At 57.8% G+C, this 65816-nt stretch overlaps 6 protein-coding genes and 1 long non-coding RNA gene across 9 annotated transcripts; 5 read left to right on the top strand and 2 right to left on the bottom strand.

Moving 5' to 3' along the window:
* The first annotated feature begins 10037 nt into the window (after nt 1–10037).
* On the top strand, nt 10038–20453 carry KLC2 (kinesin light chain 2). 3 transcript variants are annotated; one of them, XM_053202901.1, is made up of 16 exons: nt 10038–10168; nt 10997–11235; nt 13952–14182; nt 14315–14384; nt 15165–15387; nt 16096–16183; nt 16271–16372; nt 16465–16638; nt 16727–16826; nt 17528–17577; nt 17685–17752; nt 18186–18294; nt 18397–18555; nt 18630–18754; nt 19022–19079; nt 19452–20453. In XM_053202901.1, the coding sequence occupies exons 2-16, from the start codon at nt 11008–11010 to the stop codon at nt 19533–19535; spliced, it is 1869 nt and encodes a 622-aa protein (XP_053058876.1). In that variant the 5' UTR covers nt 10038–10168; nt 10997–11007; the 3' UTR covers nt 19536–20453. The 3 variants fall into 3 exon arrangements, with proteins under 3 accessions (XP_053058876.1, XP_026901655.2, XP_026901654.2); XM_027045854.2 differs by lacking the exon at nt 10038–10168 and adding an exon at nt 10175–10316; XM_027045853.2 differs by lacking the exon at nt 10038–10168 and adding an exon at nt 10175–10316 and having other exon boundaries at nt 10960–11235.
* A 674-nt stretch (nt 20454–21127) lies between these two features.
* On the top strand, nt 21128–28461 carry RAB1B (RAB1B, member RAS oncogene family). The gene is made up of 6 exons (XM_027045857.2): nt 21128–21275; nt 22936–23008; nt 23264–23359; nt 23471–23566; nt 26780–26911; nt 27007–28461. The coding sequence occupies exons 1-6, from the start codon at nt 21262–21264 to the stop codon at nt 27199–27201; spliced, it is 606 nt and encodes a 201-aa protein (XP_026901658.1). The 5' UTR covers nt 21128–21261; the 3' UTR covers nt 27202–28461.
* On the top strand, nt 21328–22929 carry LOC113595525 (uncharacterized). Its single transcript, XR_003416055.2, has 3 exons — nt 21328–21693; nt 21992–22044; nt 22144–22929. It is a non-coding gene; the product is annotated as an uncharacterized LOC113595525 (long non-coding RNA).
* An 860-nt stretch (nt 28462–29321) lies between the features above and the next one.
* On the top strand, nt 29322–35355 carry CNIH2 (cornichon family AMPA receptor auxiliary protein 2). Its single transcript, XM_027045858.2, has 6 exons — nt 29322–29515; nt 33276–33344; nt 33802–33849; nt 34105–34217; nt 34357–34500; nt 34698–35355. The coding sequence occupies exons 1-6, from the start codon at nt 29435–29437 to the stop codon at nt 34723–34725; spliced, it is 483 nt and encodes a 160-aa protein (XP_026901659.1). The 5' UTR covers nt 29322–29434; the 3' UTR covers nt 34726–35355.
* Nucleotides 35356–35742: 387 nt separating this feature from the next.
* YIF1A (Yip1 interacting factor homolog A, membrane trafficking protein) lies at nt 35743–39971 on the bottom strand. Its single transcript, XM_027045856.2, has 8 exons — nt 39750–39971; nt 38844–39055; nt 38575–38679; nt 38360–38438; nt 36812–36869; nt 36481–36636; nt 36045–36138; nt 35743–35945 (listed from the first exon to the last, which is right to left on the bottom strand). The coding sequence occupies exons 1-8, from the start codon at nt 39778–39780 to the stop codon at nt 35799–35801; spliced, it is 882 nt and encodes a 293-aa protein (XP_026901657.1). The 5' UTR covers nt 39781–39971; the 3' UTR covers nt 35743–35798.
* A 2294-nt stretch (nt 39972–42265) lies between these two features.
* On the top strand, nt 42266–47507 carry TMEM151A (transmembrane protein 151A). Its single transcript, XM_027045855.2, has 2 exons — nt 42266–42507; nt 44752–47507. The coding sequence occupies exons 1-2, from the start codon at nt 42433–42435 to the stop codon at nt 46075–46077; spliced, it is 1401 nt and encodes a 466-aa protein (XP_026901656.1). The 5' UTR covers nt 42266–42432; the 3' UTR covers nt 46078–47507.
* A 12197-nt stretch (nt 47508–59704) lies between these two features.
* Nucleotides 59705–62395, bottom strand: CD248 (CD248 molecule). Its single transcript, XM_027045130.2, has one exon. It carries the CDS (start codon nt 62312–62314, stop codon nt 59990–59992), a length of 2325 nt encoding a protein of 774 aa, XP_026900931.2. The 5' UTR covers nt 62315–62395; the 3' UTR covers nt 59705–59989.
* Between the last annotated feature and the right edge of the window lie 3421 nt (nt 62396–65816).

Raw genomic sequence — 65816 nt, 5'->3', positions numbered from 1 at the left:
CGACTCCTCTCAAAATCAACTCCTCTCAAATGGCTGGAAAAAGCTCATTCTCATTTCCTTAATTATAGAAACAGGCATGAAGCTGTCTTTCCCGGTATGAGGCAAGCAGAGGTCAGAAACAGAAATAACACTCTTCTCACACCAAAATAACCTTTTTTCTCTGGGACTCACCATCCCCAAATCCCACTTCCCAAGACAGTGACATGTCAAGGGCAGTTTCTGTCTTCTGATTGATAATTAGAACTTGGGTTCTTTCTGTCTACTAGGCTGATGTCCTGCCATAGTTTTTGGATGCTGGTGAAGTCTGAGGCCTAGGGGGAGAGGGTGGAGCTGGGGTCTGTCATTAGGTTGGCTTTCCTGCCTGCCATTAACTTAGAGATGGAACACAGTCACAGCCCCTGCTCTCTGGGTGCCTGGTTCTTTGCACATTCCCAGGAGAGAGGCCTGCACACCAACCTTCCTCTCGTGGTGAAGTGCCCAGAGATTGGGACTTGGCATCCTTGCCCTGCAGGACACAGCCACAGAGGAGTGTATGACCGGGTAGGATGGGCTGTCACTGGTTCCCCAAGCCCTGTGGTCTAATGACCTATTGGAGGGAGACTCTGGGACCCAGCAGTGTGGCCCTGCACCAAACTCTCTGAGCCTGAAACATGGAAATAATGCCTGCCTCCCAAGGGGAAGAGTCCAGTGAGGTCTATGAAAGTGTCCCAGAAATGCAGTCTGCATGTTAGTTACCGAACAAGTTCGGTTCGTGAGAGGAAATGCCAGAAGTCAGATTGTGTCTAAGGTGAGCTAGAGAAGATGTGAGTGTGGCCTCGGGGCAGAGTGGAAGCTCCAGGAGAGGCCTCCAGGGCGGGAGGCAGTGGGAGAGGGCTCAGGCAGTGCAGGGGCTGCGGGGACCTGGGGGCTCACGGGAGTCCCAGGCGGGAGAGGTGTGGGTCCAGCTTAGAACTGAGGAGACGGAGCAGATGATGGGAAAGATGAGGGTGAGGAAGAGGCATAAACCCCCAGCCTGCTGCCTCTGACTCCACATCCTGGGCCTCCCCTCCTCCCGCTTCCAGGGCTTTGCTCTTGCAGTTGCCCCCTTTCTCCTGCCGTCATCTCTACCGGATCTTTCACATCTGCACACCAACACGCAGGAACAGCTCCCTGGTTAAAAACAACTTCTCTGCTTCTAGATCCCCTCTGACTGCCACGCCATGGCTCTGCTCCCTTTAAAGTGAGATTCTCCAAGTGTTGTTCATGCTCCCCGCCTCCACTTGCACTCCTGCAAGCTTTTCTCCTCAACAGCCCCGTCGGAAGCTCCCTTACCAAGGTCACCAGTGACCTGAGTGGCCACATCCAAGGGTCTGTTTTCTTGCTTGACCTGTGTCCTGTACATGCCCACTGCCTGTTAGAATGACTGTCTCCACTTGACCTGTGGACAGCGCTCTGCTCTCCTTCCACTTCTCTGACCCGCCCTTTCTTGACCTCCCTTAAGTTACCCTCTTCAGCTTCCCAGCCTCAGAACACTGGGGAACACAGGGCTCTGGCCTCTGGTCTTCTCTCTCCCACACTCAGCCCTGTGGTATGAAATGCTCCCCTGTGCACAGACTTCTCCCTTTATTCTTCCATTCTGAGGCTAAACCCTTTGGAAGCACCACTGACTCTTGTCTCTCATACCCAACATCCAGTCCACCAGCAAATCCTATAGGCTTTCCTGAGACAGATCCAGAACCCAGCAGCTCCCTACCCCTCTCACTGCTGCTGTTATCTCTTGTCTGGATGTTCTAATAGCCTCTTAACTATCTGTGCTTCCACCTACTCTTCCTGTAGTCTGTTCTCCACACAACAGCCAGAGAGAGCTTTTTAAAATGTTAATCAGTCTGTGTTAAACTGTCCAATGGCTTTCCATCCCACTAAGAATATAATCCAAAGCCCTCATCATAACCCACAAAGCCTGTATGATCTGACCTCCTCGCTTGATCTCTCTTCTCCCGCTGGCCTCTTTTACATGCCTCGGACACACCGGGCACGTTCCGCCTCAGGGTCTTTGCACAAGCTGTTGCACCTGCCTCTAGGTCCATGCAGCTTGCTCCCTCATTGAAGTCTTGGCTTAAATGTCACCTCAGAGAAGCCTTCCCTGCTCAACCTGTCTAAAATAGCACCTCCCTTTTCTCTCACCCTTCTTTATTTTTCCTTATTAGCACGTCTCACTCCTTGGCACTTAATTATTCATTTGTTTGTCTCTCCCCACTGGAGAGTAAGCTCCAAGAAAACAGGAATTTTTTTTTTTTTTTTTTTTTTTTACCTGCTATATCCTTGGTACCCAGGATACTTCTTGGCTCATCATAGGTACACAATGAATATCTGTTGACAGAGTGAATGAAGAGGCCTGTGCTGCTAGAATGGAGTCCCCAGTCCAGATGCACCACTCAGACACTTTAATGCCTCAGCCCCAAGCATACCTGAGTTTTCTCATAGGCCCTGGAGTAAGAAGATAGACTCCAAAGAGAAGGAAAAAGGTTGTGTAGGAATGGTTTCCAGAATTCCAAAAACAAGGCAACTCCTATCTACACATTGAGATGGCTTGCTCAGTCCTCAAGGGTGAAAGCTGGACTGGGCTGCCAGAAACATTCTCTAAAGACGAAGGATGGCATTTGGGTGCAGAAGGTGGAAGGACCTCTGTCTAACCTGTATACCAACTCTAGGCTGGTTTTATTATTAATTTAAAAACAAACTTCTATTTTAGAATAGTTTTAGACTTACAGAAAAGTTACAAGGATGGAACAAAGAGTTTCTGTATCCCCTCACCTAGTTTTTCCTGTTGTTAACATGGTATGTTTATCCGAACTAATAACCCAACATCGACACATTATTATAAACTAAAGTCCATATTTAACTCCAATTCCTTAGTTTTTTCCTGAAGCCTTTTATGCATTCCAGAATCCAAGATATCCAGTATCCAAGATACCACGCTACATGTAATCTTTTGGGCTGTGACATTTTCTTAGACTTTCCCTAATTTTGATAACCTTGACAGTTTTGAGGATACTGGTCAGGTATTTTGTAGAATGCCCCTCGACTGGAATTTGCCAGCACATCATGCCAAGGGTCCCTGCCATCAACACGATTTGTCAGCCAAGGTAGTGTTGACTAGTAAAGTCACACCCCCTTCCATACTGTGCTCTTAGGAAGGAAGCCACTAAGCATAGCCTACACTTAAGGAATGAAAGGTTTTCCTCGATATCCAGTATTTGGAATTCTTCTAGATAGCAGATTTCAGATCCCTGTTTTTAAACTACTTCTCATCACCCACTGCCATGTCCGGGGATGGACGGCACGGACAGCCCTCTCAACATCACCCGAGGGCATTTTTCTTTAGTCAGCCTGCTGCCAGAGTGCTTCATGTGGTTTATTTCATGGACTACTTCAAGCAGCCCTAGGAAATCAATCCAGCTGATACTTCCTTGTTACCAAAGAGGAAGCTCAAGGTCAGAGAGCTCCCCCTACCCTCTCTGTCCCAACTCTAACTCTCATTTTTAACCATTTACATGACTTGAATACTCACAGACATCTCAAACCTAGCACGGCCCAAACAGAACTCTTGATTTCCCTTTATCCTCCCCAGTTTTGGTAATAACACAGGATCCATCCTGTTACTTAAGCCAGAAGCTGCCTAGTTGTCCTGTGTCACCACAGTGACCCCTGTCCATTCTGCCTCTCAGAGAGTTCCCAAACATAAGCCAGAGTGCCTTACTCCCTTGCTAGAGCCCTTCAGTGGCTATCTATAGCCCCCCAACCCGTGGTCTGTTGGGCCTGCACATCCAGCCCCACTACCCCTCACTTCACTTCCAGCTGCTCTCTCCCCCACGCTCATCACCCTTGAACCACACCTGATCTTGCAGTAATCACATCCCTCTTCCCTGCACCAGGCCCAAACACGTGGCTCTTCCCACCTTAAATGCTCTCCCCACCCCACAGAGCTACCTCCTTTGCCTTTAGGATACCTCCTCAGAGAGGCTTTCCCAACCTCCCTTCCCAAAGCCCAGTCGTTAGCCTTTACTTGAGCCCTTTCTGCAGTCCTGGCATTCACCGTCACCTGCAACAAATGTCTTTGTACCCCATTAGAATGGGAGCTCCAGGTGGGCAGAGACTCAGGCTACATCTCCAGCATCCATCACTCTGGCGTATGGCAGACACTAAAAGGCTAGCCAAAGGGTTGAGTGAGACATTAAATCGCTTGTCCAATGCACACAGATCGGCTGAGAAGGAGCCGGATTTCTAACTCAGGTCATCTGACTCCAGACCATCTCTCAAGGCCGCACTCAGATCCCAAATTTCCCATCGTCCATACATCCTGCATGTATTCCTACCATGGGCCAGTTCCTGTCCTAGGTATGATGGTACAAGGATGAACACGGGGCTGGGTTCTTCCCTATATGGGAACTCTGAGGTGAGCAGGGAAGACAGACAAATAGACAATTGCCACAGAGCATGACACATTGCATGGGGACATGCCAGAAGGGCATCTAATCTAGCCTGGGGAAAGGGGTATCCAAGAATATGTCACACAGGAAACGACACCTGAGTGGCATCTTAAAGATGCCTGACATGATGGATGTTCTGGATGCAGGAAATAGCAAAAACTAGAGATAAGAGAGAATCTGGCTTCTTCTCAGACCCCCATGCGGTTTAGCGTGGCCGAAAAGCAATGGGCATGGTGAGTAATAGGGCGGAAGAGAAAGGAAGTGGCTGGGGCACTGAGGAGCCTTGTAGCTGTGATTATCATTACTCTGTGCCTGAGCGAGGACTGTGCGCTTTATCCTGGGATCGGTGGAAAGCCAGTAAAGGGCTTTAGGCAGAAAAGTGAGGTGAGGGAATTTAGCAAGATCACCTTGTGACAGCAGATTGGAGGAAACAAGACTGAAGACCAGAAGAGTTAGAAGGGTGTTGCAGCAATTGAGAAAGGATGGGACAGAGACGTAGACTATGGTGAAGGTAGGAGCAGTGCAGGAAAATGGAGACTGTAGTCCAGTTTAAGAGGCAGGATCAACAGGTTTAGGGCCAAAAGAGAAGAGCCGAGGATAGGGACTGGCTGGCTGCTCTAGGTGAACAGGCAGCTGGTGGTACATCCCTGGAGGAGATTTGGGCAGGAGATGGTGCTTTTAGGGCAAGGGTGGTGTGTGCTGTTCAGAGGTTAGTGTCCAATTGGAGTTGAATATATAGGTCTGGATGGAGCTCAGGGAAATGATCTGGGTTGGATGAAGATTGGAGCTTCCTTAACATGCGGGAGAGCTGCCAGGAGGGAGAAGGTGAGAACACCCCCTCTCCCTGGGGAGCCTGGGCCGGGCTCCCTCCATCCTGACCATGTAGGGCACCTATTACGAGCACCAAACATCTCGGCCCTCGTATTCAGACGTGCCTTTCCATTTGCTGCCTTGTTTATTGCTCGCTTTCATCCCAAATGTGTTTTCCCTCCAGCAACACCGTAAGAGACTGCCCAACATTTCATATACTTTCTCCCCAACCTCCATTCACTAGCACGGGGTCTACCAAATAGTAAGCTTGGTGATGATAACATTAATAAATAACTACTAGTGACTGTGTCTGTTATGTACCAGGCATAATGTTAAGATCTTAACTCTGCTGTTTTATTCCGTTCTCTCAAGGACCCAAAGAGGTAAGTATTAGGAACTTTATTTTACAAATGAGGAAACAGATGAAGTTACAGAGCATGCCTAAAGGCCCACAGCCGGCAGACGGAGAAACATGGCACTGAACTTAGCTAAGTATGACCCCAAAGCCTGTGTGCCCTCTCACTGAGCGGCTTGATGACACTTCTAGTCTAGCTGGGAGGTCACAAGGTAGAGAGGATGCAGGTTTGCCAAGTGGCTACAACGATAGGAACCAGGAGCCTCTCAGGGGAGCTCTAAGCAGCTTTGATTCTTGACCTGGTGGCAGAAAGAACTGACAACCAGGGATGTTCACGGTGGAACAGGCCCCTCAGGAAGCGGTGAGCCGCTCGTCATGTGAAGGAGGCATGACCTTTAAGAAGCCTCCAGTCTTGAGCACTTAAGGGTGAACCTGCTGCCTGCTGACATTTCAGGGTAGATGTATGCTTGGGAAAAGTGCCCCCCAGAAGGGAAGGGGAGAAAAATAGTTTCAAACAGAGAGGGGGACAGACCCTAAGAGACTCTTAAATACAGAGAACAAACCGAGGGTTGATGAGAACAAACTGAGGGGGCTGGGGAGGGGGGCAAATGAGTGGTATGGATTGAGGAGGGCTCTTGATGGGATGAGCACTGGTTGTTATATGTAAGCGATGAATCATGGGAATCTACTCCCGAAGCCAAGAGCACACTGTATACACTGTATGTTAGCTAACTTGACAATAAATTATACTTTAAAAAAAAAAAAAAGTGCCCCCCAAACACTTCAAAGAAAAGTAGTGAAACTAGCCAAAGAAAAAAGAATAAGAACACAGATTTCAATGGGATGCGTGCTTCTGAGGATCCAAGGGGAAGGGGCAGAACAGTGGGAGTGATTTCAAGAGAGAAAACATTAAAAGTAGCAAGAACAACTTGCCCAGGCATGGGACAGGCGGGGGCAAGCTGATAAGCTCTGCGGAAAATGGCATAAGGAGCTGAATCACCACTGGGACAGACTCCTCCCTTTTTCTCCATCAACAGAGCACCCATCAGCAGCCTGGCATGAGACCAGCAGCTGTGGGGGGAATGCAGAACAGAGCAGGATAAGTAACAGTCTCTTCCCCTGGGAGATGCACAGTAGAATCCTCAGGGACAAGATAAAAAGCCAAGTGGCTAAAAAGGTTGGACACATTCAAGATTAAGCACTGAAAGCAAGATAAGGCCCTGAGAACCCAGCAGGGCAGACCCTGCCTTCCTCCACTCAGTACACAGGGAAGAGCAGGGCCAGATGCCTAAAGAGAATCACAAAGAAAGCACCAAAGACTGCAGGGAGCAGGAAAGCCAGAGCAAGGATCCAGGAGAAGTCATAAAGGGCGACTGGAAAAAGATGGTAAGGGGAATGTGCTCCTTTATTAGACGGAGGGAAAGCCCAAGAGAAGAAAGCAGAGGTTGTGGATGTGTGTTTGTGCTTGGTTATGTATGGTATGCACCTACGTGGGCCTATCAACACACGCACGTGGAGGTGTGCATGTGGCAGACAGGTGTCTGTTCAGTGCCTCTGGATGGACCTGCCTGAGGCCATGTTGAGGGCGTGTACAACTGTGCTTTTGCATGGGTGTGAACCAGCCATCTGACCTCAGTTCTCTTGACCTCTGCCCCATGTGGTCAGTCTGCCTTATACATGGGGACAAAATAACCAGACTGTAGATTAGAGAAAGACATGGTGGTCCCTGGGAGCCTGAGCTCCCCAAGAACAGCAGGCTCTCTCTGCACGTGCAGCTGCCTTCACCTCTCTGGGCCATAGTCTCCTTACCTGTAAAAACATCTCAGCAGAAGCTTTCAACCCAGGGCGTACAGCACAGGCGCCACTGAAGTTTTGAAATAATAAGAGATGCCCAGGACCCACCCTTGCACCAATGAATCCCAATCTCTAGAAGAGCCTTCTAGGGGCGCCTGGGTGGCTCGGTTAAGCATCTGACTCTTGATCTCAGCTCTGGTCATGATCTCATGGGTTCGGGAGTTTGAGCCCCACGTTGGGCTCTAATGCTGACAGTGCAGAGCCAGCTTGGGATTCTGTCTCTCCCTTACTCTTTGTCCCTCCCTCACTTTCTCTCTCTCTCTCTCTCAAAATAAATAAACTCAAAAACTTTTATTAAAAAAAAAAAAAAAGAGCCTTCTAATAAAGTCCCTGCACAAGAGATTCAGAAACTGAGACTCAATAAAAATGACAAAGGGGCCCTGAGCTCCAGATTCCATTTCCTCCCCAGGAACTTGCTGGCAAGTTGGGAATGCAGTCATGATCTGATGGAGTCTCCCTGCATGGGAGGTTGGATTATCACACCCTAGCCAGCACTCCTCCGGAGAAAAGGCTGAAGTAAGGACTAAGGAAGACAGATCCCAAACACAAAAGACTCCTACCTGCAGGGCCCTGGAAGAACACTGACCAGATGAAACCGACAGGATAAACGAGCTCTGCACTAATGCAAACAGCCTAAAGGATGAGCACCAGACACTGGTCACAGTAGGAGATCCTGGGGAGGAGAGCTGAAGGGCCAAGGACAGTGGTCAGAGAGAAAGAAGTACAGTTCTCGTATGTGCCTTTTGAATTTTGCATCATAGGACTATATTAGCTACCTTTAAAAATCACAGGGAGAAAAAGTAATTGGCAGAGGCACAGGATCTGGGATAACCTGGCTGGATATGACCAGCATGTACACAATCTAGGTTTAGCTGACCCCAAGCAGATAGTGTGGTGGCTGTCAAAATTAGCCTGACTTGTGACTTCACAGTGGACAGGGGGCACTCTCATTAAGCGGGGGGACCATCCCTCTATGATCTGTGAAGTTCACTCCCTGTCTGGCTCCCTGAGCTCTGGACTGAGCACCACATTCTGAGCAGTGTATGGACTGACACCTAAAATACACCCTGAAAAGAGAAATTAGGATGTTGAAGGGTCAGGAACCTGGGGCAAGGGTGGGGAAAGAGATAGTGTTTGTCAGTCTAGGCAAGGCAAAGATTGGGTGGGGCACCATTGTCATCTCCAAGTATCTCCATCGGCAAAAGAGAAAAGCTGTCCTTCCTGAAGACAGCTTCAGTTTGGTGTCCATGAACACTGCAGGAAGGTGCTTTTGGGGCTAAGGAAAAACTTCCTAGCCTTTAGAGCAGTCTCACAGCAGAATGTAGTGAGCTCCTTGTCCTGGGACATACTTGACCTAGAGGTCAAGTCCTGTAGGACCATCTCTCCATCAGATGGTGCCAAAGGGATTCTTGCATCCACCAGGACAAGAACCTGGTGGACTCTGAGTCTGAGCCCACCCTGACTCAAGGAACACCCAAGTTCCTCAGGTACCAGTGCCAGGCCTTGTTGTGCAGGTTTTGTCCCTCAGGTGGTTATCCTGCTGTCACTCACCAGTGACACTGACCTAGAAGCAGTTGGGGCAGTGCCAGAGTAGCTTCCAATCCAGGGCTGCAGAGCATCTGATCAAAACCTGGGCCTGGAAGGGGTTTGGCAAGGCCAATAGGTGCACCCTTCCACACTTTTTAAGAAACCAACATTTACTGAGTGCAGCTCTGTGGCTGGTCAGGGGCTACTGTGGGAGTGAACAAGACAGACAGGTCTTGGCCTATATTCTAGGGAGGAGACAGAAAATCAACAAGAAAAAAATTAGAAGGGATGAATGTTATAGAGAGATGGACTGGAGGGGGCTCTATGGAGGGGACTCTATGGGGGGTTGGGAATCAAAGAAGGCTCTCTGAGGAGGTGACATTTAATCTGAGCCCTGAATGACATCACCTTGTCTTGGGCATCCGGTTGACGAACAGCACTTGTGGTGTTCAACCACAGGGGCATGAGTCTCTGTTTCAGCAGATGCCCAGCTGCTCTTTGCTATCCTTTTCTCCCTTAGTGTCAGAAGCCTTTCCCCCAGAAAGCAGCCCCAAGACACCGCGAATCCCACAGGGACATAGTTCTGAAAGAGTTGGGTGAGGGGCAAAACCAGTCTCTAGAGACAAATGAGCCTGGGGCCATATCCGTGAGATGCAGATAAAAGCAGTGCTCGCTTCATTGGGTCTTTGTGAGCAGTAAATGAGTAAACGCATTTAAAGTATCAAATGACACACAGTAAGCGCTCAGAAAGTGGCAACTACCTCAATAGCCGTCAATAAATGTCAATACATGTCAAAAGTCTCTGGGTCTCTGGACTCAGAGGAGGCTGAGCCTCCCGGCGCCTCGGTTTCTCCCGACGTCCTTTCTGGCTGTGGCACTGCGTGCATTCAGGCTCTACAGGCTCACGATCTCCCGAGCCTCCCCACATCCCTGCGGCCTCGGCCAGGTTTACAGTCGATGAATCCAAGGCCGCGGGGTTGTGGGTGGTGGCAGCTGGAACCAGGTGCCTCGGGGGAGCCCACGCCCCGCCCTCCACACAGGATGGCCCCGCCCCAGTCCCCCTCCTAGCCTGGAGCGGGCCCGGCTTGCACGCTCCTTTAAGGCAGCCTGCGGGAAGAGAAGAGCGTGTTTCGCCCCCTCCGACGCCGCCGAGGTAGAGGCTTCACCTTTAAGGCGGCGCAGGGACTGCTGGGAAGGCCGGCGGGATGGAGGCGGCGGGACCGGCTCACGGCTGCCGGTCCGGGTGAAGCGGGGCGGGAGCCGGAACCTGAGCCGGAGCCTAGCGGGAGCGGGAGGCGCAGGTCTGCGCGGGCCGATCCGGCCGGGAGAGGGGCCTCTGGGTTGGCCTAGGGGTGGGGGCGTCGTGGGTGCGGCCTGTGGGAGAACAGGGCCGGTCTACTGGGAGGGGGCGCGGTCCTGCGTGGCCGGGGGCGGGAGTTCGACCTTTCCAGGAGGAGGGGTCCTCGGGGCGTTGCGCCGACCTATGGGGAAGGGTCATTGTGGGCGCGGCCCCGGGTGGGGAGACGACGTAGCAGCCGAGATCTCCAGCTCCTTTAGGGGGAGGGTCCCCCCCCCATGATCGGCCTGCCTGTTGGGGAAGGGGCCGCCCGGGCGGTTGGGACGGGGGTCTCCCATACGGGAGTGAGCCTGCACGATCCCCGTAGGACCGTCCTCCGTTGCTCCCTGTCCTGGCTAAGGGAGTCGCCGGGGCAGTCCCGAGTCTGCGCCGCCTAAACCGGCCTGAGCCCGTGGTCTGGACCGAATCCGGGTCCGGCCTCACCGCATTGCGTCTCCCGGGCCGAGACGACCTGGGCGCGCCCCCTGTAGGCCGAGCGCGGGCACGGTGCGGGCTGTCGGCTGGGGGACCCGGGCACCCTGGGGACCCAGGCGTCCGGGGACTGAAGGTGTTTACCTAATCCGGGGTGGACGGCGGTGTGGCCCCAGGCCCGGCACCCGCCTGCCCGCCTCCTCGCCTTCACAGGCGGCACAGCCATGGCTACGATGGTGCTTCCGCGGGAGGAGAAGCTGAGCCAGGATGAGATCGTGCTGGGCACCAAGGCCGTCATCCAAGGCCTGGAGACCCTGCGCGGGGAGCATCGTGCCCTTCTCGCTCCCTTGGTAGCACATGAAGCTGGCGAGGCAGAGCCCGGCTCACAGGAGCGCTGTGTTCTCCTGCGTCGCTCCCTAGAAGCCATCGAGCTGGGTCTGGGGGAGGCCCAGGTAGGCTGGTCTGGGATGCGAGGTGGGAGGTCAAGGGGGGGATGGAGCCTGACAGAGGAAACCTGGCAGTGTAGGAACAGAATCTGAGCAGGGAACCATGTGGCCTCTGGAGCCCCATGGTAAGATTCCGGTAATATCTGTTGAACAAACAAATGGGCTTTGGAGACCCCAGCTGTGCCTTGCCTCAGGAGAGTCTGATCATCCTTTAGCCCCGACACAGAACCCTGTTCGTGGCTTCTCTGATGGGTAGCAGAGACTGAATGACATAAGAAAACAAAAAGGAAATCCTTAAGAACTGCCCCCGCCCCCATTCATTCTCTTATTTGTTCCTTCACAGGTAAGTTACCAAGTGCCTACTATGTGCCAGGCAATCTGTCATGTGCCAGACAGACAGCCCCAACAAGACAGACGGGTCCACTGGGGAGAGAGTCAGAAACACATATACATTTGTTACATATTGTGATAAGTTCTTCAAAGAAAAGAACAAGGTTTTGGATAGCTTATAAGAAGAGGTGTAATTTGTTGGTCAGGCAAGACTTCTGAGGAAGTGACATTTAAACCACGACCTGGAGGAAGGAATGAACCAGCCTCCAGAAAAGGGAGGAAGGCGAGAGGTTGCGTGTGCAAAGGTCCTGAGGTAGGAAAGCTCTTGTAGTGGGAGAATTGAGAGAAGACCTGTCTAACTAGATCTTCATGGGGAAGGAGAGGGAGAGAAGAGGCCTGTGGAGAAGGCAGGCAGGGACCAGATCATGCTGCACCTTATTAGTTTGGGTTGTATTCTCAGGAAAGCAGGAAGCCTTTGGAGGGCTTTAGGAGTCAGAGACACAGTCTGACTTAGATTTTGAAAGGTCCCTTCGGGGCACCTGGCTGGCTCGGTCATTAGAGCATGCGACTTGATCTCAGGTTTGTGGGTTCAAGTCCCACGTTGGGTATAGAGGTTACTTTTTAAAAAATCTTTAAAAAATAAAAAAATGAGTAAAACTTCCCTTTGGCTGAGGTGTGGAGAATGAACTTTGGTGAGTCAAGGGTGGAGGCAGGTAGCAGGTAGTTAGGAAGGCACTGCTGGAATTCAAATGAGAAACAGTAGCTTGGACTAAGGGGTGGCCACGAGGGAAGCGAGAGGACCAGTTCTAGATGTTCTGGAGGTGGGTCCAGCAGGACCTGGGGATGAAGTAAGGGAGAGGAAGGAGGGCAGAATAACCCAGATTTGTGGTTTGAGCAAGTGAAGGTGATGAGAGAGCCTAGGTGATCAGGGGTTCGGTTTTGGTCCTCTTAAGTTGGAGCTGCCAGGACGAGGTGCAGATAGAGATATTCACGAGGCACTGGGGTACACAAGGAGTACACGCTTTCTCTGGGGGAAAGAGTCTTGGCCCCTCAAATCTTGGCTGAGACACCGCCTGGCTCTATGCATCCTGGGCAGGTGGTAACATCTCGGTTTCCTTGTCTTTAAGGATCATGCAATCTGCTGTATATATACTTCCAGGCTGTGAAGGGAATTTTTCAAAAAGCTAGTGGTTGTGAGCACACCTGTCACTTATGCATTTTGCTAATGAATAGAAAGTGCAGGGTGCCAGACAGCTTGGTCCTGTGGCAGGACAGCCTGCTGCTCATTCCCTCCTTGGCCAGGTGGCTGCCAGGTACAGACATAAACACACAGGGGTCCCCCTCCTGGTGTGCACAGGCACCCACACAGATGGGTAAGAGGGTGGCACGGAGGGAGAGGAAAGTGCCTTCCTTTCCTGGGGCTGCAGAAACGACCCTGGCTGTGAAGGATGGAGAAAGAGTAGATCCTATGCAAGGCTCCCAGGCAGGAAGAGCCTAAAGCTCAGGAAAAGAGTCCTAGAGGTTGGAGAGAGGGGTAAGGACAGAAGCTGAGGCCTCTGGGTCCCCTTCCCCTGTGGTTCCCAGACCATCTGAAGGCTTGGGACATGGACACCTCTCCTCTCTGGGAACTGCAAAAGGGCAAGGGCTTACCTTGGCAGAAGTCAGGATGGGGCCTTTCAGTGGCCCTTCGGCCATTTATCAGAGTTCTTAGGAAAGTGCTAGCCCTGGAGCAGGGGGCAGTGCTATAGCGGCTGTGGCCACAGGGCTTGAGTCCAAGCCCCAGGAGAGACAAAGGAAGAGAAAGGCTAATTCAGAGAAAACGCAACACCCCAACAAGCCGTCTTCATGATAAACCCAGTGAGATGGGAACTGGTTTTTTGTTTTGTTTTTTTTTAAGTTTATTTACTTATTTTTAACAGAGAGAAAGCACGAGTGGGGGAGGGGCAGAGAGAGAGAGGAGAGAGCAAGGATCCCAAGCAGGCTCCACACCATCAGTACAGAGCCCAACGTGGGGTTCGAACCCCCGAGCCTCAAGCTCATGACCTAAACCGAAGTTGGACACTTAACTGAGCCACCCAGGCACCTCGGGAACTGGATTTTTAATGCAGAGGACTAGCTGGAGGCCCAGGAAATGGCCTGAGATGGACTGTCTCAGAGTCCAGCAGAGCCGGCCTGGGAGCCCAGGGCTCCCCACCCCAGAAGGAAGGAACTGGGGGTCTCCAAATCTCCTGGGTTTAGGTCTTGGACGAGGGTCCGTTTGGGGCCTTGCAGGAACACTCCCTTGATGATCAGCCCTGTAGCTCCTCATAGGCAGGGCCAGGCCCCAGTACCCCGGGAGGCCCAGGCTGGGGGTGCACAAGGCTCTAACCCTCATCCTGGCTGGCCGGCACAGGTGATCCTGGCGCTGTCGAGCCACCTGGGGGCCGTGGAGTCGGAAAAACAGAAGCTGCGGGCTCAGGTGCGGCGCCTGGTGCAGGAGAACCAGTGGCTGCGCGAGGAGCTGGCGGGAACACAGCAGAAGCTGCAGCGCAGCGAGCAGGCTGTGGCCCAGCTGGAGGAGGAGAAGCAGCATTTGCTGTTCATGAGCCAGATCCGCAAGCTGGATGAGGACACATCCCCCAGTGTGAGCCCCTACGGCCATCGGGCAGGGGGGCCTGGGAGGGGGAGGGGCAGCGTGGCTGGCTCTGACCCAGCCACTGACACTTGGGCTACCGCGCCCCGCCTTCCCTGACACGCGTTCTGTCCTCCTCCCCAGGAGGAGAAGGGGGACGTCCCCAAAGACTCTCTGGATGACCTGTTCCCCAACGAGGAGGAGCAGAGCCCAGGTGCAGAGGGACAGCTGGTTCTGGGGGCAGGGGGAGGGAGGGCTGTGTAAACTCCTTGTCCTTGGGACCCAGAGGTCACCAGAAACAGGGACCAAAAGGCAACTGTGTTCTTTCCCGCCTCATTTCTGATCATCACATCCCAGCATGTTAGAGTTTTTCTTTTTTTTTTTTTTTTTTTTTTGAGAGAAACAGAACATGAGCGGGGGAGGGGCAGAGAGAAGGGGAGACGCAGAATCCGAAGCAGAGTCCAGGCTCTGAGCTGTCAGCTCAAACTCACGAAGCATAAGGTCACAACCTGAGCTGAAATCAAGAGTCGGACCCTCAACACACTGAGCCCCCCAGCATGTTAGAGTTTAAAAGTGCTTTTCTCCCCCTAAGCCTTGAGGAGCAGTTATCACAGTTCAGAGCTTTGGAGCTGCCTAGCCTAGGTTTAAGTCCTGCTCTGCCGCCAGTTGTTCTGGGACCACAGGCTTCTTTCCCTCTCTAAGCCTCTGAGGGTTAACGGAGGATGTGTGCACAGTACTGAGCCCTGGGCCAGCGCTTACAGCGTCAAGTGTCCCTTCTGCAGATGGGAGGCCGAGGCTTGGAGGTTAGGTGGCTTGCTCTAGAACACATAGCTTGAGGCATTGCAGCCCGGATTCTACCCACTCTACAGATGGGGAAACTAAGGCAGAATAGTAAGTGACTAGCCCAGGGCCACATGTCAGGTAGGCCAAAGACATGGCTGGTGTGTGCCAGCTCAACCCAGTTGGTACATCTTATCTGCCCTTGGCCTTGCAGCCCCCAGCCCTGGAGGAGGGGATGTGGCTGCCCAGCACGGGGGCTATGAAATCCCAGCACGGCTCCGCACCCTGCACAACCTGGTGATTCAGTACGCCTCACAGGGCCGCTACGAGGTAGCCGTGCCACTCTGCAAGCAGGCGCTCGAGGACCTGGAGAAGACATCGGGCCACGACCACCCTGATGTTGCCACCATGCTGAACATCCTGGCTTTGGTCTATCGGTGAGGGCTCCTCTGGCCACAGTCGTCCATGGGAGTGCCTGCACACTTTCTGAAAGCTCCAGCCCTGGTCACAAACCCTTAGGCCCTGGTGACGGTCAGGACTCAGCTCCACTGGGCAGTTGGGCAGAGAGAAGGAGCATGTGTCCAGAGGGTGCGGAGTCCACAGGATGCCTAGGCCCCTGTGAACCTGGGCTACAGATGTGAATAAGGCTTAGTCCATTGGAGGAGAAAGACTTGGGCGTAAGTAGGGACCAGGGCAGCACATGAAGACCCTAAGGATACCAGGGAGTCAGCACTGCTTCTCCAGGCATTAAGGCTTAAGTAGGATCTTTGGTGAAAGATGAGTTGCCCAGAACATGAGAGTGTTGGAAACGTTTCCCCTGGCAGAAAGAGGAGTATGAGCAAAGGCCCTGAGGAATAGACAACAAGGTGCCCTGGGCACAAGGCAGTGGGGTGGGGGTGGGGTGGCAGATCTAGGGGAATCTGGCTCACACCCTGGCACTCTATGCCCTGGTGAATTGTGAGTGAACTGTCCAAAGTCTCCCGCCCCAATCTGCTGGCTGAACGGGTCTCCCAAAGCTCTGGGTCATAATCATGCCCACTCACCAGTAAATACGAGAGGAGTGACCATGGAGATCTGAGACCACTAGGGGGAGGGCCTTGGGCTGGAGGACAACCCTTACTTACCATGCTTCTACCTGCACCCAGGGACCAGAACAAGTACAAAGAGGCTGCCCACCTGCTCAACGATGCCCTGGCCATCCGTGAAAAGACACTGGGCAAGGACCACCCTGCTGTGAGTGAGGGCGGGGGGGTGGAGCCGCCCCTGCCCCTGCCCCAGGCAGCGCCCTGGGTCTTTGACCTCCACTCTCCCACCCACCAGGTGGCTGCAACGTTAAACAACCTAGCAGTTCTGTATGGCAAGCGGGGCAAGTACAAAGAGGCCGAGCCACTGTGCAAACGGGCATTAGAAATCCGGGAGAAGGTGAGAGCAGGCAGGGCTGGGCAGCTCAAGGCTGGCACGTGGGGGCCCAGGCCAGCCTTGAGCCCAGCCATTGGCTCCCACTCCCATCGCAGGTCCTAGGCAAGTTTCATCCAGATGTGGCCAAGCAGCTGAGCAACCTGGCCCTGCTGTGCCAGAACCAGGGCAAAGCTGAAGAGGTGGAATACTACTACCGGCGGGCGCTGGAGATCTATGCCACACGCCTCGGGCCTGATGACCCCAACGTGGCCAAAACCAAGAATAACCTGGTACCCTGGGCCACGAATGGGGTGGGAGGAAGGAAGGAAAAGGCTCGACTCCCTGCATTCTGCTCACCCTCTGGCCGCTTCCCTCCAGGCCTCCTGCTACCTGAAACAGGGCAAATACCAGGACGCAGAGACCCTGTACAAGGAGATCCTCACCCGGGCTCATGAGAAGGAGTTCGGCTCTGTCAATGGTGAGTCTGTGACCACCCTGTGCCCCACCCCCCACTCACGCAGCACAGGCCCCCTCAGCCATCAGCATCCAGGGTAAATACCTCAGCTGGACAGGCCCTCGTGGGGTCTGGCTGGTTCCCAACCATTTGTGTGCACGTGTGAACACACACACCCAACGCACACGGCCTCCTGGGTCGTGCTGGTACTACACGCAGCCTTTGCATACGCCGTGCCCTGGGCCCAAAGTCTTTTCCCCTCCCCTGCTGGGCAATTCCTGCCCCTCATGAGGCCCCGCTCCAAATGTCTCCCCTCCGGGGAAGCCACCTTCTGGCCCCCCATGGTTGGTCATTTCCTGCCGTGTGATCCCTCAGCCTGGCCTATCATTTAGGCCTAGCACATGTCTCGGGCTGTGGGCTTGAGGTGTTTAAGGATCCGCTGCCCCCAACCCTCAATCGCAAGCCCCACAAGCATAGGCCTGTGCCCTGTCATCTCTTTGCTCCAGAAGAGGGTCAGTAATGTTCTGAGTCTGTTTCTTTGTTCACCCATTCATTCATTCATTCATTCATTCATTCATTCATACATTCATACATTCATTCATTCAACAAAGCCCAACCCTGATCCTTCCTGGGTACCCCTGACCTCCTCCCCAGACCCCAGTCCTATGTTTCAACCAGGAGAAGCCTATATGGGAGGCTGGTGACAGCCCCCTTTCTCCCCCCAGGGGACAACAAGCCCATCTGGATGCACGCAGAAGAACGGGAAGAGAGCAAGGTAGCTCTATGGGCAGGGCTGGGGTGGCCTGGGGAGGGAGGGTGAGGCTAGGGATGTCTAGAGGGGAGGGACTTCTGCCACCTCTGCTGACCATTCCTTCCCCCTAGGACAAGCGCCGGGACAGCACCCCCTATGGGGAATATGGCAGCTGGTACAAGGCCTGTAAAGTAGACAGGTGAGGACAGTGGGGCAGGGCTGGCAATAGAGCAGCTGGCAGGGAAACAGCATCCTGAGCGGGGGCCAAGTCCAGGCTCTGGACTCCATCCCGCTCACCCCCAGAACACACACCTCTTCTTTGTCACCTTGGCTTTCAAGAGGCTTTCACGACCTGGGTCACAGGCCACCTGTCCCAAAAAGGCTTTCTGTGTTGGGATGGCCGATTATCTTGCTCTTGGGTCTCCCAGCTTTTAGTCCTGGTGGCAGCATCCCACGTAGGGCTGGGGTTGGGGTGATTCCGAGCCACGAGAGTCTAGCACAAGCACAGGGCTTGACACAGGAGGGGAGAGATCCTGGTTGGCTGGATGGCTCGTCAGGGCCCAATGTGGGCTGGATGGGCCTGGTTCCTGGGGAACATGGAGTTTGAGACTATCCCGCTCTCCCATCCACAGCCCCACAGTCAACACTACCCTGCGCAGCTTGGGGGCCCTGTACCGGCGCCAGGGCAAGCTAGAAGCTGCACACACACTGGAGGACTGCGCCAGCCGAAGCCGCAAGCAGGTGAGGCAACAGGCCCGAGGGGTGTGGGCAGGGACCTGTGTGGCCCTGTGTGTTCCAGTCAGGATCCACGGCTCCATCCGATGTGCCCTGCTTCTCCCTCAGGGCCTGGACCCTGCAAGCCAGACCAGGGTGGTGGAACTGCTGAAAGATAGCAGCGGTGGACGGGGAGACCGCCGTGGCAGCCGGGACGTGACCGGGGGCGCTGGGGCTTGGCCTGAGTCTGAACTCGAGGAGGCAGGGCCTGCAGCCGAATGGAGCGGGGTGAGTCTAGGGTCTTGGGTGGGCCAGGAGGCTGTGTAGTCAGTGTGGCATAGAGACAAACGTCTGCCCCACAGGATGGCAGTGGCTCCTTGCGGCGCAGTGGCTCCTTTGGGAAGCTCCGAGATGCCCTGAGGCGGAGCAGTGAGATGCTGGTGAAGAAGCTGCAGGGTGGTGGCCCGCAGGAGCCTCCTAATCCCAGGTGAGCCTCTGCCCCTGATCGCCCCCACTCCCCCCGCTGCCCACCGAGAGTGAGCCTCTCAGGAACCCACCCAATAACCCACCAGCCCCAGAGGAGCTTCTGATCCACATGAACTCCCTTGTCTCTCTCAAGCTCCGCCACCCACCAGATCTGCTCCCTTCCCGTGAGCCTCCCTTTCCAGCCCCAACCTGACCCCTTCCCACGTCTCCCCCTCCCCCAGCCCACCCCATTCACTCTGGGCAAATCCAGGCATTCCTTTCCCCTCAGGATGAAGCGGGCTAGTTCTCTCAACTTCCTCAACAAGAGTGTGGAAGAGCCTGTCCAGGTATGGCTGGGTGGGTGTTTGGGCACTGGGTAGCTGAAGCCCAGGCCCCAGGGCCCAAAGGCTGCATGTCCTGTGCACTGGCCAAGCTTGCCAATCACGTCTACTTACCTAGCAACATTTCCAGCTCTGTGCCAGGCCCAGCTTTGGGCTGGACACAGGGAAGACAAATGAGGGAAACCCAGCTCCTGCCTGGGATAGATGTGCACGTGGCCAGGGCCAACACGGTAACCGCTGAGGTGGGCAGGAGTGTCAGAGCACCACGACATGGTCGGGGGCCCAGCTCAGGGCCTATGGCTGATCAGGCCCCTTCTGCCAGGGAAGTACAGACTGGCAGCAGCAGGAAGCTGAGCCCCCTGCCCCTTCTGCCCACAGCCTGGAGGCACAGGTTTCTCTGACAGCCGCACCCTCAGCTCCAGCTCCATGGACCTCTCCCGACGAAGCTCCCTCGTGGGCTAATCCTGAAGGGGCAGCCAGTTGCCAGAGCCTCCACCCGGCACTGTCCCCATCCCCAGCCCTTCGCATGGGCCTGCTGCTTGCCCCACGTGTCTTTCCCAAGGACCCCTGTCTTTTCTGTTCAATCTCAGGGTAACCTCCTCCCTTGTCATCTCAGCCCTAAGCCCTTTGGAGGCAGGGCCTGCCTGCTCCAGCTCTACCCCTTATTTATTCCATCCAGCAGGGCCCCCTCTTCTTTAGGTTCAGGGCCAGCGTGAGGGGGTGGCCAGGGTCTCCAAGGTAGAGACACAGCGGCCCGCCCTCCCCAGGCCCCGGAGACAAGAACACTGAGCACCTGCCGTCCCTTCAGCACTCCTGCCCTCCCCCCTGTCCCCCGCCCCCGGCCGTTGCTTCTGTATATAGAGAAATAAGTTATTGGCCGCGCCCCTCCCCTCAGTCCACGGTACTCCCCGGTTCTGCCCTCACCCTGTCCTCCTCTAGTGGTACCGCCCAGGCCTTAATCACCCCCATTCCGCGCGGTGGTATCTTCCAAGCTCTACATCTTGGGGGGCAGCGCCTCCCCAAAGGGTTCCCTGGGCCTTCACGCGCTCCTCCTCGCCTCTGAGGGGCGCGTTGAGCCCCACCATCGCCCCATGCCCCAGGACGGAGAGCCCTCCCCTTGCCCGTCCTCTCACCGCCGGGCCCTGCCCAGCATCCCGGCCTATGCACTGCCCCTCCCGCCCGGCCCCGCCCAGGCACGGCCTGACCCCGCCCCGGGCACCGCCCGTCGAGCCATCCTGCCACGCCTCATCCCACGCCTGCAGCTTCTCGCGAGGGGCAGTGATGACCCCCTGTGGCAGGAGGGGCTGTCCCTGTTGGGGGTGAGGCGGTCGCTTTCTATTTTCAAATGTTGCTGTAGAAATAAAGACCGTTTGAATCTGAGCCGGGCTTGTTTTGGAGCGGAGGCCGAGGTCTCCTAGCGTCTCTAGATTGGGGGTGAGGGCGGGAGAGGCTGCGAGCGAGCGAGCGAGCGAGCGTTTGTGTGTGTCTCACGTCCGGTCCCGTGCAGCCGAAGCCCAGATATTTTGCTCCTATCCCGGATTTGTTAGGGGGCCTCGCAAGTTCAGGGTTTTTTCTAACAACCTTCATCTCTGAGGTTCTAGAGACAGCGGTCTTTGAACTCTTCCCCTTACAAGGCTGTTTCACCTTGAGCAAATTACCGAGAGTCGACTTTTCCATCTATAAAATGTGGGTGACGACACCTTCCCGGGGCTGCATCTGAATTAACAGTACCAGCACACCAAGAACCCCAAATAAATGAACTTCTAATGCTAACAGCTCCGGGAGCTGAGAGGGTAGGGATGACCACCTCTGCCAGGCAGACACGAAACGTGTCAACCCCAGCCCTAAATTGAGCTTTCCTGGTGGGGACACAGTCAGGCTCCTGGGCGCTTTCATCAAGCCCAGGTACGGCTACGGGGAACGAACTACAAGCCCCAGAAGGCATCGCGCGGCGATGATGGGGCGTGAGCTAGGAGACACAACCTCGGGTTTACGCCTGCGCAGCGGGGGTGAGTTGGGAAAAGCAAGGAGACTACAAGTTCCGAGAAGCAACGCAGCAAGACCCAAGTCGGGAATGTTTGCGCCTGCGCGTGGCGGGCGGGGCCTGTGGGGCGGAGCGGCCACCATCTTGGAACGGGAGGCGGAGCAGAGCTGACTGGGAGCGACCGAGCGGGCCACCGCCGCCGCCATGAACCCCGAATAGTGAGTGAGCCCCGCCCGCGCCGTCCGGCGCAGCCTCGATCCCGAGTACGGGGCTGTACGCTTACCGGGGTTGTCCGGCCTGGGTCAGGACTGCGCGGCGCCCCCACATCCGGGTCCCTCTTCCGCTGACCCCCCCCCCCACATCCGGGTCCTGCCCCTCCCCCCGGGGGCCCCCGGACCCCGGACCCCGGCTCGGCACCCCGAGTTCTTGCACCCGGCGCCCAGACGCTGCGACCCCGAGGGGCACTACTTGGAGTCCCAAGCACCGGCCCCTACCAGGCCTTATCGGTCAGGTGACCCTGCAGCCTCGGTCTCTCCCGGCCTCAGTTTCCCCACCTGCTGCTTGAGAGAGTGGCGGTCTGGGTGCTGACGACTGTCCCGGCGTTTTGGAGCGGGTCCAGACTCGGGCGCCCTTTAGGTCAGACAGTCAGCCTTTCTGTTCTTCCCGTTCTCCCGGAATCCTGTTTCAGGGGCTGGTCAGGCGCGGGAAGCCTCGAGGCACCGCGCTGGGTCGCTCTCCCGTGGGTCCTCCCCTCCGGGACCGCCGCTTTGCCCCTTGCCTGGGTCTAGCCGTCCTGCCGCTCCTGGAGGCCAGTCCCTTCCCGCCCTCTCCTCACCTTTGCGCAGGCCCCCAGCGCCATCGTCACACCCCTTCCCTTCCCCGTCACGCTGCCGGTGAAGTTTAGGTGAATGTGGCATTTGTTTCTCCCTTCCAGTGGGATTCTCTGTACCTCAGACTCTCCTCACTTCTTGGTCACTCCCCCTGCGGGTAGGTGGCCCACATCTCTGTCCCGGACTTCTCATTGACAGATTTCCCCAAGTGTCAGTTACCTTCTTCCTCTTCCGCCACTTCCTTTTTCTCCTCCAGATCCAGGCCTCAGATTTCCTTGGGGAAGGGTGAAGCTCTGAGCTGGCTTATCAGGGACACAGAAGGGAACCAGCAGGCTCTCACAGAGACTTTGGAGTCTGAACCTGGTTTCCAGTCTTAAAGTTAACAGCTGTGTAACTGAGGGCAAGTCACACTTCCCTCTTCTGACCTCTGGTTTCCTCATTAGTTGGGAATAACACCGTCCGCTTCACAGGGCTGTTGTGAGGCTTAGACGAGATGATGTGTCTGAAGTGTTCCGCCCAGGGCCAGGCACGCTTAGGAACTCAGTGCGGTTTAACTGCTCTCGTTGCTACTTGTTGACCACCTCTTCTTACCAGGCTCCTTACATAGAGGTTCACTTAAGTTCTAGGCTGGGCCCTAGCTTCCACTTCTGGGGCCTCCCCTGTCAAGCCACGTGGGCCCCAGGGAAGTGTGGGGGATTCCCTAGATGGTCCCTACTGGCCGCGAGACCATGGAGCCTGTCAGGAGTCAGGATAGGATGTCCAGCTTTTTCCCCTAATGACTGTGATCCTTGGCAAGTCATGTTTCTCTCCGTGCCTCAGTTTCCTTCCCCGTAAGGTGGGAATTTAGACAGTCCTTTGGGCCAGCTGTAATATGGGCGGTGGTCCGCCCTCCCCTGCCCAGGACTTGTGGGAGGATCTTGTGAGCACCTTAATAGTCTAAACCAAGGCAAGCCTCACGGCATGGGAGAGTGTCGTAGTTGTGACTGCAGGATGGCGGGGCGGGTGGGCTCTTTGCCTTCCTTCACGTCTTCCCATCCTTTCTTGCCAGTGACTACCTGTTTAAGCTGCTTCTGATTGGTGATTCGGGCGTGGGCAAGTCATGCCTGCTTCTGCGGTTTGCTGTGAGTAAGAAGCCTCCCATACCGTCCATCTGGGGTCCTGGCTGGTGGCAGGAGGGAGAGGGGACAGCCCGGAGCCCAGTAGTTGCAAGACCTTAGACCCCCAGGATGAAAGACACAGGGCTGGCAGGTTGGGGTGCTGAGAGTGGGAGCTTGGCAGTTACAAGCTCAGCTGGGGGTAGAGACCTGGAGGGAGGTTTTCCAGATGGGCCCTGGCCCTGTTCACCCAGGCCATTTCACTGGTCCCCGCTTTTCCAGGATGACACATACACAGAGAGCTACATCAGCACTATCGGGGTGGACTTCAAGATCCGAACCATTGAGCTGGATGGCAAAACCATCAAACTTCAGATCGTGAGTGTTGCTCTTCTCAGTCCCTGGTGCAGGGCAGCCGCCTTGGGACGGGGTTCTCGGCATGTAGCCCAGAGCTGACCTGTCCTTCCCTTCTCTCCTACTTTCTTTCAGTGGGACACAGCTGGTCAGGAGCGGTTCCGGACCATCACTTCCAGCTACTACCGGGGGGCTCATGGCATCATTGTGGTGTACGATGTCACCGACCAGGTAGGTACTCCTGGGGCCACATTCCCGGCTTTGCCTCCTCAGTTTTGGATCTTTGTTCCCTTTTTTTTTTTCTTTTTTTCCCCAAAGGTCTTATTTTTTTAAGTAATCTCCACACCCAATTTGGGGGTCAAATTCACAACCCCGAGATCAACAGTCGCATGTTCTGACTGAACCAGTCAGGTGCTCCCGGTCTTTGGTTCTTGTTTCTTTTTACTCTTCCCATCCTCTCTTCCGGATGCTGCCTGGAAGGGAGACTGTACTCGGACTCATTTCACAAGGAGGGAAGCAGCCGCAGAAGTGCATCCTCCTGAGGCCCTGCTGCAGGGTGTTGCAGAACCAGGCCTCACAACTCTTGGCCAAACTTGCCACCTTATTCTAGAGTCGGGGCACCTGTGTTTTGTAGGGGTTTGGTCAGCTGATCAGCTGCCTTGCTGGGCCCATGGCTTCCTGTGTGAAGATCCTGTGGAGAAGCGATCGGAGGGCTTTAGACAAGGAGGTGGGGGAGCCCTGCACTCGGGGCGCGTTGTGAGCCAAGGTAGAAGCCCAGTGTCTGCTGTGGCAGCATTAGTCATGTGTTACTGGCAGCAGTGGTGGCATTAGAACCTGAAGCAGTCCCACCATACCTTACGGTTTTTAGAGAACCTGCCACAGCCTCATGACACTCTAAAGGGGTCTGCATTAGGTTCCCACTTTACAGATGAGGAAACAGGTCAGAATGGTGAGGAGACTTGCCTGGGGCCACGTAGTTCATTAAGTGACAGACAGAAAACCTGATTCTGCCGCCTTTGTTCTTTCAACTAAACCTTGTTGCTTAGTGGGGGGCCTGGTCCTGGGCACATGGAGATGCTTATATCAGCCCTGGGCCTGGAGGAGTTCCCGCTCGGAAGGGCAGCTGGGCCCTTGGGCTCACTGGGAACTCATGATGTCTTTTGGACAACAGGCTGTGGGTGAACTGTGCTCTACTCAGACAGAGGTCGCCAAGGACCTCTAGCTGCCAAGTCCCATGACCTCATTTCAGTTCTTGCCCTGATTGACCTTTCATGGCTTTTACCTTCATTCTCTTCCCTCTCCTTGGAAAGTTTACTATCTCCAGCTCTCCTACCTTTTGCTGCATTAGATTCTCTTTTGCGTGAATTTTTACAGGTTTGCTCTGTACTACCACCTCCTGCCCCCATCCTCATCTTGTGTTTCTTGACTCTCCCTGCATGGGTCTGGCCACTTTGTGGTTTGGTTCCTGTCTTATGTTCTGTGAGTCCTGTGCAAACGGCTATCACTGTGGGTCTTCTCTTCTGTGTTCTACCTTGCTGGCACTTTGTCCAGTGAACTGAGTGCTGGGGTCCCTGTTTTCTGGCTGAGATACGCTTAGGGAGGTGTTAGGTGACTTGCCCATGGTCTCATAGCCAGAAAGGGCAAAGCCAGTGTTTGAACCAGCGTTCTTGGCTTCCAAGCCAACCCTTCCCTTCCCCTAGCCAACCTCTCAGCTCTGGATCATCTTCAGAACTCCGTGTATCCAGCACGGCCCTCACTGTCCCTCCCCGTGCTATCTCCCACAACCCCATCTTTGTAACAGAGTTCCTGTTGGTCTGACCAGAAAACTCTTCCTTCCCCCAGTTCTCTTCTCTGTCTTCTTTCTCAGGTCCATTCCCTTGTAATAATAGCAGTGATGAGGATAATAGCAGCTCCTGCTAATTAAGCATTTGTCATGAGACAGGCCTGCATTCATTATCTCATGTTCACAACAGCCCCATCGGAAGATACTGTTTTATAGAAGTGAGGAAGTTGAAGCTCAGAGGGGTCAGGTGACAAATCTAGGGTCTCACAGTAAATATTTGGCAGAGCTGGGGACTTAACCCAGGATGGTCTTGACTCTGAATCCTGCACTCTTCCTTGCCTCACTCCTTGGCTCAGGGCGCACATTTCTTCCCTAGAATATTCCAGCCACCTCCCAGTTGGTCTCCATCTTCTCACCAGGCTGAACTGGCCTCTACACTCCTACCTGGACTGTCTTCCCAGAACACAGGTGTGCTTCTGCTGCTCCCTTCCTGAGAAAACTCTCGTGGGCTCCTGGTTGTCTAGATTCAGCCAAGCTAAGACCTTCCATCTTCTGGCTTGCCTCCTTTCCCCTTCCTTCTGTGCCCAGGGCCTGTAGCCAGCAACCTTCAGCTTCCCCCTGCTCTCCAAAGGCACTGCGCCCCCTCACCCCCCTACCTCATTCCTTGACCTGGTGTGTGTCATCTCCTCCCCTCGCACCTTTCCCATTCCTCCACTTGCTTGCACACAAGGCCAGTTTGTACCTTCGGACATAGGTCAGCTGCAGTCTCTCTGGGCAGAAGCAGTCCTAGGGCTGCAGCGGCTCCTGCCTTCCTTCCCTACAGCGCTCCTCACCCTGTCTTGCCATCGTGTGTGTCCTGCTCTAGTCCCCCACTGTCTCCTGAGTGCCTTAGGGTAGGACCTAGGTATGTGTCCCATCCTTGTCCACAGGGCCGCAGCCTAGGACACGCAGGAGGTGTAAGTTCGAGTCCAGTGGGATAGCCCCCCACGTTCTGATTCCTGAGAGGGGAAAGTGGCTCTGGCTCATGCATGTTCCTGAAAGATCTGTCTTTGTCTGTGAGCCAGGGGTAGGGGGAAGGGAGTGGCCAGCTGTTGGGAAGGCTGGTCTGAGTGAGGAGGCTGTCGGTGCCAGAAGCAGAATGCATGTCTGGCCTTGTTCCCGGGTACGTGTCTCTCTCAATAGGCCAGGGTCTCCTCTGCGAGGACCCTCCACCTACCATTGGGCTGGAAGACTTCAGACCTTACAGGGATTTTAAGGCCACCATGGGAACTTTGCTAACCTGTTCCCCTCCATTTCCGTCTCCTCTCTGGTCTCTCTTTTGTTATTTGCTCCCTGCGGGTTTTCAGCCTTTTCTGTGTCTCAGGGAGAGACCAACAGCATGAAGCAGAGCTGGCTGGCCCTTAGGCCTGGGCTGTTTTATGTACTGGGGCTGTTAGCAGATAGCTGGTGCCAGGCTTGGCTTTGGGGGTCTCAGACGGAGGGCATCAGAGAGGACACCTAAACCTGGAGGAGAAAGCTTCTTCTGTCTGGTTCCCTGAGCTCTCAGGGCTCCTGCCTCTCTCAGGAGCCCAGGGAAGCCCCCTTTAACAGCCCTGGTTCTCCTGGCCTTGGGTAGGGATGGGAGTTGAGAGCAAAATAACTTCTGATTCTGGCTCCTCTAGGAATCCTACGCCAATGTGAAGCAGTGGCTACAGGAAATTGACCGCTATGCCAGTGAGAACGTCAATAAGCTCCTGGTGGGCAACAAGAGCGACCTCACCACCAAGAAAGTGGTGGATAACACCACAGCCAAGGTGAGCGGGGCCTGGGTCAGGCCGCCCAGGATGGGTTGGTGTCTGCTGCCTCTCACCCCTCCTTCCCCTCCTCTTCTCTCTTCTCCCCTTGTCAGGAGTTTGCAGACTCTCTGGGCATCCCCTTCCTGGAGACGAGTGCCAAGAACGCTACCAATGTCGAGCAGGCATTCATGACCATGGCTGCTGAGATCAAAAAGCGGATGGGGCCTGGGGCAGCCTCAGGGGGTGAGCGGCCCAACCTCAAGATTGACAGCACCCCCGTGAAGCCGGCTGGTGGTGGCTGTTGCTAGGAGGGGCACATGGGGTGGGACAGGAGGGGGCACCTTCTCCAGATGATGCCCCTGGAGGGGACAGGAGGTGCCTCCCTGTCCTGGGGCATTTGAGTCTGTGGCTTTGGGGTGTCCTGGGCTCCCCATCTCCCTCTGGCCCATCTGCCTGCTGCCCTGAGCCCCGGTTTTGTCAAGGCCCCCAAGGGAGGACACCCAGGACCTTTGGCTGGGGTGGGGATGTGGGCTTGCTCTGCTGCTGCCTCTAGGTAACTTTAAAAGGTACCCCACCACACACCTTTCTTTGGGATGAGGGCTCCTCTGTTCCCCTCCCTTGCCCCCCATGTATGCTGCAGTGGGTTTCTCTCCTTACCCTTTTGCCTTCCCACCCCACCCCCCCTTCCCCAAGAGCTGAGAGCCTCCCTGGCCGCTGCAGTCCCTGTCAGCAGTCAGCACCCAGGGCCAGGAATGGGACCAGGGGATCCAGGACCCAGGATCCAGGGCCCTGGGCTGGACCTCAGGAAGGGCATGGGGGCCACAGGGGCCCAGCAGCCCACCCTTTCCTCCCTGCCTCCCCTCCCCGCCCCTTCCACACTTCACAGCTCGAGCCGTCCAGCTGCAGTGGGGTCTGAGCACATCTAGAGCAGGTGGGCGGGCAGCCATGCTGGGCCTGTGTCTTGAGCCCAGAGGGAGCCTGCTCCTGCCACCCCCTGCCCTGCCAGAGCCAGGCCCATGTGCTGCCTGCCCACCGTGCCCCTTTGTCCCCAAGGCAGGCAGAGGCGGAAGGCCCACCGTGCCAGAGGCCGGGCGCCAGCCTTAACCCTCACTCTGCCAGCACCTCCCTGTCCCTGAGGCAGCACATCTGGCTTATTCTCCCCCTTCTGTTCTTGGAAACCTATGAGGGCAGGTCCTCATACCCTGGTGCTGCTTCTCCTCTGGGGAGTGTGGGTGCAAACCCAGGGTTGAGGGCCTCCCCATTCCCGCCCCCCCCCCCCCCACCGGGATCCTAGCCCCCTGCCCTCTGGCACAGCTTCTTCCTGCAGAAAAACAACCTTTGGTCTCTACCTGAGAAGCCATGTCCCTTGTGCTGTCTCTCGCCTGTCCCATCTGTGCCCTGCCCTCCAGCTTGTATTTAAGTCCCTGGGGTGCCCCCCACTCCCAGGTTCCCCTCTGGTGTCATGTCAGGCATTTTGCAAGGAAAAGCCACTTGGGGAAAGACAGAAAGGACAAAAAATAAATAAATTTCCACTGGCCCTCCGGTGAGCCGAGGGTTTTTGCAAGGAAGTTGTGGTGGTTGAGTGTGGTCTGTGGCGGGAGCGGTCTTGGGGTGGGGAAATGGAGCTGGGGCCCTGGGCTTGGCTGGCAGTACAGGGGTCCTGGCTTGGGCTGTGTGTCCTGGGGTTGCTATTGAAAGCCCTTGACCCACTTCCTAAAGCCAGGAGGGCTGCCTGCTTTTGCTTCTGTGGTGTGTCCCTACGGGCCCAGCACGGTTCCGGCTGCAAGGGAGGCAGGCGGACATCGGCGAGTACCTGGTGAGCCGCCGCCAACACCCACACAGGCGCACATCCATCCATGCTGTGAGGTTGGGCCGCAGATGTGCCCCATCATGCCTGGCCCGCATCCCCTTCAGCCCGTCTCCCAGCTTTGCCCTGTATTCAAGCCAGGTGTCTCCCCCCCCCCCCCCCAAAGTGCCAAGTTCCTCCCACTTAAGACCTCTTAGCCTGGCCTCCCGGCCAAAGTACAAAACACGTATGTGAGGGTAGGGGTGTGTGTGTGTGCTCGTCCGAGTGGACCGAGCTCGTTGTGTGACGCGGGGGGCGGGGGCGGGCACTTGCCAGAGATGTGCGTCCGTGCCTACGTGTCCCTGAGGTTGGGGCGGGGAGGTGGCTCCCGGGCCGGGCTGTGCAAGCGGAGGGGCGCGCGGAGACCCAGCCCCGCCCGAGGCCGCTAGCACGGCGGCCCCGCCCCCGGCTCCGCCCCGCCGGCTTCGCGGGCTGGAGAGCGAGGGAGCCGCGGGCGAGGGATCGCAGGATGAGCGATCGGGGCCCGGGCAGCCGGCAGCGGACGCGCCCCCAGAGCCCACCGGCCCGCGCCCCGCGCGCCCCACGGCCCCGCGGCCCCGGTCCCGGCCGCGCCGCCCGCGTCCCCCGAGGCCTGCGGGCCATGCCCGGCCGGCCCTAAACGCGGACCGGGGGGCGTCCCCTTGCGCCCGGGCCCCGCGCTGGCGCCCCCCGGGCCGCCGCCCGGCGCGGGGGCCATGGCGTTCACCTTCGCCGCGTTCTGCTACATGCTCACCCTGGTGCTGTGCGCCTCCCTCATCTTCTTTGTCATCTGGCACGTAAGGCCGGGCTGGGGCTGGGGGCGGGGTGGGGGGCCGGGGGCGCACAGAGCGGGAGGGTCCGGGAGGATGGGCTCAGGGCCTGGGGAAACTTGGAGCCTCGTCTCCTCTATCCCCCTTTGGTCGGCTTCTGTTCGCCCCCATGAACACCCCCTCCCGTCGTCGGCTTCCTTCCCGGAGCCCCCTTCCTCCGCCGCCCCCGCCTGTCTGTGGGTATGTCAGTTGGTCTCTGACCCCCTTCCCCTGCCCCATGCCGTCTTGGGGAGTGGGGCAGAATTCTGGGATTCTTGCTCCCTTCTCTCCTACCCCTGAATCCAGTCGCCCCCGTTTGTCTGTCGGGCAGTTTGTCTGTCTGCTTGCCCCCCCCTTTGTGGGTTTTTCCAGCCAGGAGTGATGGAGCCGGTTGCCATGGCAACTGCATCTGTTTACAGGACCCACAGATCGCAGAGCCTGTTAACCCTTTCCCTCTCACTCACCTCCCTGACCCAGCTGCGATTGGCTCTAAGCGGCCCCAAAGACCTAGTCCCCACCACCCGCTCCCCTCGGGCTTCCCTGCCCCCTCCTTTACCGGCTTCCTCTCAGCAGGTTTCCTCCCCACTTCTCCTTTTCCCCTCCTCTTCCTGCCCACTTTCCCCTTTGTCTAGTGTGTCCCCTTTGGTCTGTCTCTCACTCTGGTGTGGCTTCACACCTGATCTTTCAGAATGTCCATTTCTCATCCTTTATCCTAATCACCTCCCCTTAGAGAGAGTCCCTCTCCCTCATTCTGTCTGGGGCCCTCTCCTCAGCAGCCCTCTCTGCCTGGCTCCCTTCCTCTCACCAAGAACTATCGCTCAGTCTCCAGCTCATTGTTTGGGGCCCTTGACCACCCTCCCTCCTCCAGTCCTCGGAGGTTTTGGCCCCCACCCCGATCCCCTCAATGAGGACTGCCCATCTTGGTCAGCGCTGGCCCGTCCATCTCGGCATCCTCTGCTCCCATGACCAAGACATATCTTCCTGATCTCCATCCTCTCTAGGGGGATTCCCTCACCCTCTCCAGTCTCTCCCCCCGTATCCCCTTCTTTCCTTCCTATCGCTTCCTCCTCACACCTCACCTGCTTCCTTCCTGGTCTCCCCACTTCCTCTCTCTTTTCCTGGGACCTGCTGCCTGGCCCCGGATCCTCCCTGGCCCTTGACCAAGCTCTCCCTTCACAATCCCCCTTGCCCTGCAGCTGCCTGTCTCCTTGACATCAGGATTCCGTGGACTCTGCACCCTTCCTGTGTGAGGAGTGAGGCCCTACAGGCACTTTACAACATGCACCACCCCCCATCTCCAGCCTTAAGCCTGGCTTTGTGCCTCTCTCTCTCTCTCTCTCTCTCTCTCTCTCTCTCTCTCTCTCATTCTGTGGGTCTCTTAGTTGCTTTTTCTTATCTTCCTCTTTCTCTGCCTCCATACCGCACCCCCCCCACCTTTCCATCTCGATCTCTCCTATCTCATTCCAGGGCAGTGGACAATCCTATGTGTGGTCTGGGGACAGGAGGGCTGGGGTCCTGTAGACTGGAAGAAATTGAGGGTCGCAGGCTGGGAACACAGAGCCAAACAGCTCCTGGGAGAAAGTTTCCTGGAATTCAAGAAGCCCCTTTCCACACCCCTGCCCACCCAGAGGCCTCCCGCAGACCCTCTGGTGGTCCCTATCCTTAGGGACCACTCGGAGCAGCCCTCCATTCAACACACCTGTGTCAATAGGAAGCACTGAGACAACCAGGCTCTAGGTAGCTGTGGGGGAGTCAAGGATGAATAAGACTCAGGCTTTGCCCTTGTGGGGCTCCTAGGCTGGGGGAAAGGGCTCAACAAATATTTATTGAGCACCTATTATGTGTCAAGCACTGTGTTCACTTAACTATTTAATTGGGTGGTCTTAGCAAGTCACCCCTGCTGAGTCTGTTTGTTTCCTTGTGGGCAAAATGGGTTTGTCGTATATACATCATAGTGCCCAGAACATGTCCTACTAAGGGAGTTGGGGGATGGGCATAGGAGGTGTGGTCCTGAATCCAAATTGGTAAGAACTAGAAACTTCCAGGGCAGGACCCCAGATCCCACCCCAGACCCTGACCCAGTCCCCACTGGTTGCTAGGCATCCCTGATGGTGACTGACGTGTGTCAGCTGTCATCGTGGGGGATTGTTTGTTCCAGGGGGCTGAGTCAGAGCCAGGCAGCCTGGGGGGTGGGAGGCATGACACCCGCTGCCTGCTGGTAGTGCCAGCTCTGGGGCAGACAGACGGCACCCTTCCGCTCCCTGCTGGACCCTGTTGCTGTGTCTGGCGGGCAGGTGGCTGCCCAGAGTTCATGGGGAGAGGGGTGCTGCTCCAGATGGCCCAGCTCCCTCCAGGAAGCCCATGTTCTCTCCCTCCAAGCCGTCTTGGGTCTGAGATGCTTGGGGGTGTGGGCCCTGTGCGTGCCTCGTCCTAGGGCTGGTGGGGGGATCTCAGAAGACTTTTCTTCCAGACCTCTTCCCATGCTAGCTGCACCCACCCACCCCCCACCCAGGTCTGTCCCATCATCCCCTCAAACACCTGTTCCTCCCAGGAGTTCCCCATCCCAATGAGGACACTGCCATCTACCAGATGCCCGAACACCCAAAGGCAACTTGGGCCCCTCTGCCTCCACTCCGCTGCCATTCAAGCCCTCTGGAGTCTGGCTTCTAAATAGCTCTGGAATCCGTCCACACCTCTCCACCCTCACTGCCATTCTCCTCACTCAGATCACTATCAACGTGAGTCCTCCCCACACCCACCCCCAACAGTTCTCTAGCCTGGCCTAAGCAGTTACGAATTTTAACTCTGGAGTCTGGGTTAGAATCCATTCTTACCACTGACTAGCTATGTGTAGCCTTGGACAAGTCACTTAACCAGTCTCAGTTTCTTTATCTGCAGAATGGATATGGCAGTACCTACGTCATCAGGTTGTTGCAAGCATTAAATGAGTTAGTAAACATGAAGCTGCTGGCATAGAGTAAGCCTCATGTATGTCTTGGCTGGGACTGTTAGCCAATGTGTACCTCCTGCTTCATCTATCCTAAAACATTAGCCTGACCGCCCTACTCTGCTGCTTTATACCCCTCAATGGCTCCCATTACTTTTAGAATTAAAGTCCAAACATCTGGTCTGAGCTTACAGCATCTGCAGCCCATCTCTCACATTCCCATCTTCCTTCCCACTTTTCACTCTGGCCCCATGAAATCTGCAGCTTCCTGAATGTTCCTTAGTCTTTCAGCCTTCTGCCTTTGTACCTGCTGTCCCTGATGTTTGGACTCCCTTCCCCCATTTGTTCACCGAACACCCACTCCGAGTCCAGCCTGACCACCCCGCCCCCCCATCGCTTCTAACGCTGGACCAAGCACCCCAGTAGTCCTGATCACCCTGGAATATAGTTCACAGTCCTCCCAAGCATATGAGGTCCTCTCAAGCAAGGGCTGTGCCCCAGGCTTCTGGGGCCCCAGTGGTCAGCACAGGGCAGATTAAGACACCATCTCTTGGAATGTTTTGGGTGGAGGCATCGTGAACATGGCTTGACTCGGGCATTAGCACACTAGGATTCTGTTCCAGACTGTTGTGTGACCTTGAGCCAGGCCCTGACCTTCCCTCAGCCTCAGTTTCTCCACCTGTGCAGCAAGCTTCCATCTGGTCCAGTCCCCATGTGTGAATTCCTATCCCACAGAAGGGTGGGTGGGGGACTCATAAACTGTTGCCCCCCCGCCCTGACGGGCACACGCCCCTCTCCCAGATCATAGCCTTTGACGAGCTGCGGACCGACTTCAAGAACCCCATTGATCAGGGGAACCCAGCGCGGGCAGTAAGTGATACATGTGCTGTGCTGAGGTGTGTCCGTCCGTCTGTCTTTCCATCTGTCGCAGGCGAAGGGGGGTGGGTGGGGAACGGGAAGAAGGGAGTGTGGGGGGGGGGACCGGCGGCTGTGCCCCTTCCTGTCTGTCCCCGCCCCCAGCAAACACCTGGCGCGGGCTCAGGGCTCGGGTTCCTCCTGGCGGAGCGGCCGTTGCCAGGCTCTGGGCCGTTGCCGTGGAGACGCGGGTGAAGGTCCCTCCATGGCGACGGTTGCCATGGGGACGGCGCGGCTGCTGCCCTGCCGCAAGCTGCTCTGGCGCCCCCTGGCGGCCACGTGCAGGTCGGCCGGGGACGCGGGGACGCGGGGACGTAGGGACGGCGGTGGCGGCGGGGGTGGGGGGGTGGGGGGGCGCCCCTATTGCCCGCTCCTCCGCCTCCCCCATGGCGGCTTTTTCCTCCCCCTACAGCGCGAGCGTTTAAAAAACATCGAACGCATCTGCTGCCTCCTGAGGAAGGTCAGTGTCAGGGCTGGTAGCAGGCTTCTAGCCCAGCTCAGCCCTACTCTCCTGTGACCCGCACCAGGGCCTTACCCCTCTGGGACCTGCTTGATCAGCTCTGCCACCGGGAGGGAGTGGGAAGCTAGAGACCCCTTTAATCCCGAGGTCACGGTGGGGGAGGGGGCACCTCCCGAATCCCAGCTCCCCTCTGTGCCCTTGAAGCTGGGGTCTGTCCTGGCACCGGGCAGCTGACCTCTCATCCTCCCTCCCCAGCTGGTGGTCCCAGAATACTCCATCCACGGCCTCTTCTGTCTGATGTTTCTGTGTGCAGCAGAGTGGGTGACCCTGGGCCTCAACATCCCCCTCCTCTTCTACCACCTCTGGAGGTGAGGACCTCAACATCCCCCTCCTCTCCCACCTCTGGAAACTGTCCTGGTGGGGCGTGGGGGAGTGAGGTGGAGAAGCAGGGGCAAGATGGGGGTGGACACTTTGATGGTGGGCGCTCAGGCCCCTCCTTCACCCCAGGTACTTCCATCGTCCTGCGGATGGCTCCGAGGTCATGTATGATGCGGTCTCCATCATGAATGCTGACATCCTCAACTACTGCCAGAAGGAGTCCTGGTGCAAACTCGCCTTCTACCTGCTCTCCTTCTTCTATTACCTGTACAGGTGAGGAGGCCCTGCTCATGGCAGTCAGAAGTCAGGGAAGGGATGCTCTAGGTCCCATGCTTCCAATCCTAGGAGTGGTTGGGCCCCAAGTTTCTGCCTTTTTCCCTTGAGGACTGGGGGCAACCCAGGGTATGATGGGGGGGTGGCCAGTAGCTGGGCCTACTCAGGACTTGGCTCATTGCCTCATCTCCCCACAGTATGGTTTATACGTTGGTGAGTTTCTAAGGGGGAAGCCGGCCAGGGAGCAAGCCCAGAATGGACCGGACGCCTGTGCACCCCCAGCCCTGCCCCTCGGCCGCAGAGGCCTCAGCCCCGGGGAGGGAGGGGGCACTGGTGCCCCCAGCCTCCTCTCCACGCCCCCCCCAAACTGCTGCTGCGGGGACCTCCCGCCTTCAGAGCCCCCTCCCCTTGGACTAGGGCTGGGCAGAGCTCTAAATAGGGGCAGGGGCTCCTCTGCCAGCCTGTAGGCATGGCAGTCAGTCTTGGAAGGGGTGGAACCTCCAGCCTTGTCCACTTCGGTGGGGGGGGGGGGGGGGGACACGGGCCCTGCCAAGGGGCAGGGCTTGACCCTGGAAGTTCTAGGCCACCCCCCTCCACCCCCACCCTGAGGCTCCCCCTGCAGGTGGGGGGGTACCCACACCGGGAATGAGCAGGCTCAGCAGGGGGGCAGCCCCACCCCTAGTCTGCCCTCTCCCCTCCCCCAGGCTCTCTCTCCAGATCTCCCCTTTCCCCATTCCCACTTGCCCCAACCCCAGCCTGTCCTGTCTCTTGGACCTATTTTCTATGTTGCCTGGAGGAGTCCGGCACCCCCTCCCCGGCCATTTGTGACAAAATATGAATAAACTACTGCAAACACGTGGGCCCCAGTTCTGCTCCTGAAAGGCTTGAAGAGGACATGGGGGCAAAGGGACTTATAGGGGACAGCCCTGAGCTAAATCCTCAGGACAGAGGCTCAAACCACTGGCCCATCGAACCCTCCAGGGACCCCCTCAGATGGATCAGAGAGGCCTTCGAGGTCTCCTTGGCAGCTGCTCCCTTCTGTCCTCACTTTCCTCGTCACAGCCAAACAGCTATTGCTGCTAAAACCCTTCCATCTGCCTTTCAAAGCAGTATCAAGACCACCAACGCCAGGAAGCCCTCCCCTGGGTCCCTAGAGCCTGATAAACCCTGGGCAATGGAGACCACCCCCCCCCTCCCACCACCACCACCACCTCAGGCCCCAGGAACAAGGGTCAAATACAATCAAGGAAATCAAATCTTCAATGTATGGAAAAATCAGTGCCAGTGGGAGCCAAAGGTCACCGGACCAGGTGGAAGGTCAGCCAGTATATGATGAGGGGCTGGAAGGCTGCAGCTCCCAGAGTCAGGTAGAGCTGGAGACGCTGCCGGGGAGCTGGGCCCCCCATAGTGTCGGGGCCCAGGGCTGCTGTTCGCAAAGAGCGCACCTAGAAGAAAGGAGAGAGCTGAAGCTGTGCCAGGATGGGGAGGCTCGGCCCCAGCTCCAACCCCGGGGGAAGAGGCGGGAGGGGCAGCCCCAGACTCACGATGAAGTACATGAGTGAAGACGAAGTCCAGGCCAGTGCCACATAGTAGCCATCGCTGCCGAAAAGCAGCCCTGTGAGCACACTGAGGATCATCCTGCAGGGGTGTGGGGTGTTGGGAGGGGTGGGGGGAGAGGAGAAAGAAGATGCTGGAGACCTTCCAAGGATCCAGGCCTGAGACCGGCCCCACCACCCAGCCTAGACCCTGACCACCACCTCTGGGGCCCTTTATCTCGAATCTATCCCCACAGGGTCCTAGACTCAAAATGAATCTGGCAGGCCTAGGACTCAGCCCTAGCACCTGGATCTGAGACATCCTTCACGACCCCAGCTCAAGGCCCTTCTCCCCTGTGTTCCCGGAGTGGCTCTCCATACATTCTTGATCTAACAACGGTACACAGTTCCCGAGACGAGTGCAGAAGAGTGCAGGGGTACTCACCCCACATATTTGTAGCCGCTGTAGGCTAGCAGGTGGAAGGTGCTCAGGTCACTGCGCACGGTGGCCAGGTAGACGCCCAGGAGCAGGGCTAGCACCTCCATCACGACCCACACCAGCGCCGTGCTTGCACACAGGCCCAGCACTTCTGGGGAGAACCTGTGGCCACGTAGGGGTGGGGGTGGGGGTGAGTTCAGACACCAGCCATCCTGTTTGGCAGGTTGAGCCTGAGGACATGGGGTGGGCTTAGGACCTGCCACAGGTCCCTTGGGGAGGTGAGGAGAGCAGTCAGGAGGGAAAGCTGGTAGGAACAGAGGAGGGCCTTGGCACTGACCTTTTCTGAATGCCCAGTGCCATCCCAGCCAACAGCACGTAGGTGATGAAGGCCATTGCTGCCAAGAGCCAGAGAGATGCCGTCAGCCTGTTTTCCTCAATCAGAACCCCCTAACTAGGTATTTGAGGCCATTTACACTCCCCACCTTCTCCCTATACTTCCTTCATGCTCAGCCTCCATAGTCAGCTCCCCAATACCCTGCCTGCTCAGCTCTCTCTCCCTGTGTAAATGCTACCTGACCCTTCTCTCAGGACCACCAAGCTGCCTCCTTCCCTATCCCTGTGCTAGGAAATTTACCAGCTTCCTGCTGTGACTCTAACTACACCACAGGCCAAGGCCATTGTTAATCCTAGATGAGCTGGCAGGGGCCAAACTGATCTCACACAAGACTATAGGACCAAAATACAGGCTTGAAGACAACTCAGGCTGTTCCTGGAGTCCAGGCCATGAGGATGACTTCTTCTTACGTCTGGCCATTGGCACTGGCTATGGCTCTGGCCATCCTGCCAACATAGAGGGCTCCGGGTTTACCTCTGCTGTTTGCACAAAAGCTCAGAGCCAGTGGGAGCTGGGCTTTCACAGCAACTGTAACTCCTCAGCCCTGTTCCCTGCCCCCTGAAGCACCAGAACTGCGGTGCCCACCAAAGAGCACAGGGTCTGGAGTCAGGAGCCGGCTCTATCACCTATAAGCTACGTGGCTTCAAAGAGATTCGAGTCTCTCTGATCCTTGGCTTCAACATGGAAAACAGAGATGGCAGTTCCTGCCTTACCAGGTGGCTCTGAGAGAAAATGGAATGAAGGATGGAAGAACCTGTGGCCCTCCCAGAGCAACTGGGCTGACTGGCTGCCCTCACTAGCACTGGCTGCCCTAGCAACCCCTCTGAGGGCTGACCCGGGCACACTCACCCCTACTCTAGGGTACCCACCACGGGCTTCGCCTTGTACAGGCCCCGGGACAGAGAGGAGTCAAATGCAGAGTCTGCCAGCCGCTAGACAACGTGGGCGGCCTGACCCCGTGCCATGTGCCAGGTGGACGGGCGGTTATGGGAGCCCAGAAGGGAGTGATCACTTCCTCAGAGGAGGAAATGTTGGAGCAGGACTTGGGGGGTAAGTAACAACAATGACAGTAATGATTTAAAGTGTGCTTCCTGCTGAGCACACATCACCTCACTGAAGCTCCACCGCAATCCTTTGTGGTAGAGACTGTTGTTATTCCTGGTTTCCGGAAGAATTAAAGTAGCCAGCCTGAGGTCCCATAGCTGGAAGTTGCAGGGCCAGGTCTAAACCCAGAGCTCCAGGCTGGAGAGGGACATGGTCCCAGTCAAGAGGCAAGAACGTCTCCAGAGGGAACACCCTGAGGGCACTGAAGGCACAGCCAGGAAATTCCTCACTGGTCCCCCTACTCTCGCCTACCTGGCGTCTAGCAACCGCCACACACAAAAGCACCAAAAGCAGATGCTGAATCAACGCGTGAGCCTCTCTCTTCTCACTGGTGCCTCGAGGCACAGGTCCCCCCACAACTCCCAGCCCAGGTCAAAGAAGACTCACTGGGGATATAGAGGTCAGGGGCGTTGAGATCTTGCCGTGGTGGTAGAGGCATGTCGCGACTGTACTGCACTTCCCAGTTCTGGCGGCAGCGGTGGCGGCCAGGTCAGGAGTAAAAGATGAGAAGAGAAGAAAGGGCGTTGAGTTCTGGGGGCCAAACTCTGGGAAAGGATGACGGAGGCACAGGGCCCCGCCAGTTCACCTGGTAGGCAGCTCACCTGGTGTGTGTAGGGGAAGACCAGTAGCCCCAACTTCTTGGCCACATAGGCTGTGTCCACAGCAAAAAAATACTTGAGTTTGTTCACAGACACAAAACGGTGCAGCTGGGAGAGGAGAGAGGAGGCTGTGGGCAAGCTGCACACCAAACCTCAGGGTGCTCCAGGGTGTGCTCCTTCCCTGAGGGCTGCTGTGACAATTAGGTGGGATCCCGTGATGCCCCAGCCCTGGTCAGAAATCTTGCCACCCTTGCCCTGGGGGCAGGCCACACCTCCTTGTGCACCATGTCCTTCCCATGGGATGCGATGGAGCTGCCATAGGCCATAGCCACGTTGGCCATGGGGTCCCCAAGCAAGTGGTTGACATTGAAGGCCACGTCGGCTCCTGGGGCTGGGTATCCCCCTGGCTGGCTGGAGTAACCACCGCTTGTGTCATCGAAGAGGGGAGGGGGATCTGGAGCTGCCCGGGCCCTGTGCTTGGAGCCTGTGGGTTTGTAGGTACTAGAGTAGGTGACAGGAATACCAAGCATGAGCCCAAACCACCACCCCCTCCCCAGACTGCGCAGCCCTGTATGGGTCCTGGGGGCACCAAGCAATCAGTTAGTGAAATACATGCTGGATGGGGATAGGTAATCCAGAAAGAACTTTGAAGAAGGACCCTTTCCCAGAGGTGTTAAATGTAGGCAAAGAAAGAGCTAAGGCAGCACCTGGAAGTGGTTGCCCACCTGGGGGCTTCTGGGGATCTTCTCAAGGGAAGTGATCTCTGAATTGAGCCTTGGGAGAGTGAGTAGAAGTTTACTAGGTGGAGAAGATAACTGGGAAGGCATCCCGCATAAACAAGAGTGGGAAAGAAGACAGCTGAGTACCCAAAGGCCCTGGGCAGTGGTGAGGGCCCCTACCAGGGTCATGACAGGTAAAGAAAGTTCTGGAGGCAGACTCCGTTTGTGCTGGTCTAGCATGGGCAATCCAGCTGTGCTGTCACCGCCCGATCTCGGGATTGGGCCGAGAGGGCGAAGTCCGGGACGCGTTGCTGAGTCGCGCAGGGCGAAAACCCGAAAGACACCCGCCGCCCTGGGGAGCGGTCACGGCTGCCCCTCTCCCTCGGGGTGAGAGGGCCGCGCCGCCGACCCTCCTCCGGCCGGTCGGGCCGCGTCCCACCCGCCCCGCGCCCCACGCACCGTGGGCTCCGTATCCCGAGTGATAAGCCATGGCCGCGATGCTGGCTCTCCCCAGGGGCCCGCTGCGACGCCTCGTGGGTGAGAATACTAATAAGGCCGCAGCTCCGCACCCTGGGCACCGACTGAGGTTATGGAGAAGCCCGACACGTCCGCGAGCTCTTCGACCACAGCCGCCATGTCCGCAGCGTTATCCTCCGTCGCCTGCCATTGGCTCCTCGGCGGCGCCAACTCGCCCCTCCCTTCTCCCAATTGGCTGCTGGCGCGGCCTCGCTGAATTGGATTCGGCAGTAGTCAACTTCCGGGAGGAGGATAGGCGGAGCAATTCGAGGCACTCTCGGATTGGATGTTGCGTTTGCTAGTTTGTGCCCAGAACAGCCAATAGTTGGGTTAAAGTAAGAGGGTGTTGAGAATTATTTCCGCGCCTGCGCAGTGGGGCACTTGACGCTCGCCCTGCCACGACTACACCGGTTGGAGACCTGGAGGAGGCGGGAGTCCGGGAACCAAGTTTCGCTCGCCGGATGTACTCCAGGAGGGGATGGGTCGGTGGGGCTCTAGCAAGTCCCACCCCTCGGGGCTCCTGCCTCTCCCTCTCAATGCTCTCTTTCCTCTCCCGTCCTCCATACTCCCCCCAGCTCTGGAGCGGAGCCCAGGCAACCCGCGAGGTGTTAGTAGGAGGCCGCGCCGGGTAGTGACAGCGCGGCCAAGCGAGCCCCGGAAGCTGGCTCCTCCCCCAGCTCCCACCCCTCCTTCCCGCGCGGGTGCTGTCCGTTGTCCGGTGCTGAAATATCCCACAGCCACTGACGGCTATCCTGCAGACCCCGGGACCCTGCTGCTCTTGAGACACACGTACACACTACAAATATTGAAAATTCCAGAAGGTCTGAAGTCCCAGAGAATGGGTCTGAGCTCTTGATTGAGGGTCTGGGCTCTTGAGACACACGTACATTACAAATATTGAAGAATCCAGAAGGTCTGAAGTCCCAGAGATTGGATGGTATCGTTCGTTGGGACAGGATCCTGCACCAGTCCTGGCCCGTCAACTCTCCCGTGGTCCAGCCGATTTAGGGGGTGGAGGTGTGCTGATCCACCTCCGGAAGCTGCAGCTGATACTCCTGAGTCATTGCTGCCCTTGCCGCCCATCTTAAAGTGAAGCTGGGGTTTCCTTTCTCTCCGCCCAGTTTCTGACCACTCGCACCCTCCCGGCAACAGTCTTCAGGGGCCTCTCTCACACACTTTCAGCCACTACTTTCTAGAGCGCAAAATCAGGTCCTCTGCGATCTGCCTCTAGTTAACTAGCCAGTGTCTGGTTACACCAGGTTACTCTCCTACTCTCTGAACACAACCCACGTGGTCTAATCGCAGTGTCTTTGCTCAAAAGTCCCCTCCACCTGGGATGCCCTTCCTCCTCATATCCATTTGTCGAAAGTCTAGTTATCCTTTAAGAATCAGTTTGACTTGTGTCTCAGAGAGACAAAGGGAACAGAGGAATGACCTGGCTGGGGGTTGAACCTGGAGGCCGAGTTCTAGGCTCCCTCTGGGAACACCACTTTGCCCTGTATGTAAATTCCATTAGGACAGGGCCTGTGTCTTTCTCCACTCCTACCCTTGTCTTCACAGTGCCAAGCGCAGTACTTGGATATAGAAGATATCCAATAAACATCTGTGCCCAATAAATAAATAATCAATAAATAAATGTAGCCCTGGGTCAGTCCTTTACTCTCTCAACCATTTCAATTACCTCATCTTCAAATGGGTAGGGATATTAAACTGAATGGTCTTTGAGTTCCCTTTGCAAAAAAAAAAAAAAAAAAAGTCGAAAAGCAACCCAACCTAGCATTGCAGTTCCCTGTGTCCCACCAACTGATTGTCTACCTTGAGGGCTAGGTCCAGACCCAGAGGCAGATGGGCTGAGGCCCCTGAGGGCCAGGGAACAACACTGGGGCCACCACGTGGAATGAGGGTGTCCTCCCATGAAGGACAGATCCCATTCCCCTGTACGTCATGATGAATGCTTGTGCACCTTTCTACTCCCATTTCTCAGATGGGAAAACGGAGGTTGAGGTGAAAAGTGCAGGCCCAAGGTCACGAAGCTTGGGGCCCTGGGTGTCCTGGCCTGCGCAACCTGCCTGCTCTACGTGAAGCCCGCACCTCGGGCCAGCAAATGAGGCGTGTCTCACCTTTCTGGGCTGTAACCGCTTTCTCCCCTACACGCAAGGCTTCCGGGGTGGGGTCCAGGTGGGCTTAGGCTTGGGCCTACACCTCAGAGACGGGACCGCGGGGGGTATTACTCATCTTTGAGATTCCCTGTCCTCATTTTACAGCAGGGGAAACAGGCTCTGAGAGCAAGGACTCGGCCAAGGTCGCAAGCGCCAGCGCGGCGGGAGGGGAACCCAAGCTTGGGTCCGCCAGACTGGGGTTCTCGGGGGCGGAGGCAGCGCCCGCCGGTGCCAGGCGCTGCCGGCGGCGCCGCGGGTGCCGCGGGGGCGGGGTCAGCGGAGGGCGGGGCGCCGGGCACCGCGGCCGCCAACGCTGCCGCCGCCACCGCGCTCGAGCTCGAGCTCCGCGCACTCCCTGTGCGGCCGCCGAGCCGAGCGGACGCCCTCGGGGCCGCGCCGCAGCCCTCTGCGCTCCCCCCTATCATGCCCGGGGCCCGGGCCCGGGCCGCCCAAGCAGCCAGGACACCATGCCCGAGGGTGGCGGAGGAGACAGCGGGGAGGTGCCCGCGTTCATCCCGGACGGCGAGCCGCTGCGGGAGGAGGTACGGCCGCTGTGTGTTGGGGGGCCGGAGCCGGGGCTGGAACAGGGTGAGGGGGACAAGGGAAGGGGCCAACCCCAGGACAGGGGCTGAGGAAGGAAGTCCCCAAACCCCTGTTGCCAATGACGTCATTAGGGTAGCCGGCGCCCTGCGAGGCTAGGGGCTCGCGTGGGGGTCGGGGTGGGGCGCTGGAAAGGGAGGAGGGGGCGATTCCAACCCCTGGCGCCCCTTCTTCCCGCCCCCCGCCCTCCTGTGACGTCAGCGCCCGGCTCCTGCGCGCCCTCCTGCCGCAGCGCTGCCCCTCACCCCCAAGGCCCCGGGGTCAGGCCCCCGGCCCAGCCCAGCGGCTCACGAGGTGCCCGGGCGGCGCCTGCAATGCAGCAGCGGTGGCCGGGACTTGGGGGAGGGAGCGGAGGGAGGAGGGGAAAGAGGAAAGGAGGAGGCCTCCGGTTCCCCTTTTCCCTCTCCCCGTGCTGAGGCCACAGGGCCCATCCTGCTGGCTGGGACCCCCAGGGTGGCCCCTCCTCAGCCCTAGCCAGGAAGAGGGTCCGCAGGGGCCTGGAGCCCCGTGTGGGGTGCTGGGGTGATAGGTGGTGAGTGGCTCTGTGTGTTTGGGCGGCTGTGGTGCGCCTGCGGGCGTGTGAATGTTAGTCCGCGCCCCTCACACCTCGGGTGAGCTAAAGTCGGGTGACGCCGGGGGCCTTGGCTTGAGCGATGCGGTCATGCGTGCATGTGTTCCGTCGTGGGTGGGTTTCTTCTGCGGAGTCTAGGGTGGGTGTCAGGTGGCAGTAGGGGTGGGGTTGGGGGTTGCGCACTGTGGTCAGGTGAGGGTCTGGCGTGTAGCCGGGCCTCCGTCGGTGTGTCATTGGTATTTGCGTGTGTGTCCTGTGGTGGGCGGGTCTGGGTGGGGTGTGTGCCTGTGTGCGTGGGCGAGCGCGTGCGCCTAGGCACCACGTTCCGGTTTGAGGGGTTGTGCCCCGGGCACTGGGGAGGGTCTGGTGCCTGGGATGAACGGGCAGAGCTCACGTCTGTGACTGGTGGGTCTGTGACAAACACGGTGGGGGTGTGGAGGTGTGGGTGCGTGCATCCGACTGGCCCTGCGGGTCGTGGTGGCGATGTGTACCTGTGGTGGGTGACTGGCGGGGTAGGACAGGCCGCCCTGGGCTGGGCTGGGCGGGGCGGGGGTGGGGGGGGGGGCGTTTCCTCTCCTCTTGGGTCCCTGAGTTTGGAGACGTGGCCCCTTGACTCCACCTCTGCTGTCCCCACCAGGCCACCTCTCCCTTCTCTTTCTTTTTCCCCTCCTTTCCCCACCCCCTCCCCACTTCTGTCTCCACAGGCCCCCTGGAGGTGAGGTGGGGGCTGGGCGGGCAGCCCCGCCTGGGAGGGCAGGCCAAACCCTCTGGGCCCGGGAGTGGCCCCTGCTGCCCAGCAGCTGTGTTCCACCCCCTCGGTCTCCGCGCAGATGGGGAATGGAGGGATGGAGGACGGGGGACGTGCTCCATCTGCTCCCCCCAGACTCACACCTCCTCCGTTCCCAGCAATTCCTCTTTCTCACTTAAGAGCTTCTCCCGAGTCTCCAAGTTGGAACCAAAGGACCAGAGGGAGTCTCAGGGAAACAGTAATAATATTTATTCCCGTGGCCAGACCCTGTGCTGAGATCGCCACGCGGACGATCTCGTCGAATCCTCACACACGCCCCGGTTTACAGATGAGGAGACCGAGGTCCAGAGAGGGACCTACCCGAGTCATACGGTCAGCACTGCCTCCTGAGCGGTGGGGCTCTGAAGCGCATGCTCTTCCCCCTCAGGACCCCTGCCGCCCTGGCCTCCCGTGCCAACAGGTCCAGGAACCGGGGCCCAGCGAGGGCAGGAATGTGGCCACGGCCACACAGCAAGTTAAGGGTAGAGCTGGGACCGGCGCTCAGTTTTCTCAGTGGCCAGTCGCGTCCTTTCTTCTCTTGGCAGGGACGGGTCTGTCTTGTCCCTAGGTGCCCTTGGCGGAGATGATGGGGCACAGTAGAGGACAGGCTCGGGGCAGATGGGCCCGAGTTGGACTCCTGCGGCTCCACGGCGAGTTAGAGCTAGAAGGGTGAGGCACAGAGCAGGGGGCTCGCTCCCTCGGAGCCTCGGTTTCCTCCTCCGTGGAGTGGGGAGCGTCGCCCCGCCTCCCTCGCGGGGCTTCAGCAGAGGGCCAGGCGCGGCCCGAGGCCCCGTCCTGACCCGCGCCTCTCCTCTCTCCGCCCCGCAGCAGCGGCCCTTGAAACAGTCCCTGGGAAGCTCCCTGTGCCGCGAGTCGCACTGGAAGTGCCTGCTGCTCACCCTGCTCATCCATGCCTGTGGCGCCGTGGTGGCCTGGTGTCGCCTGGCCACGGTGCCGCGGCTGGTCCTGGGGCCCGAGGCGGCTCTGGCCCGCGGGGCCGGGGGCCCGCCGCCCACCTACCCGGCCAGCCCTTGCTCTGACGGCTACCTGTACATCCCGCTGGCCTTCGTGTCCCTCCTCTACCTCCTCTACCTGGCCGAGTGCTGGCACTGCCACGTGCGGTCGTGCCAGGCGCCGCGCACCGACGCCAACACCGTGCTCGCCCTGATCCGCCGGCTGCAGCAGGCGCCGCCCTGCGTCTGGTGGAAGGCCACCAGCTACCACTACGTGCGGCGCACCCGCCAGATCACCCGCTACCGGAACGGCGACGCCTACACCACCACGCAGGTCTACCACGAGCGGGCGGACAGCCGCACGGCCCGCGGCGAGTTTGACTACTCGGCCCACGGCGTCCGCGACGTCTCCAAGGAGCTCGTGGGCCTGGCCGACCACGCGGCCACGCGGCTGCGCTTCACCAAGTGCTTCAGCTTCGGCAGCGCCGAGGCCGAGGCCTCGTACCTCACCCAGAGGGCCCGCTTCTTCAGCGCCAACGAGGGCCTGGACGACTACCTGGAGGCCCGCGAGGGCATGCACCTGAAGGACGTGGACTTCCGCGAGTCCCTCATGGTCTTCGCGGACCCCCGCAGCCCGCCCTGGTACGCCCGCGCCTGGGTCTTCTGGCTGGTGTCCGCGGCCACGCTGTCCTGGCCGCTGCGCGTCGTGGCGGCCTACGGCACGGCCCACGTGCACTACCAGGTGGAGAAGCTCTTTGGCGCCGGCTCGCCCCCGCCGGGGGCCGTGCCCAGCGGGCCCCCGCTCTCCCGCGTGGCCACGGTGGACTTCACCGAGCTCGAGTGGCACATCTGCTCCAACCGGCAGCTGGTGCCCAGCTACTCGGAGGCCGTGGTCATGGGCGCCGGCGCCTACCTCCGCGGCTGCCAGCGCTGCCGTCGCTCCCTCAGCAGCAACTCGCTGCCCCCCGCCCGGCCCAGCGGGCCCCGCCTGCCTTTCAGCCGCAGCCGGCTCTCCCTGGGAGCCGGGGGCCGGGCCACCCCGGGGGTCTTCCGGAGCCTGAGCGGGGGGCCGCTGGGGCGCCGGGCAGAGGACACGGAGCCCCTGGAAAGCCCACCGTGTTACGAGGACGCCCTTTACTTCCCGGTGCTCATCGTCCACGGCGACGGCGGCTGCCAGGGGGACGGGCAGGGTGCGCTCTGAGACCCGCACGGTCCCCGGAGCGGCCTCCTCCCCGCCGTCCCACCGTGGGCTCCCGACGCCCGACGCCCGAGCGGTCGTTGTCCAAGACGGGAGGGAAAACAGACCAGCGCACGAGGGGTGGGGGTGGGGCCAGGCCCTTAAACAGACTGAAGGACCGGAGGGCGTAAGCGGCCGCGGCCGAAGTGGAGTCTCTGAACTGTCCCAGCATGGCTCCCGCCCGCCCCCACCCCACCCCACCCCCCCCCACGGCCACGTTCCACCCCTGCACTGTCTGGTGATCTGGCTTAGGGCCCTCTCGGGCAGGGCAGGGCAGGGGGGCGAGTTTCCAGAGAGCCTGAGATGGGGGACGAGTCCTGGGGACAGCTGTTGCACGCAGCGCAGGGCCGCCTCTGGGCTCCGCCCTAGGTGGCTGAGGCCGCCCTGGGAGCCCTCGAGCGACCCAGAAGCACAAATTGGTGGTTTGGGGCCATGCCCAGTTGGGCTGGCCTCCACGAAGCGGAGGAGCTGGCCGTGGGGCGGCACCGTAGCCTTGGCCCCACTAGTGGCCCGAAGTCCCCCTCCTCCTGCCCTGACAGGCCCTTCGCCGCCTGCCCTCTGGTCTCCGCTGAGGGCCGGTCCCTGATCACACTCCGCAGCACAGCCCCTCTACTGGGAGCCCGGTTCTTAGAGCACAGCCTCGTCCCCCGCCCCAGCCCCCAGTTTTTCCCTGGTAACCCTCCCCCCACCTCCAGCTCCCCTGTGACCTGGGGTTCCTTCTCAGGGCCCTACCTTAAGCCCACATCCCCTGGTCTCGGCCCCTGTCCCTCACGAAGTCCACATCTGCCTCTGCCAGCCACGCGCACACACCCCGGGCTTGGCCCTCCCACTGCCCCCACCCCCGACTTCTCTGCTCTTCACCTTCCTGATGACCCACGGGGCCCCGGGCCACGGGGCATCCGAGGGACCTCGGCCTTGGCCACAGCCTCTTGGACGATGCACCTGCTCGGCCATGGAGGCGCCTGCCTCTCCCATCAGTGGGGCCTGGCCCAGGAGACACCGTCCCTCCTCCAGGGAGGAGAGAGAAGTCCCTTCCCTTCCAAATGGGGTTTCCACCCCCTCTGAGGGGCCGGTGGGGGGAGGGGGGCGAGGAGGCAGAGAAGATGCAGATAAAATAAAAGGTATGAAATGGAAGGTCTTCTCACGTGCGTTCCTGAGCGGTGGGTCCAAGGCCACTACCGGCACAACGGGCTACCCCGGGTCAGCGATGCAATGCTCGGTCGTGGAAGGGGACACAGGGTCGGACTCCAGTGTTCCCAGGAGCAAGGTAAGCCGAGAGGGAACCCCCTGCCCAGCCTAGGGCCCGAGACTCAGGTTTGAGTCGCTGCAGCTGACTCCAACCGACCGGCACCTGGGGCACTTCTAAGGCGGTGTCCAAGCGGTCCCCCTTCTAGCCCAGGGCGGTGGGGGGGGAGGGGTGGGTCTTCATTCTGCCGCTGGGCCTGCTGGGGACTAAGGGTCTGGTGACTGCTCCCCAAAGTGGGGGGGGGGGGGGGAGTGGGGAAGAGCCACGATCTGTGGTGCGAATTCAGTTCCCCTGATGGCTGTCGGCGTTAGTGGTTCAGGGGAACGGGCACCGAGATGTTGGAGGACACAAGGTGGGAGACGGCCAGCCCCGAGTCGGCGCGTGGGATCTGAAGGCCAAGAGGAAGGTCAAAGCAAGGGCCTCCCTCACGCCCGGAAGTGGCATCTTCGCACGTATGCCTGTGCCGGGGGTGCACCGGGCCGAGGGGCAAATGTGGGTGGGATCCACTGTGGGCCACCCCTCAAGCCCTGACGTGGATCTGCGTCCACCTGGAGAAAGGCACCCTTTTCTGATTTGTGCAAAGGCACCATAAGGACTCACGGTGGCCCTAGAAGGGGGCCGAGCATGGGTGCGATTCCCCTGGGCGGAGACAGGGCAGGGTGTGTTCCGGGCCATGGGAGCTGCATTCCCAAAGGCACGGGGGCAGGGCATGAAGCGTGAAGAGGGGTAGAAGCAGACTGCCCTGGGAGAGTTGGCTGAGGCCTTCGGTACCAAACCCCAGAACTCATCTGAAAGCTGGAGCAAACTGGAGCCTCCAAGGTGGTTGAGCAGGTAAGTGACAAGGTCAGGCCCACATGTTAGCATCTTAGGCAGAGTCCAGCTGCTTGCTGGCCGGGGGGGGGGGGGGGGGGTGGTTCAGGTCTTTGTCCAGAACCCACTTGAAGAAACTCCATGGTGCCCAAACATTTGAGGGAGCCGCATGGGCAGTGTGTGTGTGGGCGGGGGCAGGGGGGTGGTTACTGGCTCCAGCTCCTTCCCGTGGAGATTGCGTCTTCCACCGTCCTCTGTCCACGGCCACCAGCTACCTGCTAGCCGTGATCTACTCTCCTCTCCTCCTCAGCAGCAGAACCCCAGTTTTACTTCCGATGGCAGTGAGCCCAGCTGAAAGGCCACATTTCCAGCCTCCCTGGCACATACAATGTGACTGCGTGACTGAATTTTAGGATTGGAGATGTAAGGAGAAGGTGTTGGAAAAGATTTTTAAGAATGCTCCTTGAAATAGAAATAATCTTGGTGAAGGCTAGTTCTATCTCCTTGTTTCCTCCCGCATTCCGCCTGGGATGCAGATGTGATGGTTGGAACTCCAGCAGCAATATTGGGCCAGGAGGTGACCTTGAGAATTAGAGCCATGTGGTGAGGATAGTAGAACAAGATAAAAGCCCCGCAGCTTCCCGTGACACCATAGGAGCTTCTTTGTGTCGCTTGCTTCCAGAATCTCAATAGAAGGAGACATAAGCTTCTAGTTTGTTTAAGCTTCTGGTTTTTTCCCTTGTTTCTATTACTGGCATCCTATGTTCATTATCTACTACTACATAACAACTTACCCCCAAATTTAGTGCCTTAAAACATCAATAATCACTATTATCGCTCCTGGTTTCTGTGGGTGAAGAATTCAGACGGAGAAAACAGGTACGGTTTCTCTCTGCTCTGGGACACTTAAGGGGCCTCTGCTGGAAGACTCTGAAGCCAGGGGTGGCTGTTAGAGCCAACACTGAGCCGGGAGAATTCTTAAAAGGAAAAGAATGTCTGAGGAAAGGGACAGAGCCTTGTTCCAAAAAGCTCATAGTCCTCTGCCTTTGCTCTCTGATTGAAACCTGACACAGCACGGCCAAAACAGAGCACCCGATTTCCAACCTGCGCCCCAACCCTGCCCCTCTCTGTCTTTTCCATCTCGGTAAACACTGCCGCCGTTCGCCCAGTTGCTTACTCCAGACACCTGCGTGGCAATCCTCTCCTTCTCCTCCTTCTTTTTCATTATGTAACATCTCAGACATCGCAAAGGTAGAGACGTGGGTGCACGTGGGCTCTTTGTCCTGAGCGCCCAGCTCTCCAGCCGTCCCCTACCGTGACCGCTCCTACCCCATCCACGCACACGCACCCCCACTGGGTTATTTTGAAGAAGATCTACAGGCTGTAGCATTTCATCCACGAACGCCTTCCTCACTTCCCCGCGTGAAAGATATCACCCAGGACTCTCCCTACACCAGCTCTCTAAGCAGCCCCCGGGTCTTCTCCATCTGAAGCCACCACCTTGCTTTGGGCCCCCAGGGGCCCTCCCCCAGTGACTACCACAGACTCTATCAGGCGTCCGCTTCACCTCGTCCCTTCCGGCCCATGTAGCGTCATCTTAGAATGTTACTCAGATCACACCTCTACCTCACTCCAAATACACTGGTGCCTCCCACCAAACATCAAATATAGCCCAGGCTTCTGCCCCAGCCCTCGGACCCCTGTGGGCTCTGGCAGATGCCCCAAGCTCACCTGGAGCCTCATCCCCTTTCCTTACAAAGTCTCAGCCACGATGGCCTTGTACCCGATCCTGGAACAACCTTCTTCCCTCGAGGTCTTGGCACACACTGTTCTCCCTCCTAGAGCACTGTTCCTTCCCCTAGTTCTTCCCTCGCTCTGCTCAACACTTAGGGCTCAGCTTGTGTGTGAGTCCTGACCGTCGAAACCCACGTCCCACCAGCCCCACTGCTATCCTTCGCCTTGGCTCGCTGTGTGCAAGTTCATTATCTGTTTCTTCTGTGCGAACTAAGGCTCTGGGGGGAGGGGGGGCAAGGGGCACCTGAGTGGCTCAGTCAGCTGAGCGTCCAAGTCTTGGTTTAGGCGCAGGTCATGATCTCACAGTTCATAGGTTCGAGCCCCGTGTTGGGCTCTGCACTGACGGTGCGGAGCCTGCTTGGGATCTCCTCTCTCCCTCTCTATCACTCCCCTGCTCAGGCTCGCTCGCTCTCTCTCAAAATACATACGTAAATAAATAAATGGAGTCCCCCACTCCCTGAAGAAAAAAAAAAGAAAGCTATGGGAGGCAGATGGTCACAGATGCAGATCTTTGAGTTGGACAAAGTGCCAATTCTGCCGCTACGACCTGGGTGATACCACACTTAAAACAGGGCTCAAATATAGTAAATGCTCAGTAAATTTAGCGATAATCATCACTAGTACTATTCTTGTTATGAATCATCAACAGACACTCCCTATCGCATAGACACGCGCTTCACCAGCTGCCAGCTCACGCGGTAGATGTCCAGTGAGCTTGGGCTAAGTGAATGATTCTTGAGCTCCTACGGAGACCTCCAACATCCCGGGGCTCCTGTGTCCCGAGGATGGAGCAGCGGAACCCCTTAGCCAGTGGCCCAGGCCAAAGGAGCTTTATGATCCCAGGAAGGTGAACGGGCCCAAGAAGGGCACCCAGGAAAACGTGGGCTGCGCCCCCCCCCCCCGCCCCCGCCCCGCCGTCCAGAGCAAACCACGAAGTTTTGTGTCTCCTTGATGCGGGCCCAGGACCCCTGGCCCCTCAGAGCTTCCCCCAGGTGGCTGGCCCCCGCATTTTTCACGAGTTTCATCTTCTCTCTTACGTCACCCACGCTGCCGCCTATTCTCCGGGGCTCGTGAGTATGAAGTCATCGCCGAGGTGGCCAGGATGTATCTGGAAAGGGTAAGGAGCATCAGGCGTCCAGCCCCAAACTGGCCACACCCCTCAGTCAGGGCCGGCAGCGAGTGCTGTTGTCCTGCTAGGTGAAGGCAAAAAGCTCCTACGAGTCCGATTCAAGAGACAGGAAGAAAAACAGGCTGGCCAACTTCACAAATGCACATCAAGGGCCGGAGGCGGTAGGACTCCAAAGAGGAGTTTCTATCCAGGGGCGCCTGGGCAGCTCACTGCTTGAGCATCTGACTTCGGCTCAGGTCATGATCATGATCTCGCGGTTCGGGTTCTTGGGTTCGAGCCCTGCTCTTCGCGCAGAGCCTGCTTCAGATCTTCTGTCCCCCTCTCTCTCTGCCCCTCCCCTGCTCACGCTCTCTCAAAAATAAATAAGCATTAAAAAAAAAAAGAGGGAAAAAAAAGAGAGGAGTTTCTGTCCAGAATGTCAGCTGAGACCAAAATCAGCTGGTTTTCAGTAACCCATGGGTATATTCCAAAAGATAGGTGTATTTTTCTTCTCTTTGCTATTTAAAAAACTTGTAAAATGAAAGAGACCAAAATAAAAATACTGAATTCTTTCATTAGAAGAATTTCACTGGATGTGTTACAAAAGCACCATATGTTACGAAAGACGACAACAGTATAAAGACTAACGTTTTAATAAGCCTCCAAAAAACCTAAAAAGTGAATATAGGATCCTTTAAAAATGCCAGAAGTGTGGACATTTATGAAGTTAGGGTCTGAGTTGCCCTCCTGAGCTGCTTGCTTAGCTCAGTCTGTTTCCGGAGTCGAACCCGGAAAGCGACGGGCCGTGAGCGCTGGTCCTCGCCAGGCAGTTTCTGTAAGGCCTCCAGCCGTGGGGCAGATGGAAACTCAAATCTCTGTCGTCGGCCTGGACCTCTGTCTTGAGCTCTGGCTTCCGGCATCCAGTTGCCTTCTTGAGGCATCCACTCAGGTGACCTTCCAAGCCCTGGAGATGCAAAACTGACCGTGTCATTTACCGCCCCAGACCGGCTTCGTCTTCTTTTTGTTCTTTTTTAATGTTTATTTTTGATTTTTAAGAGAGAGAGAGAGCGCGCGCGTGAGTGGGGGACGGGGAGCGGCAGAGAGAGAAGGGGACCGAGGATCCAAAGCGGGCTCCACGATGACGGCGGCGAGCCCGATGTGGGCTTTTAACCCAGATCGTGATCTGAGCCCGAGTCGGACGTTCTACCACCTGAGCCACCCGGGCTCTCCTGGCTTCCTCTCCTATGTCCCTGCCTCCGTGAATAGCACCTTCCGGGAGCCAAAACCCTTCAGCCACCATTCCTCTCCTTCACAGTCAGCCCGTCACGGAGTCCTGTTCATATCTGCTCGCCAACCACCTCCCAGCTTTGCTCTCTCCTCCTGTGCCAACCCTGCCTCTGCCTAGGTTCGCATCCCACCCCCTCCTGCCTGGGCAGTGCCCCAAGTGGTCCGCCATATGTCTTCTCGCTGTTCTAACTTGTGGTTTCTCCGTACCCCTGATCCCTTGCGGACTCGCTGATGCACAGTAGGGCTCTCAACAAATATTGGAAAAAAGAGCGGATGGTTCATTATTTTAGTGGGCAGGGGGCTCCTGTGGCATCCACCTGACACTTCCCTCTGTGGTAGCTTTTATTCCCACGGGGATACGGCGCTTTGTATTGTGTCCAAATGTCCCAAGTCACACACACGGGAACCAGGAAGATAGCCCTGGGTGAGTACGCTGTGAGACTGTCCCGCAGCGGGGCACCTACTAGGGCAGAAAATAAAATCTATATAATTTTTATTATTTATTAGTGAAAGAAACTGCCACTTAAAAGTTGCCTGCTTGGGGCGCCTGGGGGGCTCAGTCGGTTAAGCGTCCGACCTCGGCTCAGGTCATGATCTCGCGGTCTGTGAGTTCGAGCCCCGCGTCGGGCTCTGGGCTGACAGCTCGGAGCCTCGAGCCTGCTTCGGATTCTGGGTCTCCCTCTCTGTCTCTGCACCTGCCTCGCTCACACTCTGTCTGTCTCTCTCTCTCTCAAAAATAAGTCATCTAAAAAAAGGTGGCTGGCAACTTTCAAGCGGCAGGATCTCTCACGAAGAAAGAAACCAACGATAAAAAAAATAGATTTTTCTCTTCTGTCGCACTTACCGGATGCTCCACGACAGGACCTGCTCCCTGTGGCTAGTGGAATCTCACCCTGACCTAGAATTCTCTTCCTGGTCCCTAAGCGTGGTGGGCCGAGCGGTGGCCCCAAGTAAATATGTCCACTCTCTAGTCTCTGACACCTGTGAACATGTTATCTTGCACAGAGAAAGGGGCTTCGCAGACGGGATTGAAGTTAAGGACCTTGAAGTGGAGAGGGGGTTATTGTGAGCTATCCAGGTGGAGACACATTTCAACCAGTCCTCCGGGGACTTCTTTGATCTCCTATTTTCAGCGGCCACAGAGAGTGGAGAATGACTGGAGCCTGGGGAAGCGTCAGTCTGTGGGTTGGGCAGCTAATGGGTGGGATGGACTGATCCTCCCATTCCTTCCTCCGAAAGTCTTGTTAATTCTCTCCTCTGTAGCCTTCCAAGGGAAGTCTGACCCTTCCAGTGAAGGCCAGTGCTAGGTCTAGGCTGGAGTGAGCCCTCCGGAAAAAGCCACCGCCAGATGTCTGTGTTAGAGCAAGAAAATCCACCTTCCCCTGAGAACCAGCCCCCCGCCCGCCCCCGCCACCAAATTCCAGGTGTGCGTGTTCCTCATAGGCCTCCATCAGCCACCCTGGATGTGACATGGCCTTCCCAATCTGACTCTGCAAGGTACCCACGGGTCCCTATTCACCTGTCATCAGCCACCAGGGGCAAATCTGGCAGCGGAGTGGAGAAAGCAGGGAGGGGAAGGGTTATAGGCATCCCCAGTCCCAAACCTTCTTCCCAGTTTTCCCAGCGTACCTCCATCAGGATCCCGCTGTCTAACAAGGCCCTTCCTTTGATGTAGGACCTGCCACACTGCAGCAAACTCACAGGAAGCCCCAGAATATTATGAAACTTTGAAAGAAACACAGAGACACCAGACATCTGTCAGACAACTGGCAAACCGCTGGCTTGAGGCTGTTCACAGTTTCAACATTGGATCGCCCTGCGTTCCTTCGATGACATAATATCTTTGTGAATCTGGGCTTAAGTCCTATTGGGAAAGTCGATGCGTAACAGGAAATGAAGGTGACGATGTCCAATCTGATTCCAAGTTTTGAGAAGCTGTGCAGTGTCCAACAGGCACATACTTCACTAGCCAGCAATTGTGATTACTTAAGAATGAAAAGATTCTTGCATCCTTCGAAACTTTGTTTAATGTTTATTTATTTCTGAGAGACAGACAGAGAGAGACAGAGCATGAGCAGGGGAGGGGCAGAGAGAGAGAGAGGGAGACAGAAACTGAGGCAGGCTCCAGGCTCCGAGCTGTCAGCACAGAGCCCGGCGAGGGGCTTGAACTCACGAACCACGAGATCATGACCCGAGCTGAAGTTGGTCGCTCAACCAACCGAGCCAGCCATCCAGGCGCCCCAGTTCTTGTATTTTTCAATGTATGCATATTATTTTTTCAAATGACTGCTGAGTTATTAAAATACAAGTACCTCTTATATTGTTTGGACTTAACTATTAAATGAAACTGTTAGGCATTTAAAAAAATTGTTTTAAGTACGCTTCACACCCAACGTGGGACTTGAACTCACCACCCTGAGATCCAGAGTCACACGCTCCACCAAGTGAGCCAGCCAGGTGCTCCTGTTAGAGGTTTTTTTTTTTTTTTGTTTTGTTTTTTTTTTTTTGTCGTTGTTGTTGTTTTGTTTTGGTTTTGGTTTCGGGCCGGGGTGTCGGGAAAATCTCACGGAGGTACTCAGATACCGTGAACCCAGGGGGTTCAAGAGCCTCTGCCATGGGAATTTGATGGGTTTGGGACTTCAGCGTTTGCCGATTCAGCTCTCCTGTGATCAGTTTCTGGACCCTGTGTTCAGGGCTCTCTGGTGCGAGCCGAGGCAGACGGAGCTTCTCGTAGCAGGTTCGTGCAACCACCCTGAACTTGCTCACTGGCTTCCAGCAGGAAACCTTGACGCTCCCCATAAAGAGTCCTTTTTCTCTCTGCCAGATTAGTGTGGCTCTGGTTGACACTTTAGAATGCCCCTTTTTCCAAATGAGGAGCCAAACATCGAGCCACCAGAGACCCTGCCTCAGGTTCCCCAGCCCTCACGTAGTGAAGCTGGAATCAAAGCAAGGCTGTCTGGTGCGGGGTGACTGCCCTCAGCCACTACTAGCTGACTCCCAGGAAGAACTAAATCCCTGAACTCACCAAAACCATGCTAAAGCATGGCCACCACCAGATGCCCTAAAACTGCACCACGACCTGACTCCGCCCCTCTTGTCTGCATCCCACAAGGTCACAGACCTCAGAATCCTCCGCCAGAATCACAGCTGACCCCTCCTGGGTTAGGAAGACGTCACGAATCCCACCCCCGCCCCCCACTACTGCCCCCAAATCACAGCACAATCAGCCCAAGAGGTTACACCTTGCAGCTTCTGGCTGAAAGCAAGTTCCCTCTGTCAAGGTCAATCCCGATGGGGCTTTTTCTGTAGACCTGCATCGTTGGGAACACCTCAGAGATATATGTGTGGTTTTCTTTATTCACAGAACTAGATTTCTGAAGTATGTCCGTATTCGAGTGGAGATCAAAGAAGCCCACCCGAAAGAATTGTGGACTGACAGTGAACTGTGGATTGAACAAAGTTCTCCTTGAAAGGGCTATTTTGAAGATTCCGATTCTGACTTTGGAGGAGCTAAGATGATTGGCAGCGGAAGGAATCACGTAAAATGCCCTAAGTAAAAACGTATTGACTTAAAAAAAAAAAAAAAGCAAGTCCCCTGAGAGGTGGGAATTTTCTAATCAGAGACATGGCTGTCACTGTGGCCTGGCTCAGCTCCAGGGATGAAGATCACAGAATCTACTGGGGTTCAAACCTCCACTTACTAACGTGGTCAAATGGGGCGGTGGCTTAACACGAGGCACACAGGCTGAAGTGCCTTCGGCCTCCTCGTCCGTCAATCACGGTGAGAATGGCACTCACTGCATGGGGGTTGTTACGGGCCTCAAATGGGTGAAGACATTTAAAGCCCTTAGAATAGGACTAGGCATATAATAGCTGCTGCAAGCTCTCATTATTATTTTCACTATGATTTGCCACCAAACCCTACTCCCATTCATAGTGGCCAGGGCGCCTGCGTCGGAATCTCATCTGGAAAGCATCTTATTCTCCAGGCTTTGGGTTGGTTGGGGGGTGGCTCCACCAAATGCCTAGCGCAGGGTGTCTAGCTGGGTGTTGGTACCTGCTGGAATCCGGCAGGTGTTAGTTCTGCCCCTCTTTAACCTCAGCTCCCCAGTCTGTCCCAATAACCTTCGAAAAACAGTTCATTGAGCCCCTGGCACTGACTCCTGGAGCCCCGGTCTAGTGCGGGAGTGAGCAAGGGAATGTTTTCAAATGTAGTGATGAGCGCTGAGATCAATCCTGCTCCAAAAACTGTGACTCTCAGCTTCTACATGAGGGTCTCTGAGCCCGAACCCACTCCCTCCTGCCAAATACACACCCCTGAGGAACGTGTCCACAGTTTGGAGGGCTAGTTGGGGGAGGGGAGCACCCAACATTAACAATTTAGGTGACAGTTTGTGCTTTCACCCCTGGGAAACAGGATTCGTCCATAAAGAACAGCTAAAGTCCCACCCGCCACTGCAAAGACTGGCAGGGGCCGCCTCTGCTCACAGAGGCCTCCTTGGGGGTCTTCCAAATATGATGGAGGACACGTGAGTGGATCTGCTATTTTGCCGGTCTGGGGGCAAATATTTGCCAAGGCGGCCAGTATTTGAATAACACAAACACGTAATAAATACTTTAAGGAAGTTATTTATTGAACCCTAGTGTGCTTTGGGAGAGGGGCCGGGCTTCCCGGTGCCTGCAAGTCCCGGCGCTGATAGCAGGTGGCGCCAAAGGCCCATTCATCGACGCCATCCACTGGACTCTCGACCTCGTCTCGGAGCTCCCCCCAGAGAACCTGCAATCTAGACGACCGCAAGCCGTGAGTAGGGAAGGAGAGGGTGCCAGGGCTAGGTTCAGGGGCATCCTGGTCAGGGACAGGAGTTCGGATCCACTAGTCTGAGCATACTCAGAAGGCGAGTCCTGGGCCCCGGAGTCCCGAGAAGGTGGAACGTGTTGGTGGGCGTGGCTATGCATTCACAGTAGGTGGAGCCTGAGAGAAGTCGGGGCTACGCTCTCTGTGTGGGCGGTACTTGTGCTCAGAGCCCCCAACAGGGGGCGCTCTGGGTGGGCGGGACTTAAGGGATCTTCAGGGATGGGGTTTGTGAGTATTCTTTGTGGGCGGACCCGAAGACTCTGTAGGTGGGCCGTTATCTCAGTGAGAAGTAAGGGTGTTAGCAGCTGTAGGTGGGCGGAGCTTTCCCCAGTGAGATGGTCCTGGGCACCGCCCCTATCATTTAAAACTGCGAGGGGCGGGGCTTATAGCTGGGGGCGGAGCCCGACGAGGCTCTTAAGGGCAACGCGTAACCACGGGAAGGCGGAATTTGCAGGTCTCCTGGGCTTGGGAGAAGTCTCTGCGGGATGTTCTGCACCGCTGAGCTGGGTCTCAAGCTCCGAAGAGGGGCGGGGCTTGTGGTTCAGTCGGGTTGGGCACGCTACGCGGCGTGAGGAGAGAGTGTAAACTCTTGGTGGAGTTTATACTTCCTGAAAGCGGGAACTAATTAAGAACTGCCCGTCTGCCCAGGCCGCCCTGAGAAGGTGGGGCTTATGGTCCTGGTGGGCGGGGCCATCGTTACTGCTTCGGCCGGGGCGGAGCGGATAGAGCAGAGGGGCGGGGCAATAGTTCTTCGAGAATCTCTGAGCTGGCAGGGGGAGAGGCTTGTGGCTTTGGTGGGCGGGGCCTCTGAAGAGCTCCCGCAGAGAGGGTGCTGTGACAGCAGTGGGTGGGCGTGGCTCGTAACTAGGAGGGACCTATCTGACAGTGCCGGGGTCTGTAGGCGGGAGAGTTTGGCGCCTGATTGAGGCGGGGTCTGAGAGTCAATGGGCGGAGCCTACGACACAGCTCCGGGTCTGGGCGGAGCCCGGGCTCGGCACAGGCGGGGGTTCTGCCCTGGGAGGCAGTCTGTTTAGGCCCGCACGCAGCTCCGCATCTGTTGCTCATTACGGGATGACAAAGAGCCGGCTCTGGGCCCCCTTCCCCACTCCCATCCCCTCCCTGCGACAGCAGTGCATTTAACTCCTTCCTGCCTTTGGGGCGCTCTGGATCCCCTGCCCAGGGTCACGGGAGGGAGCTCCAGTCTGTCCCATCCTGGCAGGCTTTGTCACCCCCTAGAATGCGCCCACATCTCCTTCTCAGACCCGGGCCTCTGGACCACCCCGCGACCTCACTCTCCTGCATCGAATCTCTCCAGCGGAGTCTCGGAGGTTAAAAACTCGGTCAGGATCTGGCGGGGGCGTCTGGTTTGAGTTAGGGGAACTTGAGAACGGGGACCGGGGGCGGTGCGTAGCGTTCCCTCCACCCCCTCCACGGCCCCCGGTTCGTCCCCAGTTATGGCCCCTCCTCTACCGGTCCCCTGGGGCCCGGCCCAGGCCCAGGCCCAGGCCCTGGGGCCAGAGGGTGGCATAGGGCACCCCTCCTCTCCTGTCTGGGTGGTCGTGGTGGTTCTGCTCTGTCCTAATTAGAGGCCCCTTAGAGACTGCAACTGAAAAATTACAGAGGCAGTGGGAACCGGCGCCTCCCTGGCCCAGGTCCCGCCTCTCCGGGTCCCTAAGGCAGTGAGCCCAGGATGATGGAGTTTGCCAGGTTCCTCCAGGCTTTGACTATCCCATTCTGGATTCATGGGACACCTCAGCATGGAGCAACTTGCACAAGCTCTGGTCTCCTGGGTTCTCTCTGTCCCAGCACCACCCACATGGAGAAGGGCAAAATGTGACCCAAGACTGGAAGGTCTTACTCAGAAGCCTGCCAAGGGAGCTGGATATGGGATATCTCTCCCAGGTTCTGTGCTCTCCCCATCTCGGCCTGCTAGGCAGACTCCCACCTACTCCCCAGAGCAGGGAGGAAGGGCACCTTCAGAACACCCCTAAACCAAGGGAATGGTAGCACCCTTGAGTGACCCTGGGCCCCAGCCACCAACTTCTGGGCAGCCTGTGGGCACAGAATAGGAGGTACCAGAAGACAGAAACTCACCCACTAGACTCCCTTCACTCCCCAGAATCACCAGACCCAGAGTTTATCTTTGACTCCTAAATCCCAGTTTGGCTCCAGTTCAGCAGAAGCCTTCATTCTAGAATTCTCCCCCATATTCAGCCTCACTTTCTTGGAGTTTTGGTTAAAAAAAAAAAAAAAAAAAGGAACAAATATGAAACTCTCTCCATGCCAAACCTCCCACTCCTGGGCTCGCTGTGTGACTGTAGGCAAGGCTCTGCCCTCTCTGGGCTCCTGTTTACCTGAGAATCTCTGAAGCATACTCTCCCTTAGGGGGTCTTACCTTATTTCCTTGGGCCCAGACAAGCTGAAGGAAGGTCCCCTCTTTTTGCTGAGTCCTCCCAGACCCTCCCCTCAGACATCAATGGGGGTCAGGAACTTTGGGTGAGGTTGGCACCCCATTTATTGGAGAAGACCCCAGCACCCACCCCCTGAGGTCCTGGGGGCCTCGGCGTCTCCTCAGTCTTGAGTGCTGGGCCAGGGAGCAGAGTCCCCAAGAGTCAAGTCTGGTAGCTGACTGACAGAGGAGCCTGGCTGGGTCCGGGGTGGGGGCAGGAAGCCCTCTGTCCAGCTGGGCAGCTCCCATGAGTCCCTGGTGCAGCCTGGGCCATGTGTCCAACGCACGCCCCTTCCCCCCACCCCGCAGAGGGGGGGCTGCGCCCCATCACACGCTGGTTCTGCAGGTCTGCACCCCCGTGAGGCTGCCCCGGTGGGGCACTGGTTCTGTTGGGCCCTTGCTCCCAGCGTGGGTGACCCAGCGATAGCAGTCGGTAACTCGCTTGTTGGGTGCGTGGGGGCCGCAGCGGGTGCAGTACACAATGCCCAGTGCGAGTAGGACCACCAAGAAGACGCACGTTGGAACGAGGAGAGCCACCAGCAGCCACCGGTCATCCCTCCGGCTGTGGCCTGCCAGACTGGCCTCCCCCGGGGCTGTCGGGGCTGCTGTGGGGGCTGCTGAGGGCAGCCATGGGGCCAGCTTGCGGTCATGGGCACCTTCCCTTGGGACTTGTGGGGGTTTGGAATGGGGGCGTGTAGGGCTGGTGAGTGAAGTCTGGTTAGGGGGATGCTGAGGGGGCTCTGAGGTGAGGGTAGTGCGGAGGGCCGGGGGCCGGGTGGCAGCAGGTACAGGAACTTGATGGGCAGGGGGCACAGGGGATCTGGAGGTAGTGGTCAGAGGGGGCTGGACCGTCGAGGCAATGGGAAGGTGAGTGGCCTGGGCTTTAAGGACTGGGACATCTGGGGAGACAAGGGATTGATGGGCGCTGGAAGTCGTGACCAGAGGGGTGTGGCTGGCAAGGATTTGAGGCAAATGAGTGGTGGTCTGAGTGTCAGTGACATGGGTGTCCGGAAACACAGGGGACTGGTGGGCAGGGGACAGTTCAGGGTATCTGGCTGAGATGATGGGGGGCCGGTGGGCGGGGGGTCGTGCTGGGTGAGTGGCAGAGATAATGGGGGGCCGGTGGGCAGAGGGCAGATCTGGACGGCTGGCTGAGATCATGGGGAACTGGTGGTCAGGAGGCAAAGCTGGGTGCCTGGCAGGGATCATGGGGGGCTGAGGGGCCAGGGGCGGGCGGGTGGCAGAGATGACGGGGGGTCGGTGGGCAGAAGGCAGTGTGGGGCGTGTGGCAGAGACCAACACAGGCCGGGTGACGGAGAGCACCGAGGAGTGGTAGGGGCCTCTGGGGGCACTCAGTGGGGGTGGCCAGGTGGGGTCCAGGTAGGGCATCCGATGCTCTCCCTCCTCTGGGAAACTAGGTCTGTAGGCCAGGCCGAAGTCAGGTGGCTGCGTGGCCTCCATCCATGGGATCCCAGGCACCTCTGTCCAGCCACCGTCAAAGGTCTCCCAGGCCTCGTGTTCATCCTCTTCGTCCTCCCCGTCGTCCAGCAACTCGTCCCCTAGGTCGTGGGAAGCCTGAGCGCCCGTGGCCCCCGCAGGGCTGCAGCTGATGCCATCGGCCTCAAGCTCGTGGCCCTCGCTGCAGTAGCACTCGAAGCCACCAACGTAGTTGACGCACATCTGCTGGCACACGCCGGCGATCTGGCACTCGTCCGTGTCCACGCAGCGGTGCGGCTCATCCTCGGCCGGCCGGAAACCCAGGCGACAGTGGCAGCTGTAGCCCTGTGGCCCACCGGGCTCACACTGCTGCTCACACGGGGCGTGGGCACAGGGGTCCTCGCAGCTTTGCCCATCGGCTGCCAGCCGGAAGCCCTCGGCGCAGCGGCAGGACACGCGACCATCCACCTCCTCCACACACTCGTGCTCGCAGCCCCCGTTGTCCGGGCCGCAGCCGGTCCCTGGGCACAAGGGCCCGGCCCGAGACCAGCCCACGCGGCCCTCGGGCTGCTTCACGCACAGCAGGGAGGCCTCTCTGCCAGCCTGGCAGGGCACAGCAGCTACGGAGCCGAAGGGCAGCCACTCAAAGTCGGTGGAGACCAGGTGGAAGGGCGTGGTGTAGACCGCAGGGCCCGCCTGGCCCGCCTCATCTGGCAACGCGGGGCAGGAGCCCTCGAAGCCGAACTGGCACAGGTAGCCGTCGACGGCCAGCGTGCACGAGCCCTCGAGCCAGCGATGCTCTCCACTGGCCTCAAGGGCCGCGCAGCGCTGGGCCGGGCAGGGCCCCCCTGTGGCTGGTTGGGCCCAGTTGGTGAAGGCCGTGTCCTGGTCTCCCGTGGTCCACGTGAAGCCGCGCAGCGGGCGCTGCGGTTGGCACTGCCGGGCCTGCCGCTGCAGGCCGATCCACAGCAGCCGGCTGGCCGGGCCGGGCCCCACCAGGCTGTCCACACGCTGGGCCTCCTCGGGGGTCCGCGGCGTGGCCAGGTCGCCCCCCAGCTCGCGGCAGGCCCGCCAGGCCTCCAGGAAGGTGCGGCGCCGCGGGAAGAGCGCGTAGCAGCTGCCGGGGCCGCAGATGGCCCGGGGCTCGGCCGCCCAGGGGGCCTGGCCCAGCGTGGGCACCGCGGCCGCCCAGGCCAGCAGCAGGCGCAGCAGCATCGCGACGCCCCCCGACTGGCCCGAGCCCCGGCCCGCGGACGCTCTTGACAGGGGGTGGGACCGGGGCCTCTGGCGGGCGGGCCGGGGGCGGTCCTGGGCCGGGCTCAGGCCTTGTAAGGAGTGGGCTGGGGCCGCTGCCAGCTCCCTGCTCCCGCTCCCTCGGGGCCGCCCGAGCAGGAAGCGGTCGGGCGGGGGGCAGAGGTGGGGGGTGCTGGAGGGTGGGGGCGGGGGGAGGTGCAGCTCGCGGACTGGGAGTCGAGGAGAGGGGGAGATGCCTGCCCAGCGGGCCGAAAGACCCTCAGAAAACCCCAGCGCCGTCTGGGGCTCTTGGTGGTGAGCTGAGGTCCCTATCCAGAGACTCGCCGAGATCCGCTGCGGACACACCGACCCCATCGCACTTGCGAACTGTCTCTGGGCCCAGCTGCTCATCATACATGTGGAAAGTCGCTCTGACTCACGCCCCTCACACCACACACGTGCGTACGTTCCTCTCCCCACACAGGAGCCCTCTCTCAGCACCGTCCCCTCATCCCAGCTCTGCACACGCGCACCCCCTTAGACGCACATACTTAAGTGGCGTGGCATTCTACATGTCCTCACGCATGACATCCTTCACATTCGTGTGCAGGCCCTGAATGGAAACCACCTTGATCACGCGGGCATGGGCATCATCAAACCCTCATTTATATACTAAACTCCTGCCTCAACCTCCCCCCACTCTTCAGCTTCCTGGCTCCAGCTGGTGTGTGGGGGAAGGAGGGGGGGGGCGCTGCCCTCCCTTCACCTCTGCTCAGCCTGGGGCCCTGGGAACCTGGGCTTAGAGGGGGAGGAGGCAGCCCCCAAACAGGAAATGCTTCTCTGGGCTCCTGCTGCAAGAGGGCAGGGTGCATGGGGGAGGGGGCCAGGCGGGGGCTAGGCTGCACTCAGGGTGAGCAGGGCCGGCTGGGAGGGGACTGGTGAGAGGCCATGCATGGGCGTGAGGTTCACAATGACACATACGTGTGTATGTGACACAGGCGTCACATGTGTGGAGCCCTCCCTGCCCCCGGAGTCTGCTGCGTGGGCCTGGCCAGGGTCCTCCTCCCGCCCCTCTTGGAGGCCTCTGGAGGCATGTGCACTGAGCCCATCATCCAGGCCGGTCCCCGGGGAGCTGGTTGTTAGATTAACCCGTGAACACCCACTGCACTCTTGGCAGAAGTTTGAGCTGGGGGACGGGGCATGGAGGAGCGGTTCTGGCCCTCAGTGCTCTGCCACTGATGTGCTGTGTGACTGCTGGGAAGTCACTGACCCTCTCTGGGTCTCCGTTTTTCTTATCTACAAAATGGGGTAGTGTGTCAGGGCCTTTCAGCTCAGCAGGGCTATTGTATCATAGCACTCAGTGTTTGCAAATGTGCTTTGTCAGCTGCAAAGCATGAGGCAAATGTTCCTTAGTCTTCTGAGCACATCATCTGGGTCGGGGGTGGGGACCAGGGCAGCTTTTCTAACCACCTCACGGTGCCAGGGCTGGCCCTGCAGACATGGCCCGTCCCCCCGAGAACCCGGGCTTTTGAAGAGCTTGCTATCTGCCTGGAAGGTCATTCTTTCAGGGTCCACGTCTGTGAAGTGCATAGAATTATCCCCCTTCTCATGAGAGGAAAGTCAATATGGGGTAGTTCATCCTTCCTTTGGCTCAGGCCCAAAGCCTTGAGATCATCCTTGACTCCTCTTTCTCCCACACCCCACGTCCAATCTCTCAGCAAATCCTGTTGGCTTCACCTTCAAAATAGATCCACAACCTGACTGCTTCTCACCACCTTCTTTGCCACCCTCCTCTGGCCTGTGCAACTGTCACCTTCCACCTAGGTTCTTGCAATAGCCTCCCCTCTGGTCTCTGTCTTGCCTTCTCCATTCTGCAGGAGGGATTTCTTTAAAACCTAAGACGGATCTAGTCACTCCTGCTCAGAACCCCTCGGGCCCCTGTCTCACTCAAAGGACAGGCCAACGCCTTGGCCATGGCCTCCAGGTTGATGTGGTCTGCCCCCAAACTTCTCGCCCCTCTTCCCCTACTCGCTCTTCTGCTCCAACTATCTGGCCTCATCTCGTGGCTGTGTCTGAAACTTACCAGGTACATGTCTGTCTCTTGAGGGGCTGCGTTGTGCATTGTAAGATGTTTAGCAGTATCCCCGGCTTCTACCTAGATGTCAGTAGCATCCCTGCAGTTGGGACAATCAAAAATGTCTCCGGACATTGCCAAATATTATGTCCCCTGGGGACTCCATCACCCCCAGTGGAGAACTCTTGTCCTAGGAGACCGTGAGCTCCATGAGGGCAGCGTCATGGTCTTGTTCCCTGCTGTATCCCCTGGGCCTGGAGAGTTCCTGGCCCTTAGATGCTGCTCAGCGGGGTTTGTCAAATCAATGGATGAATGGGGCTCAGGTAAGGCCCTGGGCCATTCTGGGGGAATGAGGCTGTGTGGAGGGAAAGCCCACCTGCTCCCCACACTCACCCAGCCTTCCCCAGAAGTCAGGCCATTTCAGAACTGGGAGATCCCTGGGAATCAGTAAACCTTTTTGCAGGTAGGGACACTGAGGCCCAGGGAGTCTCAGAGCAAGTCTGTGCCAGGGCTGGGACTAGAACCAAGGCCTCCTGGCTCATCCCAGTACTCTAGTTGCCGCAGTGCCCCGAGGAGCCATCAAGCAGGGTCTGAGAGCTGGGCATGGCATCGAGAGGATGGGGGGAGGCATCCTAGACAAAGTGCTAAGGTCAAGATGCCTTTGGAGAATACAGAGGACTCCACTGAGCCTGGAGTGAGGGACAGGAGTGAAGGGACAACGTCAGAAAGGGGGCAGAGGCCTGGATTGGATGGCAGTAAGCTACCCCTAAAAGGCTGGCCTCCATCATGGGGACCATGGGGAAGAGGTATGATGGGAGTTCCCTGTGGCTGGTGTGTGGTGGGTGGAGGGGGGACTGGAGGCCAGGGACCAGTTAAGAAGTTGTTGCAATAGTCTGGGAGAGGGGAGGGAGCTGGCTGGAGAGCCGGGCAGCAGGGCGGGCCGGGCTGGGGGAGGCAGCCTGTGGAGGCTCCTCAGGGGCTGGCCGGAGCCTGATCCAAGGGTGTGGCGGGCCCAGTCATGATTCGGGCAATGGCCCGTGCTGCTGGGGCGTCTGAGGGGAGGCTGCAAGCCGTCTGGCCAGTTGGCCGGTCAGATCAGAGGTCAGGACTCCGGCCTCAGTTGGGGTGAAGGGTTGGAGGGCAGGCAGGAGAAGCAGGAGGCAGAGGGTCAAAGGCCAAATTCCAGATGGTGTGGCTGGGCTGACTTGCGAGTTGAGAGACGGCTGAGCCATGAGGAGGGCGGGGGGGGGGGGGGAAGGGGGGGTAGTAGAGAGGAGCCCGGGTGGGCACCTCTGACCCCCACAAAGCTAAAGGTTTGGTGGGTTGAGAATGAGGCTTGGAGCTGCACCTAGGTACCTAGTTCAGGTAGTCGACTAGCATTACCCTGCTCCCATCCAGGATGGGAGGTGT

Source organism: Acinonyx jubatus, chromosome D1 (assembly GCF_027475565.1).
Source record: "Acinonyx jubatus isolate Ajub_Pintada_27869175 chromosome D1, VMU_Ajub_asm_v1.0, whole genome shotgun sequence".
In the NCBI taxonomy this organism is placed as follows: Eukaryota; Metazoa; Chordata; class Mammalia; order Carnivora; family Felidae; genus Acinonyx; species Acinonyx jubatus.
This window is presented reverse-complemented; position numbering and strand designations above follow the sequence as displayed.

What these genes read in the sequence shown, in the direction of transcription:
- KLC2 (XM_053202901.1), top strand. Translation starts at nt 11,008, where the DNA reads ATGGCTACGATGGTGCTTCCGCGGGAGGAGAAGCTGAGCCAGGATGAG. An exon ending in CCAAAACCAAGAATAACCTG is followed by an intron (nt 16,639 to 16,726) that starts GTACCCTGGGCC and finishes GCTTCCCTCCAG; the next exon opens with GCCTCCTGCTACCTGAAACA. An exon ending in AAGAACGGGAAGAGAGCAAG is followed by an intron (nt 17,578 to 17,684) that starts GTAGCTCTATGG and finishes CCTTCCCCCTAG; the next exon opens with GACAAGCGCCGGGACAGCAC.
- RAB1B (XM_027045857.2), top strand. An exon ending in GCCTGCTTCTGCGGTTTGCT is followed by an intron (nt 23,009 to 23,263) that starts GTGAGTAAGAAG and finishes CCGCTTTTCCAG; the next exon opens with GATGACACATACACAGAGAG. An exon ending in TGGATAACACCACAGCCAAG is followed by an intron (nt 26,912 to 27,006) that starts GTGAGCGGGGCC and finishes TCCCCTTGTCAG; the next exon opens with GAGTTTGCAGACTCTCTGGG.
- CNIH2 (XM_027045858.2), top strand. Translation starts at nt 29,435, where the DNA reads ATGGCGTTCACCTTCGCCGCGTTCTGCTACATGCTCACCCTGGTGCTG. An exon ending in TCTTCTTTGTCATCTGGCAC is followed by an intron (nt 29,516 to 33,275) that starts GTAAGGCCGGGC and finishes CCCCTCTCCCAG; the next exon opens with ATCATAGCCTTTGACGAGCT. An exon ending in AGGGGAACCCAGCGCGGGCA is followed by an intron (nt 33,345 to 33,801) that starts GTAAGTGATACA and finishes CTCCCCCTACAG; the next exon opens with CGCGAGCGTTTAAAAAACAT.
- YIF1A (XM_027045856.2), bottom strand. Translation starts at nt 39,780, where the DNA reads ATGGCTTATCACTCGGGATACGGAGCCCACG. An exon ending in TCTTCCCCTACACACACCAG is followed by an intron (nt 38,439 to 38,574) that starts GTGAGCTGCCTA and finishes CGCTGCCGCCAG; the next exon opens with AACTGGGAAGTGCAGTACAG. An exon ending in CCCTGACCTCTATATCCCCA is followed by an intron (nt 36,870 to 38,359) that starts GTGAGTCTTCTT and finishes GGCTCTTGGCAG; the next exon opens with CAATGGCCTTCATCACCTAC.
- TMEM151A (XM_027045855.2), top strand. Translation starts at nt 42,433, where the DNA reads ATGCCCGAGGGTGGCGGAGGAGACAGCGGGGAGGTGCCCGCGTTCATC. An exon ending in GCGAGCCGCTGCGGGAGGAG is followed by an intron (nt 42,508 to 44,751) that starts GTACGGCCGCTG and finishes TCCGCCCCGCAG; the next exon opens with CAGCGGCCCTTGAAACAGTC.
- CD248 (XM_027045130.2), bottom strand. Translation starts at nt 62,314, where the DNA reads ATGCTGCTGCGCCTGCTGCTGGCCTGGGCGGCCGCGGTGCCCACGCTG.